Source organism: Lactuca serriola, chromosome 2 (assembly GCF_051521515.1).
Source record: "Lactuca serriola cultivar US96UC23 chromosome 2, Lser_US96UC23_V15, whole genome shotgun sequence".
NCBI classification, from domain to species: domain Eukaryota; kingdom Viridiplantae; phylum Streptophyta; class Magnoliopsida; order Asterales; family Asteraceae; genus Lactuca; species Lactuca serriola.
The window spans coordinates 10,601,040-10,673,128 of record NC_136409.1 but is presented as its reverse complement, the minus strand read 5'-3'; the positions used below and the strand labels follow the sequence as shown (position 1 = coordinate 10,673,128).

The 72,089-nt window shown below is 38.1% G+C and overlaps 1 pseudogene across 1 annotated transcript; it reads left to right on the top strand.

Moving 5' to 3' along the window:
• Positions 1 to 26,413: 26,413 nt before the first annotated feature.
• Positions 26,414 to 35,867, top strand: LOC145085969 (uncharacterized; annotated as a pseudogene). The gene is made up of 4 exons (XR_013700256.1): positions 26,414 to 29,434; positions 31,126 to 31,791; positions 33,343 to 34,005; positions 34,620 to 35,867. The product of XR_013700256.1 is annotated as an uncharacterized LOC145085969 (transcript).
• The last annotated feature ends 36,222 nt before the right edge of the window (positions 35,868 to 72,089 follow it).

Sequence of the window (72,089 nt, the reverse complement as noted above, 5' to 3'; positions counted from 1 at the left end):
TTGGGCCATGAACACCTTACTATTGGTGTTCTAATGGTGTTTTCTAGTCCTAAACTCATTAGGGTACATGTCTAAACTAGTCTCTTGGCTTAAGGAAGGCTTTTAGGGTGTTTTGGCACCTAAAAATGGAGTTCACGGCCCAAGAACATCCTTGGCCGTGAACTCACTTCTAGCCTTTGTTTCTTAATGATTTTGTGGTCTAAACATGTCATTGTAGTTTCTAGGTTGAGTTCCAAGGCTTGGAGGGACATTGGGCACACTTTGGCCCTTATAAAAGAGTTTACTCCCCAAGGTGTTCTTGGGCGGTAAACTCTCAGATCTTCGTGTTTTCCTATGATTTCTAGTGTATTAAGCATATAAGAAGCTTTAAAACAACACCAGATAGAAGTACTCACTTTCCAGAATGAAAGTCCGAAGATCCTTGAGAGAGAATTCGGCTTTTCTCTAGTTGGAAATGTAACTAATGAATAAATATGGTTTAGAATCCTATATATAGTCCTGGGATTTTTGGCAGAAAATATTTTATTCACGAAATGAGCTCTAATATCATAGGGTTTTGAAATAACAGTGTTGCACAAAACCCTAGTGCATCCACTCTCCTGATATCTCTTTAAGTGTAAATCCTGAAATACTCAAACTTATACCCAAAAGTTTGGAAATTCTCTTTAACTGTTCTAATCTTCTACTTACTTGATATGGTTTGTATAGAATGGAAATTTCGGGTTGTCACAATGTGAATTTGTCGTAACCATAATCTCAAGACAAGTTTAGTGACAAATCCAAACTCATATGGACTGAACTTGCCCAATCTCATTTTCTTGCCACCCTGTAGCACAAGGGCCTACCATTGCTTCCAGGTTGTTATGCAAACAATTGTGAACTTATAGAACTCACAAGCATAGTCAACTTAACTTGAATGGGCACAGAAACAGAAATATGTCAACATAATGGGTTACAAACCTCAAGTTGTGCGCTAGCGATTAAACAATAGGTTTTATTCTTGATTAGTTCTTGAAACTTTTCCAAGATCTGCAAGACTCCCACTGTCCTCTTGACATATGAGATTCTCTTGACAAGAACCGTTCCTAAAACAAATATTCATGAGTTAGTGTGGATTCTTATCAAGATATACACTTCACACAATTGGTCTCAAGTGGTTTTTGTCTTATCCAAAACACCACAACTTACCAATCTCAAATGTACAAAAGTAAGAAACATGTTACTCTACATTTGACAAGTGTTATAAGCCGTTCTTAAAATTATGCAACTCAAGTTACAATCTTAGAGTATGACTCTAAGACTTGTTTTGGAACAAAGCATGATTTGTCTTTTAATTTGACCATTTCCACACTTCACGATTCCTCTCCTTAGCCGAAAAATGTACTAAGGATTATTAGAGGATCAATTGTGATATGGTTCCATAATCACTAAGATAATCATAAAACAAGATACTCAAGCACTCTCCCATCTCTTCAGATTGGAGAAACTTTTATCTTTCTGCCTTATTTGATTCTTCTTATCCGTCCTACCATACATTGAAACTTTTCCAATGTTTCAGAATTACACTTAAACTTGTAAGTATAACCATATGTACTAAAATTTAGTAAATCATAACAAATAATCTTATCGATCTTTGGGTTGGACTTGACCAGCGCACAACCAAGTGTACATAATCCTTTAGTCCCTCACTTGACCCACACATGCATGTGAGCAAGGACATAGTCTTAATTTCCTAAAGATATACAATACAAGTTGCATGATTTCAAGTTTCTATCCAACTGAAACTTGGGTGATGAGAATCTTTCCTTATTTGGTAAATTATGACACTACCATAAATGAACGAATCAAATTTTATTTTCCAATATTGCTTTCAATTGAAACATATAAACAACAATTTTTCACAAATGCCATTGTAAGGATACTTAAAATAAATAAAATCAAAACATTTTATTTTATTTTAAAACTTGCGGAAAAATTTATCCTTACAATACAAATACATATGAAAATGTGTTGCTATCTATTCCTAAGCAATATATCATAACTCTTAAGCAGCAGCTCAAAATTCTGATCATCGAACCATGCAATCGAAATCCATCTATTCACGATCAGAATCAGCTTACTCTTTCCTTAAGCTTCCTTTCTTTTATTTGATTCTACAAAACATAAAAATGTAATTACATTACATCATGTATTAAGAATCTCCAAATAAGAACTTAATAGAGTTACATAATGGACTTTACCTGAAGTAGAGTCAAACTTTTGACTTTACCAAATCTTTCAGGTAAATCTGGCAGCTTCATAACCAATGCCCCTTCTTTTGGAAAAAGAAACATATGGACTCTTTGGAAATGGTACATGAAACTATCTCAAACTTATCCTTTCTCTTTAATATTAGGTCAAATGACTTGACTATGGCCGATCCCTTTCCACTGGGAAGAGAAAGCCTTTCTGGACTTCTAATGTTACCATTGTCAATATCCATGGAAGTTGGGGAAGTTGATCTTCCAATCAAATTTTGATTTACCAGTAACCCAAATCATTGTTGATTTAGCAGCATCAAGCAAATAGGTAAGATCATTAAGGGTCATGTCTTGATCTGTCATCAGGGTTTGACTGAAGAACCAAGTTAAGAGCCAGCTACCTCAAGACTTCGACACCCGACTCTCCCGGTTTGCCAATAGGAATTGAGTGACCTTGAACTTTTCAAGTATTTGTTCTTGTGGGATAGGGAAAATAATTGGAGGAGGTGGAGGAAGTGAAGCATGATCTCTAGTCCCACTAATGCACAACAAAGGGAATAATCTTTCACCTTGATCGTCATGCGGGATATCATCTTCAATAGGATAGATTGATCCTAAAAATTTGGGAAGACTATAGTTGTCTTAACTAGACATCTATAATGGGAGAAATTCAAGTTTAGTTGATTTAAAGTCCCTAATATAACACCCAATATGAAATATTAAGGCTAGGACCCAACAAACTATTTTATAACTTGGAAGAGGGATGTCGTAATCCAAGCTACAAAATCTTTGAAGGTAGGTAAATGACGACGATTTACCAATTTCCACCATGAAAAAACAAAACAAATTTATTAACTTTTAATTAGATTTGAAACTCCTAGATCTTTTGAGATTCATTGAACTTTCAATGGCATGTTTAAATCTCGATTGTGCCCTCTCAAGTTTGTGACTGGGATGCCGAGGATCACAAACAAGGTGTGAATAACCACGCAAATTGACTTGGTACCCTTAATTTTATCACCCAATCGATGTGCCGGTTAACCACATGCGCTCCACCGATCTATGATAAAACTTAAGTCACCTTTTGCCAAACATTGTCAGTCCCATGTTAGTGTGTCGGTTAACCACACACGCTCCACTAACGACTTAACAAGGTGCAAAGTGTAATTTCATGGGTTAGCACCATTTCACATTTTCCTATGTAACTATGACTAGGAAATTATAAGTGTTTAGTTACTTAGTATTTATCATTATACTTTTAATGAAGGGAGAATTATAGTCCTTTCCTACCCGTTCGGCTAACGACCCTCCACCAGTCAAGGAAGTGGTGGGTGAGAGTGGACACCCATTAAACTGCCATTTTATAGGCAATAACCTTATACTCCCCTTAGAGACTGGCTTTGTGAATGAGGCCTACTAACGGTAAGATTGGCTTTACTCTTATACATATATATAAGTATTAGTTTTAATATTATAATAGTATATGGGTGTATTTTACACATTTAAAATACTTGATGGTTTAGTCTTATTAATTAAACTATACTCTTAATTTAATTAAACTTAAACCATGTCATTATGGAACTATTAAATCTTTTAATTAAACACTTTAATTAATTTAATGAAGTCCATAAAGTTTGAATTTTAACTTTTAAAATTCTAGAGTTTGGAATTAAAGCATTAATGTGTGTGAGACTTTACAAATTCCAAAACTTGAGGGCATGTTTTGAAACTATTCAAAACATTTCATATTCATAACATATGAGTTTAATGTTTCTTTAATAGCAAGACTCTTGAAAATCCATAACTTGAGGACAAGTTATGGAGATCATAAAACAATTTATGGAAAAGAGATTCTTCATGTTTTATAACTTATGAATTTTAATGATCCATCTAAAAGAAAAACCTTTGGAATTCCATAACTTGAGGACAAGTTATGGAGTCCATTAAAATCATTTAAAACAACAATTCAACCAATAATGTTAAAAGTTAATTCTAGATTAAACTCATATGAACTAGGTAATTCAAGTCAAACAAATTCCACGCAATTAGACTTAATCATATAAACTAATAGAAAACATGAAATTTTGACAATTACCTTTCAAATGGATTAGCATGATCATTATCATATCTTTAAAAAAAATTATGATTCAAAACAATTTGGAATAATGATCCTATGCATTTAGGGCCAAAAAAACGTTTTTCTGCACTCTGCCCAGCCAACTCGGCGAGTCCATGAACATGACTCGTCGAGTAGCACATTTTATACATGGACTCGTCGAGTCCATCACCCAGAACGCAGAAAACTCCATTTTTTCAACTTTAAACAGTAAGTAGCATCAAGTATAATTGAAAACAAGACTAGGCTCTGATACCGCTATTGGGTTTTGAAAATTCTAACACTCCTAAGGTGTTCATTATTGCATGTAGTGCTGTTTCGGCTTCAATTGTCCATTTAAAGTTGCTCTTCTCTATGAACCCTTTCAGCGTGTGGAACAGTGGCATGGCTTTTTTGGCCGACTTGGAGACGAAACGGCTGGGCGCAATTAGCATTCCATTCAGTGCTAGCGCATCTCTCAGCGTGCAGGTTGAGGGCGTTTCTTTTAGTTCGTTTACTTTGGTTGGACTCGGTTGGATTCCTTCCTTCGTTACATAGTATCCCAAGAGTTGACCTTCCTCGACGCCGAAGGTGCACTTGGCGGGGTTGAGTTTCATCCTGGCCTTTTCCAGAGTTTGTAGTGTTTCCTCCACGTCTTTCAGCAATGTATTCTCGTTCAAGCTCTTTATGACCGTATCATCGACGTAAACTTTGATGTTTCGACCGATTTGGTTGGCGAACTAGGAGTCCACGAGCCACTGGTAGGTTTCCCCTGTGTTTTTTAACTAGAATGGCATTTTTATATAGCAGAAAGTGTCGCGGTCCATTTAGAAAGTGGTTTTTTCTTCATCGTTTGTGTCCATAAGTATCTGGTGGTAGCCTTTGTATGCATTGAGAAAGCGTTTCCATTGGAATCCCTGCAAAGACTCCACCTTTTGATCTATTTCTGATAACGGATAGCAGTCCTTGGGGCATGCTTTGTTTAAGTCAGAGTAGTCGATGCACATACACCAGCTGCCATCGTGCTTTGTCACCATTACTGGATTTGCATTCCATGTCGGGAAAATCGCCTCCCTGAGAATTCCTACGTTGGTTAACTTTGTGACTTCCGCATTGATCGCCTTGTTTCGGTCTCCTCCCTGGACCCGCTTCTTCTGCTTCATCTCCTCGGTTCCTGGTTTTATCATCAGCTTGTGCTCTATGATTCCTTGGTCGACTCCCACCATATCTGCGAGGGTCCACGCAAAAACGTGTTTGTACCTTTGTAGCAGTTCGACCAATGCTTCTCTCTCTTTTGCGGGGAGGGTCGTTCCAACAGTCACCCGTTGATCTGGGTGTTCCCTGTTGACTACTTCTCCTCCGTCTGACGGGTCTGGTTTCGGTCTTTTGGCTTCTGCTAAGATATCTTTTGGTTGCAAGATTTCGTAACATTTGAGTTCCCTTAGTGGTGTGGCCAAGATTACTCCCGGGCCTTGGTTTGTGCTGAACTTGACTATCCTGTGGATCATTGACGAGACTACCCCAAACCTTAATAGAGCTGGGCGTCCCAGTATGATGTTGTGCTCCGAGGAGTGGTGTATAACTACAAAGTGTATTAGGGCAGTCCGGCGTTTGGCTTTGTCTTGGCTGACTAGTGTAAAGGGTAGGTGGGTCGTACCTAGCGGCCACAGGCTATGCCTAGTGAAGCCTTTGAGCTGTCCTACAACTGGTTGTAGGCCTTCCTTCCACGTGTTTGGCAACAACCTGAAGCAATGCTGATAAATGATGTCTGCCGAGCTACCAGTGTTGATGTATACCCGGTGGATTATCGCGTTCCGAATGGATCCTTGGATAACCAAGGGATTATCCCCATTCCACCCGGTTGGGTGTGGGTCGCGCATGGAGAATGTCAGTCCTTGCATTGCTTCTGTAATACCTCGTGTGCTTTCTATGCGCTCTATCGTACCCGTTTTGTGGTGGATTGCTAGGATCTCCAGTTTTGGTTCTATCTTTCTGGGGGTGTCTTTTGGGTTGTTTGCGTCGAACTTGGCTCGTAGGCTTTATGCGATCTTTATCACATTCCATTTTATATGTTTCTCTTCAATTTCCTTTTTTAGTACTGGGCAATTGATTGTGTCGTGCGTTCGAATCTGGTGATACTCGCAGTACCATGTTTTAGTACTGTTCGCTGCTAGCTTTTCTTCGATCGCATGTACTTCCTCCCGTCTGCCCCGCATGTCATCTCTAGCGAAGGGTCGGAAATGGCCTGGCGGTTGCCTGTCCCTTCCCATGAACCTGTTGCTCCCCCGGGGGTCAAAATGAACCGTGGGGTAGTTATTTCTGTTGGATTAATGTCTAAGTCCATAACTATAATTGGTAAGACTTGACCCGACTCGGCATGGTCCATTTGGGTTGCATACCATCATGCACTTGAATGAGAGAAATAAGACACTTATGGTTATTAATATATTATAAGTTCTAGTATATTAATAATAAGAATAATAAGATTATTTAATTAGTATTGATCAAGAATTAATCTAGGATTAATTAAGTGATCAAAAGAAGACTAATTAAATATATGGGTTGATTGTGTAAATCATCCATACTTGTATAGTGGGCTAATGCTCCATGGATAATCAAGTTGGGCTAAAACCCATAGGATGGTCCATGGATGCTCCATGGTGTATTTGTACCCATGGATCCAAGGAAATGGAAAGCCATGACAATTAAGAGTTTACCCTAATTGTGTAACTATATAAGCATCTTATTATTGAGGAAAAATCGGCCACTAGTGTGTGTGAAGAAAGGGCTAACCGATTTTGGTGAGTGTAGAATTCTCTCAAGTCATTCTAAGTGTTTTGATGATTGTGATTCCATTTGAGGTGTCACACTTGGGGCACTAGGCACTCAAGCTTCATGAAAACTTTCTACATCAAAGAGGTATGTATTCTATCTTGTTATAGTCATTGTTTTGTATGCTAGATTAGGATAATACCTTGGAAGTTCTTATTTGCATGTATAGTAGAGAAAACATAGATCCAAGATATTTAGGGTTGCATGTACACTTAGGAAGTGTTAGAATGCTCAAAACCCAACAGTGGTATCAGAGCCACGGGTTGTTTTCTGTTATATTGATGCAAATATTTTATTTTCAAAGTTGAAAAAAAACATGAAGTTTGTCAAATTTTAAGATAATTACTTGTTCTTGTGAAAAAATAATTATTTGTCAAATTTGAATAATTTGCTTTATGAGTTGAATTAGGTCAAATTTAATAAAAGATAAAATAATATGATTATTTTATTAGTTTTAAAAGTTTGATCTAAAGAGTTTTATTTTTTGAAACCTCCATAAGTTATGGATATGAAAAGGTTTTTAAAAAAAAATTGATTCAATGTTTTATGGAGTTACAAAAAATTTGGTGTTAATGTTTTACAGGATTCCATAACTTAAGAATAAGTTATGGATCACCAAAAGTTTTTTTGTGTTACCTTATTTTATGAGTGAATTTAGATTAATGAATAAAATTATGTGATAGTTGGTTTTAATCCAAATTAATCTAAAAGAAGTTCATAAAATGTGTTTATGTAACTTATAAGTCACATTTATGAATCTTAAAACTCATAAAAGTTGGCAAAGGTTACAAAAATGAAGAGTCTAGTTCTAATTAAATGGTTTTATGACTCCATAACTTGTCCTCAAGTTATGGAGGACCAAGAGTCTCTTCATTTAATAAAATAAAATAAAATAAAAAAAAGTGTAACCTTAATTAATTCCATAAGTTATAAAATAAAGAAAAGTTAATTCTTTTATTAGTTTAAAGTCTTCCATAACTTGTCCTCAAGTTATGGAACTTGAAGAGTTTTTGGATTAAAACTACTTTAAACACATAAGTTATGGAATTAATTAGTTTTGAATAGTTTCAAAACTTGCCCTCAAGTTTTGGAATTTGTAAAGTTTTCACTTATGAATACTTTAATTCCAAGTTAGCGCTTAGAATTTTAAAAGTTAAAATTCAACCCTTATACTTTATAATATTATAAGTTAATAATATATATATGTATAAGAGTAAAGTCAGTCTTACCGCTAGTACGCCTCATTCACGAAGCCGGTCTATAAGGTGGGTATAAGGTTGTTGCCTATAAAATGGCAACTTAATGGGTGTCCACTCTCACCCACCGCTTGCTTGACCGGTGGAGGGTCGTTAGCCGAACGGGTTTGACAAGACTATAATTCTCATTCATTAAAAGTATTAATGATAATACTAAGTAACTAAACTCTTAATAATACCCAATCTTAGTTACTTAGGAAAAATGTGAATAAGGTGCTAACCCATGAAATTACACTTTACACTTTGTCTAAGTCGTTAGTGGAGCGTGTGTGGTTAACCGGCACACTAACTTGGACTTAACAAGGTAGGTAAAGGGTGACTTAATATTTATCATAGTATCGATGGAGCGTGTGTGGTTAACCGGCAGATCGATTGAGGGGTAATTTATTAAGGGTACCAAGTGATTTGCATGGTTACTTCACACCTTGTTTTGTGATCCTCGGCATCCCAGTCACAAAACCTGAAGGGCACACTCGAGATTGAAACATGCCTTTGAAAAGTTCAATGAATCTCAAAGATCTAGGAGTTTCAAAACCAATTAAAACCTAATAATTCATTTCGTTTATCTTGGTGGAAATTGGTGAATCGTCATTCACCTACCTTCAAATATTTTATAGCTTGGATTACGGCATACCTCTTCTAAGTTATAAAATAGTTTGTTGAGTCCTAGCCTTAATATTTCATATTGGGTGTCATATTAAGGACTTTAAATCAACTATCTTGAATATCTCCCAAAAGATGTCTGGTTTAGACACCTATGATCTTCCCAAATCTCTTGAAACAAGGTTTCCTAATGAAGATGATGTCCCATGGATATCATACTTCTTCACCTCTTCAAATTATTCTCCCTAACCCACAAGTTCTTGAAAATTTTAAGGTCACTCAAGCCCTATTGGCAAGGCAAGGTCTAGGTGTGATCACATCTTGGAGATGTAGTCACATATTGACAAGCCGAGAGAGTTGGGTGTCAAAGTCTTGAGAAAGTTGGTGGTTCAATCACTTTCTAAGTCACATAGTGAGTTCCTTTGGAACACCTATGAAAAAGACTATGACAAGACCCTTAATGATCTTATCTATTTGCTAAGATCAACTTCCTAAAACTTTATGGACATTGATAATGATGACATTGGTTATCCAGTAAAGCATTCTCTTCCCAGTGGATAGGGATCGGCCATAGTCAACTCGGTTGACCAAATGGTAAAGAGAAAAGCTAAGTCTGTGATAGTCCCGTGTACCATTATCAAAGGGTCCATATGTTTATATTGCCAAAGGAAGGGGCATTGGTTGCGAAGTTGCCAAATTTACCTAAGGATGTTAAAGTCAATAAGTTTGACTCTACTTCAGGTAAATTCCACTATCTAACTCTGTTAAGTTTCTATTCTGAGATTCTTGATACACGATGTGACTGGGTCACATGGTGATGTTTTTTAAGAATCAAAGAAAAGTGAAGAAACTTAAAGAAAGAATATGCTGAATCTGATCGCGTAGATGGATTTCTATCGCATAGTTTGAAGATCGGATTCTTGAGCTACTTCTTAGGAGTTATGAGATATTGCTTAAGGAATAGATAACAACAAGTTTTCATATGGATTGTAAGGATAAGTTTTTCCGCAAAGTTTTAAAATAAAAAGAAAATTTTTGATTTTATTTATTTTAAAATATCCTTACAATGGCATCTGTGGAAATTTTTGTTGCTTATAAGATTCCATTAGTAGCAAGAGTGGAAGTATGAAATTGATTCTTTCATTTGTGGTAATGTCTAAATTTACCAAATAAGGAAAGATTCTCATCACCCAAGTTTCAATTGGACCGGAACTTGGAATCATGCAAGTTGTATAGCATGATGAATGAGAACTTTCAAGTTTTGGAAAATTAAGACTAATTACTTGTTCACATGGATGTGTGAGTCAAGTGAAGGACTAAAGGATCGAGTACACAGTCTTGTGCACTGATTAAGTCCACCACAAAAGATCGATAAGAAGAATCAAATCAGGCAGAAGGATAAAAGTTTCTCAAATCTGAAAAGATGGGAGAGTACTTTAGTATCAGTTTTGTGATCATCTTAATGATTAAGAAACCATAGCACAATTAGTTCTCTAAGGAAATCTTAGTGCATTCTTATGACTAAGAAGAGGGATCTTGAATTGTTGAAATGGTTAAATCAAGAAGATGAGTCATACTTCATTCCAATACAAGTCTTAGAGTCATACTCCAAGATTGTAACTTGAGTGACATGTCTGAAAGAAGGTTTAAAACACTTGTCAAATGTAAGAGTAAAAGTTTTGTACTCTTGTACATTTGAAATTGGTAAGTTGTGATGTTTTGGATAAAACAGAGACCAACTAAGGCCAATTGTGTGAAGTGTTTTTCTTGTTTAGAATCCTCACTATCTCTTGGATATTTGACAAGGGAGTCTTATATGTCAAGAGGACAGTGGGAGTCTTAAAGGTCTTGAAAGTCTCAAGAACTAATCAAGAATGGAACCTGAAGTTCTTCACTAGCACACGACTTGAGGTTTATAACCTATCGTGTTGACATATTCTGTGCCCATTCCAGTTAAAGTTGCCTTTGCATATGAGTTCTTAGAGTTCTCAGTTTGTTGCATAACAACTTGGAAGCAATGGCAGGCCCTTGAGCTGCCAGGTGGCAAGAAATTAAGATTGAGTTCAATCCATATGGTTTTGGATTTGTCATTATCTGTATCTTGTGATTATGATTTTGACCATTCACATGGATAAGAACACATACACCAGTAAATCTAAGTGTCATAAGGTTTCTCTTCGATTCATGAAAATGATGGTGAGGAAACACTTTCACTAAGTAGATTTTAGCTAGATAGCAATTGTGATATTTGCATTCTCAATGTCGTTAGTGGAGCGCGTGTGGTTAACCGGCACACTAACCTGGACTTGTGAGAAGTGGCAAAAAGGTCTAACCATTATGATTACGGCATACCTCTTCATAATTGTTTAGACACACAAGTGTGCTATCTAAGGGAAGGTGTATGTTTTTGATAAAGTTTTATCAAAACAATCTAGCATCAGAAATCTGAACTTTGGTAAGAAAGTCAATGAAGTATTGATTTCTAGAAGTCCAGCTGATTTCTGAGTACATGTCAAAGCTAGTGGGAGCATAAGTGTTATGCTAATAATCATCATGTTAGTGGGAGCATGATAATTATGATAAGTATTGCAAGTTAGCAATGTTAATTATAGAAAACAAAAGTTTCAATTGGGAAAAAGTTGTTTTGCTATAATTAAGGGAGAGGAAATTATGCTTCATCTCAAATCTATAAGCTTAGATCGTGAGGTTTTAATCATTTAGTCAAGGATATATATGAATTTCATGTTGGAATGGCTCAACATAAGGAAATTTTGTATATGGGTCCATTATTTGCGTTCTAAAATTCGATTATGATTACGGCATCCCTTTTCATAATCTGAATTATGAGAACTTGGCAAATTGAAATGGAAATATTATAGCAAAAGACTGGTTTAGTCTTTATGTGAGACATCATGAATCATGTCCCATATGCTTCGGATATAGGATCGATTACATGTGCTATAATCATCCGTTCTAAAATTTTCCAAATGCCTGGGGCATTAAGAAGGGAAAAGGTTTAGAACTGGATATGACTAAAAGGATTAAACAATTGTCGAGGACAATCTAAGGTTTACCAAAGATTGGTTGCTCAAGGACAGTTGGAAGTATAGTGATAATTCTGGAAGGACAATATTGACATAATCTGTAAGGAGGCAACTCTTGCTCAGAAGTGATAGTCAAAATGGAATCTGGAAATGTTTCAAAGTTAGAATTTTCACTCTGTGTAAGATTAAGGAAACTTAATGCAAGAAGGATGGTTCCAAGGAGTTGATCTCCTTGGAATGATCTGTAATGTTTGTTGTCAAGTCTTTATGACTTTGTGCATAATCATTACAAGAGGATCAATGCATATAAGTTTAGAATCTGACAGATTCCAGTAAATGGCATGAATTTGGAATTCTTGCATTTGCAGTAAGGATTTGGGAGTGTGAAAAGAGAATCATTGAAGTTATGTTCAATGGATCTAGTTCACAAAGTAAAGATCATAGACAAACATAGTATGCATACTTAGTGTGTGGCATGACTAGTGTTTTGAAAAAAAACATAGTGTACATGCTTGGAGCATGGGACAACTATTGTTTTAAATTCAAGAATAAAGTTGATAGCTGAAACAGTGTACAATGAATAATGTGTAATCATATGGTGATAAATAAAAGGTGTTTTATTTATGTTCAAAGGGTTGATACCATATTGGATTCAATTATTATTGTGTTTCACTTTGCATGTTTTGACTTCCCGAATAAACTAGGTTATTCTTCCGGAATGACTAAGTTATTCAAACCATCCACAGTCGGTCGTATTTTGGAAGTAGATATGAATTAAGACTGTCATGATGGGTTGTAGAGGTCTAAGGTGTTGGACAAGGCTACAACAATCATGAGTGCTCATAAGTTCTGAGTATTGGATTCAACCCGCGCTCATTGGAATCACTTCATGGATTTTATCACGAGTGATCATGAGACAATAATATCTTATATTCTTCAAACCTAGAGATATGAGTTGTTACTATGAGTTGATAGTACATTGATAGCACGAAAACGCATTTGGTAACTCGGTGCTATAAAACGTGCTTTTGTGTATGATTCAACAAGTAGTAGAACAAGCCATATGAGTCGAAGTTTATCCGTTCCTTTTACCTTCGGGATAAAAGCGATATTTGTGGGCCCCTCGATGATTTGATGATGACAAATGGAAGTGCTCGGCCGGGCCAGGACTGATTTGATTTGTTCAATTAGTCAGTCGTCATAAATCGGAAATCGGGAAACAACAAATGGACAGAGAGAATGATTATAATCCATGTCTCAGTCCATATGATATCTAGAATGGAGGAATATATGATCCCTTATCTAATGGACAAGTCACTGACAAAGGTCAGAGTTCATCTACAAGGTCAGAGTTCGACAGAAGCTTTTGAGAGCTACGATTGCCAGTTGGTTCCTGAAGTCATACGCAATAATAGTTTTAGAATTATCCAAGTGGGAGACTGTTGGATTAATGTCTAAGTCCATAACTATAATTGGTAAGACTTGACCCGACCCGGCATGGTCCATTTGGGTTGCATACCATTATGCACTTGAATGAGAGAAATAAGACACTTATGGTTATTAATATATTATAAGTTCTAGTATATTAATAATAAGAATAATAAGATTATTTAATTAGTATTGATCAAGAATTAATCTAGGATTAATTAAGTGATCAAAAGAAGACTAATTAAATATATGGGTTGATTGTGTAAATCATCCATACTTGTATAGTGGGCTAATGCTCCATGGATAATCAAGTTGGACTAAAACCCATAGGATGGTCCATGGATGCTCCATGGTGTATTTGTACCCATGGATCCAAGGAAATGGAAAGCCATGACAATTAAGAGTTTACCCTAATTGTGTAACTATATAAGCATCTTATTATTGAGGAAAAATCGGCCACTAGTGTGTGTGAAGAAAGGGCTAGCCGATTTTGGTGAGTGTAGAATTCTCTCAAGTCATTCTAAGTGTTTTGATGATTGTGATTCCATTTGAGGTGTCACACTTGGGGCACTAGGCACTCAAGCTTCATGAAGACTTTCTACATCAAAGAGGTATGTATTCTATCTTGTTATAGTCATTGTTTTGTATGCTAGATTAGGATAATACCTTGGAAGTTCTTATTTGCATGTATAATAGAGAAAACATAGATCCAAGGTATTTAGGGTTGCATGTACACTTAGGAAGTGTTAGAATGCTCAAAACCCAACAATTTCACCTTCCTACAGATGTTGTCATGGCGTTGAGGTATGCCTGCTTTGACTCCTCTCCTTCTTCTTGGCGTAGGCAACGTTCCAATCGTTACTTAAGTTTGGCCCTCGTTTTAGGTTGTTTACCCATGAGTTTCTGAGATAACGATCCTGGTAGCAGTCCCCAGGTGAAGGCGCCTGCGATGATTCCTTCGTCGTGATCCGGTACGTCCATAGTAGCTTTGGTAAATCTTGCAAAGTAGTCCCTAACTGACTCTCCTTCCCTTTGTTTGCACCCGATGATTGAGTGGCAATCACCCTTGTACTTCCGGAGTTGCATGAAGTTTGTAAGGAACAAGTACTTCAATTGGCTGAAGTTGCTGATGCTGTGCGGTCGTAGTGTTTTGAACGATGTCCCTGCATTACCGTCCAGGGTGGTGGGAAAGTATGTGCACCAGAACCTTTCACCTAATTTGATAGATGTCATGGTCCATTCGTACGTGTCGATGTGGCTGTTTGGGTCGGTAGTTCCATTATACATTTTGAGGTGGGGCAGCTTGGCGGTGTAGGGTATTTTGTATTCCAAAAGTTCCCGAACAAATGGCGACATGACACTCCGCGACGAACAGTCTTGGGTTGGGATTTGCTGGTTAACGTGGTATCCTGGCTGCTGCATCGCTAGGAATGGTTGGACGAGCATGTTGTTATAAGCTGTCAGGTCTGGGATTGGTAGACCGTAATGGCTGAACGGTTGGGTCAAAATGGGGGAACTATATGCCATGGGGATTTGTTGCTGGATTAGGGGAGTCTGTTGTTGTTGGGTCATGGGTGTTGGTTGTTGGGCCATTGGTGTTGGTTGTTGGGCCATTGGTATTGGTTGTTGGGCCACTGGTATTGGTTGTTGGGCCATTGGTGTTTGTAGATAGAAGGAGGATGGTGGCGATATTGTGGCACCTGTTGTTAGGAATTGATGGTTTCGGGGTTGTGGTACAATGCTTGCGTTGAATATGGTATTGTTTATGCGAAGGTTGTTTGTAGGTGGTGTAATGGTTGTCATTTAGGTGTTATGGGAGGTGCCGGTGTTGAAGAATGGGAGTGGTGTAGCGAAAATCAGCTAGTTTAGAGGTAAGGCGGTGTGTGCAGTGGCGATGATGGGGGTTAGAGGTGATTCTTCCAGCGTAGTTGCCACAACGTGTGGTGGTGGGCCGCCGAGAGTTGTTATCGGCAGCGGGTCCCCTGACGACGATGGCGCTTCGAGGATTGGCGGCTTTTCTCCGGGGAGTGACACAAATGGAGCGGTGGTTACCTCCAGCGTTCCCATCGGTCGTATTGGGCTATGTGGTGGTTATGTTGGTTTCCCGGCTGCTTTTTCCGCCATGATCGATTGTATGAGGGGACAAAGAATGAAGGGTTTTCATATCTGTTGTCACACAAACGGATGGTGCCAAATGATGCAACCTGGCTCCGAACCACTCGTCGGGAAATATCGGTTCCTCCGGTACCAGAGCCTGAGAAGTCACACAAGAAAGGAAAGCGTCAGCCGTCTTCTAGGAGGTGGTCCCGGAAGGATGCTCCAACGGTCAAGTTGGTATGGTGAGGGCTTAGGTATTAGATTATAAGGCTGGAGAAGGAATTACTTACCTCGTAGGGACCGTGGTGAGGTCCTTTTTATAGTGGAGATCTTCCTCGGTCTGTACTAGGGACCGGTTCTGTGATCCCGACATGATCCGTCGTCCTTATTGGAAAGCTCTGCTCCACATTCGTGTTCCGCCCAGTGATTGGTCCAGGCGATCGTGCTCTGTCTGGACGCTTTGTCGTCTGGATTCGTTGTCTCTGGGTTGTAACTAAAAGACAATACTTTGGCGAGGGCGAGCTTTCTATGCGATCGCCTCGCTTGGGTCTGGGGTCGCCTAGGTTGTCGGGTCGACGCCTAGCTGGGGCGTCTCACCAAGGCTCACTTGTCTCTGGCCCGCTCTAAAGGGTGTGTCTTCAAATTGCATGCACGTGCAGATTCATGAGTAAGGGATGGAACAGTTTGATTGGATTATGTGGTTAGTTTTCCCTATTGTCTGAATGCTGCTTTCTTTGTACTTGTGGGACTCTTAGTAATGTGAGCTAGTTATTAAGTGAATATGCTAAGTCACATGTGGCACAGGCTGGATAATCTCAAAGTGATAGATTTAACCTTATTGCGCAGCTCTCATTTGAGTCCAACCGTTCTAGGGATGGATCCTTTACTTGAAGGATTATCTGATCTCTGTTGCATGTGGCTGTATTCATGATGTAGCTAGTTGACATTAGTGAGAAGTCCTTCAGCAGCTGAGGACAGAGTGAGTTGGCGGATACCCTAGGGCAAGTCTAGGATGAGGTTAGTGTTGGGAACATTGCTAGAAGTAATGAAAGGGACCTGGTGGAGTCAAAGCAATTTTTGAGGAAAGTATGGATATATGTGGAAGGTAGTATGGGCTCGAACTACTGAAAGAAGAGGATCCGTACTCGGGTTTAGGAGCCGAGCAGCTCGAGGAGCGGATGAGGGAATTTATATCAGTCGAGATTACGCGCAGTGTTCTAGACCAGACTCCTGTGATCTTTGGTACGGTCAAGGAGGGGATACTGGAGATTTTGGATGAGAGGCTGGGAGCCTTCCGCGCTGAGGTGATGGCTTTGGTAGGGGCATGTACCTTGACATTTCGAGAGTTCAGAGCTTGTGAGGCTCCCGATTACCATGGGGCTCGGGACCCCATTGCCAGCAGCAGGTGGTTGGCCGATATTGTCAACGCTTTCCGTTCGAGCCGGTTTCCTAAGGGGGACAAGGTCCGACTGCCCTCCTACCTTCTGAAGGATAGAGCGCGGGATTGGTGGGAGGAGGTGACGGGTTTTGGACATAAGAACTTTACCTATGTGCACATACAACCCTATAGCTTGGATCTAGGTTTCACTAATTGAACATGCAACATATCCAAGACTTTCATGGCTAGATCTAACGTAAACTAACAATTAAAACATATGAAAACAGATCTAGAATGATACCTTGAGTTACTTGCTTGAAAACCTTCTTCTTCTTGGAGCTTAGAGTCACAAATTTCACTCCTCTAATGGCTTATAAACACCAACTAGCAAGAAGATGATTTGAGAGAGATGAGGAAGAGGGAAATCGGCTCTAGGGATACTCCAATCACCAGGGTGGCCGATTTCCTCAACCCTATGGGTCTATTTATACTGTGAGCTCCTAGGGTTTCACCCTAAAACCCTAATTGGATAACTTAGCCTCAAAGCAATCCAAATCCCTTCCTAGATAAAGCCTTGGACGATTTCTAGGTGATCCATATCCCTAAAATCATCTAACCCTATATCCATAAGGGTTATCAGCTCAAAATACAACTTTCACACATTTGACAGTTTATACCCCTTTATTCAATTAATCTCTTTAAGTCACCAAATTAATTCCTAATTAATTTATGACTTATATTAATCAAATAATATTATTATTCTTTTAACATATTATTCCTATAGTACATTAATAATAATATCTCTTCTCTCTAAATCACCCTATCAAGTTGCTATGGTGAAGGCAACCCAAAAGGACCATGCACAACCGGATCAAGTACTTACCAAATATAGTTACAGCCTTAGACACTAATCCAACAGTCTCCCATTTGGATAAGTCTAGTAATTATAAACGCAAACACAAGCCGATTAGCAATTGTAGCTCTCAAAGACGTTGTCAACTCTGATCTTATCAGTAACCTGTCCTTTAGATAAGGGATCGTACAGTCCTCTATTTTGATATCGTGCAGACGATTTCATGAGACATTGTCATACTCATTGTCCAGCAACTATTTTCTCGATCTCAGAATTATTTGACATAGAATTTAATTGAACACATCAATTCAGTCCTGACCGGGCCCGACACATAAGTCAAATCAAATCATCGAGCGGCCGTGATATCGCTTTTACCCTCTTAGAATAAAAGTAACTGATAAACTTCGACTTATATGCATTTACTTATCGACTAAGCAACTATACACAACAATGCATTTTATGACATCAATTTACTAATGCGATTTCGCATTATCAATGTACAACCAATTAGTAAATAATAAACCATATATCTAGGTTTTATGACCATATGATATTATCGTCTTGCGATCACTCCAAAGTGATTCCAGCAAGCGCGGGTTTATTCTAATGCTCAAAACTTGTTCATAAGCACTCATGAACGTTGCAGCAAACCTTTTCTATATATAATACCATGTAGACAATCTACATACCAATTCATGACAATCTTCATTCATACCTACTTCCAACATATGAACGATTGTGGACAGTTTGAATAATTCGATTATTCTTAATAAACTCAATTATTCTGGAAGTCAAAACATGCAAAGTGAAACAATAGCTAAACAACTAACATAAGACAATAACATTACTTATAAATAATACTCCTTTATTTAATCATCAAATGTCAATTACATTTATCTATTATACGTTTCTAATACTATCTAATCTAAACTAATATCACCCTTCAGCCCAATACTCCTAGCATGCTGCAAGTGCTTAACCCTGCTCAGTCCCTTCGTAAGCGGATCTGTTGGGTTATCTTCTGATGATATCCTCTTAACCACGAGGTGTCCTTCTTCTACTCGATGCCTAATAAAGTGATATTTTCTGTCGATATGCCGAGATCTACCATGATCCCTCGGTTCCTTGGTCAAGGCAACCGCTCCTTCATTATCACAGAAAATTTCCATGGGCTCCTTTATGGCAGGCACAACTCCAAGATCGCCAATGAAGTTGTTCAACCATATTGCCTCCTTTGACGCTTCGCTCGCTGCAATGTACTCTGATTCGCACGTTGAATCAGCTACAGTTTCCTGTTTGGAACTTTTCCATGTTACTTCTCCTCCATTAAGGGTAAAGACCCATCCCGACTGTGAATGGTAGTTGTCCCTATCGGTTTGGAAACCGACATCACTATACCCTCGCACCTTCAAGTCATCACTCCCTCCGAGGACTAGAAACCATTCCTTGGTCCTCCGAAGGTACTTCAGGATGTTCTTGACCGCAATCCAATGCGCTTTACCAGGATTCCCTTGATATCTACTGACCATGCTCAAAGCAAAGGCCACATCAGGACGAGTACAAGTCATAGCATACATGATTGAGCCAACTGCGGAAGCGTAAGGTACTCGGCTCATCTCAGCTATTTCGGCTTCGGTACTCGGACTTTGAGTTTTACTCAACTTGGTATTACTCTGTATCGGTAGTTCTCCCTTCTTTGAGTTTTCCATACTAAAACGTTTTAGTACCTTATCTAAGTAAGTATTCTGACTAAGTCCTATTAGTCTCTTACTTCTTTCTCTCACTATCCATATTCCCAAAATAAAGGAAGTTTCTCCGAGGTCCTTCATAGTGAAGCACTTCCTGAGCCAGGACTTTACCTACTGCAGAGTCGGGATGTCGTTTCCTATGAGCAGTATGTCATCGACATACAAAACGAGAAAGCTAACTATGCTCCCACTGGCTTTGACATATACACATGATTCATCTTCGCTTTATACAAATCCAAACTCTTTGACTTTCTCATCAAAGAAAAGATTCCATCCGCGAGACGCTTGCTTAAGTCCATAAATGGACTTCTCAAGCTTGCACACTCTATTTGGATGCTTCGGATTGACAAAACCCTCTGGTTGAGCCATGTAAACTTCCTCAGCTAACTTCCCATTAAGGAAAGCGGTCTTGACATCCATTTGCCATATCTCATAATCATGAAATGCGACAATAGCTAGCATCACCCTAATAGATTTTATCTTCGCAACTGGTGAGAAGGTCTCATCATAGTCAACTCCGGGAGTTTGAGTAAAGCCCTTTGCAACCAGCCGCGCCTTGTACATGTGCACATTCCCATCTATGTCGGTCTTCTTCTTGAAGATCCATTTGCACCCAACCGTCTTACATCCGGGCACATTGTCAACCAAATTCCAAACATGGTTGTCATACATGGACTGAATCTCGTTGTCCATTGCCTCTTTCCATTTTGCAGACTCCGGGCCTGCCATGGCTTCCTTATAGCAATTAGGTTCATCTAGGTTTATTAGTGTACTATCACTAATATACATGTCCCCTTCGGTAGTAATATGAAAACCATACAACTGGGGTTGAACTATAACTCTTTCGGAACGTCTAAGAGGTAGTGACTCGTCAATTGGTTCAACCGGAGTTTCCTCCTCGAGCTGAGCGCCAGCAGTAGAGGTTCTTCATCATTCGACTCTTGAATCTCTTCAAGATCGATCTGCCTCCCACTGTCTCCTTGGCTTATGAGTTTTCTCTCTCGGAAAACCCCTCTCCTCGCAACGAACACTACATTGTCACTTGGTCTATAGAAGAGATATCCAAAGGATTTCTGCGGGTAGCCGATGAAAATACATCGCTCACTACGAGGTTCGAGCTTGTCATGAGTTTCTCGTCTTACGAAAACTTCACAACCCCAGACCTTGATATGTGCCAACGAGGGAGCTTTCCCTGTCCACATCTCGTGATGTGTTTTGGCAACCTTCTTTGTAGGGACTCGGTTAAGGATAAGGGCGGCAGTCTCTAAGGCATACCCCCAAAATGAGATAGGTAGCGAAGCACGACTCATCATAGAACGAACCATGTCCAATAGGGTCTGATTGCGCCTTTCTGCCACACCATTTAACTGCGGTGTCCTAGGTGGCGTCAATTGTGAAACTATTCCACATTCCTTGAGATAGTCGTGGAATTCAAGACTTAGGTACTCCCTTCCTCGATCGGATCGAAGCATCTTGATTTTCCTGCCCAATTGATTCTCCACTTCATTCTTGAACTCTTTGAACTTTTCAAACGTTTCAGACTTGTGCTTGATTAAGTAAATATACCCATATCTACTATAATCATCGGTGAAAGTCACATAGAAGCGGTTTCCATCCTTTGTAGTGGATCTAAAGGGTCCACATACATCGGTATGTATGAGATCCAATAAACCCTCACCCCTCTCACAAGTGCCAGTGAAGGGTGACTTGGTCATTTTTCCAAGTAAACAAGATTCGCACGTGTCATCTTCCCTAAGGTCGAATGACTCCAACACTCCATCCTTTTGGATTTGGGCTATGCTTTACTTGTTGACATATCCAAGACGACAATGCCACAAAGATGCTTTATCCATACTATTGGAAGAATCTATACACAACACATCATTTCCTAGGTTATCTACAACCATAACATTTGCATAAATTCCATTACAAGGCATTGCTTCAAAGTATAAAACACCATTTAGATAAGCATAAATAGAACCATCCATATTATTAAACGAATATCTAAATCCTTGTCTAAACAAACCATGAAATGAAATGATGTTTCTTGCCATATCTGGCGAGTAGCAACAATTGTTTAAATCTAGACCTAATCCATTACTAAGCACTAAAGAATATACTCCAATCTTGGTGACAGGCGACGATCTTCAGTTTCCCATGATTAGATTTATTCTTCCTTGCTCCACATCTCTATCTCTTCTTAATCCTGCAAATCAGAACAAATGTGGTAACCACATCCTGTATCAAGAACCCAAGAAATAGTGTGTGATGAATTACTAGATTTAATTGTGTATATACCTGTAAAAGATGGCTTGATCTTTCCATCCTTGATGGCTTGCAGATATTCCGGGCAGCTTCTCTTCCAATGCCTTATCTTGTGGCAATGATGGCACTCTGCCTCCTTCGGGTTAGGGTTGGGCTTAGTGGGATCAACTTTGGTCCCACTAGAAGACGAACCATCTTGGGACTTTCCCTTGCGGTGGCTATTTGAAGGAGCCTTCCTCTTCTTGCCCCTTTCCCTGCCCTATCACCAAAACAGGAGCAACGGTTGGTGCGGGAGTTGGTGCAACAGACTTGTCCTTTAGGTTGCTCTCAGCAGTCCTTAGGAGTCCTTGGAGCTTAGGGTGACCTCTTCCTTGTTCATGTGGTAGGTCATCCTAAATTGATTGTAGCATGAAGGCAAGGAATGAAGAACAATGTCGATGGCCAAATCCTCCCCAAAGTTAGCATTTAACTTGCGAAGACGATCAACATATCGTTGCATCTTTTGCAAGTACACAGTCAACGATTCTCCATTTCCCATCTTAGCGGTGATCATGTTAGTGATGATCTCGTAGCGCTCTTGCCTCGCGCTTTGGTGGTACCTCTCCATCAAGTCTTGATGCATCTCATACGGATACATGTCCTCATAGGACTTTTGGAATTCTTGGTTCATAGTGGTTATCATGATGCAATGAACTTTCGTTGCATCACGTTCGTGTGTCTCAAAGACAGCCATCTCTTCGGGAGTAGCGATTTCCGGGTTGACCTTTTCGAGCTTTTCGTCGAGGACATACTCTTTGTCCTCGTAGCGTGCAATGGTGCGAATGTATCTTATCCATTCGCTAAAGTTCGTACCATCGAAGGTCACCTTTTGGCAAAGACTCATTAACATGAATGAGTTAGCAGCAGCATTGTTTGCGTTCGACGTCTACAAATAGAAAGGACAAAGTTTGATTAGAATTTTGGATCCCTAATTAAACACCCAAAATGAAAAATTAGGGCTAGGACCCAACAACATTATTTACATATTAGAAAAGGGATGCCGTAATCCAATCATGCAAATAATTTTGAGGTAAGTGAATGACGATTCACTAATTCTTCACCACGAAAACATAACCTTAAGTTTTATTGAGAATTCCTAGATTTTAGAGATTCATTGAACTCTTCAATGGCATGTTTAAATCTCGATATGCCCCTCTAGTTTGTGACTGAGATACCGAGGATCACAAAGCGGGTGTGAATTACCATGTAAATCTACATGGTGCCTTCATTGTTACAATCATCTATTCGATGTGCCGGTAAACCACACACACTCCATCGAACTATGATAAACAATGAATCACCCTTTGTCACCTTTGCTTAAAACCAATTAGTCATATAAATGATACATATAGTCATATAAACAATTCATGTGACCATATGTATTACCTTTTAGTCATATTAGATTTCTATATGTGAATGTATGTATACTATTCGTCTCATCGAAAACCATTACAATTTTTAAATATGTCGAAAACAATCGGTGATTTTACCAATGATAATTTACCACACTTTATAACGAAATCGTCACACTCAAAAGTGTAGCTATGCTATTTTTAAAAAGTACAGTTGTATGTTAAAATTGTTGTGGTGAATTATTTAAAAAAAAAACTTTAACTTTTTTTTTAATTATTGCAAAAGCTTAGTGATATTAACTAAACCAACCTCTATTATTGAGTTTATCGCAAAACATAACCATTTTTTCAGTTTTTGAAAACAATCAATTTCTCCCAAACGCCTTTAGACTTGTTTTTCAATTTTTGGAATTTGTTTTTATTTGCACAATTTCTTTCCAGAAGCTCTTTATATTTCTCCGAAGTGTTTATTTCAAAGTTTATGTATTTCAATCAAATATGTTATTATATATAGTTTTCAATATACTATGTTTCTTAAACTTTTTGTTAGATTTTATAAATTAGAATATATTTTCTCAAAATTCCATAATTAAATTTAATTGGATTTCGACTTGTTCTAGAAATTCCATAGTTTTTTTTCTTTTTTTTTTTCCGAAATTTGGAATTCTGGACCTAAATCCAAAATGTCATTAAAAAAATTACCTTTTATCAGAAAAAATATTTTGTGTGGTATCCAAAATGCCGTTTTCCGAACTTGTTGGTTATATTGACAAAAAAGTAGATGGGTAATTTTCTTTAATATTAAATCAAAATATGTTTAGTTTAGTGAATATCCCAAAAACTTAATAGGTTTAGTTGTTTTTGTTTTTTCTTTCTAAATTTTATTAATTAGTAGTTTGAGATTGTTTACAAACAAATAACAAAACTAATGTACACCTATTTTTTTATTAAAAGAATAAAAAAATCAAACCATCACCAGTAATCTCATATATATTCTTTCTGTACCATTACAGGTGATGATGTCTATACTTGTAGACCGTTTGGTGACGATGTTTATAGTTGTAGAATGCTTGGTGACGATGTTTGTATATCCGTACAACGCTTATCTCCCATGTAGTGCCGGACACAGAAAGTTTGAGTAGTGGTGTTACCCAAAAAAAAATTCCCAACAAATCTAAAATAATAGTGACACTCATATTTCAAGACGTTGCATCTAATAGAAAAACATTTTTTTACATTGACGACCGGAATTGGGGTAGTGGCCCGGGACCCCCCGAGCTCCACATAAGTCTGCCAATGCTCCCGTGCTCTTTAATCTTGGTGTCATCGCACCCATATCCAGCCAACATCATGTTCATGTTGCTGCCAACTCCCCAAATTTGTACACATCTTTGACATCCCCTTGCTACCATCAACATGGTCTCGCTACTACCCCCTCGTTGTCTCCTATACCCTTCGCTATTACCACCATTCAAATTCTCCATAGACCTTCCATTTTTTCATTGTCTTATTACTGTTTTTTCTCACAAAACAAGACGTCGACTCTCTAGTTTCATTTTTTTCTCACACCATCAATGAACTCCGGCTTTCCCTAACTTAATAGAATTAAGGGAAGAACTTCAACGATCCTTCTTGCTAACAAGTCATACTCATTGGGAAATTCATTAACTAGTGAACCTCACATTTTTTTTTTCTGTTGTTGTGCAGTCAATACCAGTGAGATCAAATAGACAAATATCGGACCTAGAAATAATAGGTTAGGAATGTCGGTCCAAAATTGCAGTCCCAAAAGCTACGCATATATAGACCATTGGCTATTTTAGCCAATTTGGTTAATTTGAATATGGACATAGTGATACTTTTGGTTGCAGATTTTGGGTTAATTTTTAAGCAATATAACTGGGCCAATCCTTTGGCTATTTTAGCCCAAAGATGAAATGGACTGGATTTTTTATTTTCTTTTTAACATGCACGCACGCGGCACGCACATCTGGAAATCGGTATCACTCTAATTTGAAGACCTAGTCAACTTCATTAGCGTTCAGTCGTTACTTCCAATTACACCAAGTTCAAGTTCCGACTTCCAACGTCTCTTTTTTCTTTCCACTCCGATTCTGCAACAAAGGTGAGCTTGATCAGGGGGCTGTAGCTCTTGAATCTAGCTGGATTATTTTCGACACACCATACACGTATCAGGCTGCTCATCCCGAAATACTGCTTTGCAAACTGTTGTATCATCGCCTCTACGAAATTAAATTACTTTCTTGGCTCTGTTACTGAATCAATAGCTTTGCAACTTGCTCACTATCAGCTGATACGTATTTTACATATCTTTTGAAGAATAATAGGTACTCACTGTATTTTAAATGTTGTATCATCCCACAAAAGATCTTTTTCCCATTTCCCTCAGCCGCTCAAGATCTATCCACCTTTATATATGTTATTAATGTTGGGATAATCGAGAAAAAAACTGGAGAGCTTTAGCCCAGGGGCATTTTAGGAAAGTTTACTTCTTATGCGTTTTATGTGTTTGAGTAAGACTCTTTTAGAATTAGTTTAAGTAGGGGTATTACGTGCTTTGTTTTATTATTCCATAACAAGTTTTTCAGTCAATAATTACTTAGTCTCCAAGTTATAATTGTTCCTTTGTTTACATCGCCTGTTCGTTCACTTCTGTCATGTTCTTCTGTTTCATTCAACTAAGTTCACAAGGTGTAAATTAGAAGCAGCCTCTATTTCTTCCTGTTAGTACCTTTGTGAATAAGTTACAGAAGACATGAAGCAGGTCCTTTTGATTACTTAAACAATAACCTCTCTCCTGTTATCTTTGTGTCTCTTTTTTATCCCTTTTTTGTTTGAATTTCTTGTGCAAAAGGGCACAAGTTGAACTTGCAAGTTTCCAGTTAAAGTCTTCCATGTATTTTAAAATAATCATATTTTGGTATTTTTTTATAATTAATCAATGATAAACCATTTTCCTGATTCCTATTACTATATAATCTAGCTTTATTTTTTTAAAAACTTTATCTTTAAGTTCATTGTAGATTATGGGATGGACTTATATTACGATTACATCATCGGTCTATGGGACAAAGCTAATCAAACCTTACTCAATGCAATGAATCTAGGATGCATTTAAATGCCCAATCCATTACAAATTTTCATCCAATTTCATCTGACAAATTGTTGGTTACTATGTAGATACTTCCACAAAGAAGAATTTCCTGCAATGGATGTTGTCGGTGCCATTCTTAAACCAGTTGCCGAGACACTTATGGAACCTGTTAAGAAGCATCTAGGCTACCTCATTTACAGCACAAAACATGTGAGGGATATGAGTAGCAAAATGAGGGAGTTAAATGCAGCAAGACATGCCGAAGAAGACCACTTGGACAGGAACACTAGAACTCGTCTTGAGATTTCATCTCAGGTTAGGAGTTGGTTGGAAGAAGTAGAAAAGATCGATGCAAAAGTACAAACCGTTCCTAGTGATGTCGTCGCTTGTTGCAGTCTCAAGATTAGACACAAAGTCGGAAGGGAAGCCTTCAAGCTGATTGAAAAGATTGAAAGTGCCACAAGACAACACTCTTTGATCACATGGACTGATCTGCCCATTCCTTTGGGAAAAGTTGATACCATGAAGGCATCGACCTCCACACCATCAAGTGATCATCACGATGACTTTCAGTCAAGAGAAAAAACATTTAGTCAAGCACTTAAAGCACTTGAATCAAACAACACATCCCACATGATAGCGTTATGTGGGATGGGCGGAGTGGGGAAGACCACCATGATGCAAAGACTGAAGAAGGTTGCCAAAGAAAATAGAATGTTTGATTATATGGTTGAGGCAGTTATAGGGGAAACGACAGACCCAATTGCTATTCAACAAGCTGTAGCGGATTACCTTCGTATAGAGTTAAAAGAAAGCACTAAACCAGCAAGAGCTGATAAGCTTCGTGAATGGTTCAAGGCCAACTCTAGAGAAGGTAAGAATAAGTTCCTTGTAATATTTGATGACGTGTGGCAGTCCGTTGATCTGGAAGATATTGGTTTAAGTCCTTTTCCAAATCAAGGTGTCGACCTCAAGGTCCTGTTGACTTCACGAGATATAAATGTTTGCACTATGATGGGGGTTGAAGCTAATTCAATTATTAACGTGGGGCTTCTAACTGAAGCAGAAGCTCAAAGTCTATTCCAGCAATTTGTAGAAACTTCTGAGCCCGAGCTCCAGAAGATAGGAGAAGATATCGTAAGGAAGTGTTGCGGTCTACCTATTGCCATCAAAACCATGGCGTGTACTCTTAGAAATAAAAGAAAGGATGCATGGAAGGATGCACTTTCGCGTATAGAGCATTATGACATTCGCAGTGTTGCGCCTAAAGTCTTTGAAACGAGCTACCACAATCTAAGAGACGAGGAGACCAAATCCATTTTTTTAATGTGTGGTTTGTTTCCGGAAGACTTCAATATTCCTACCGAGGAGTTGATGAGGTACGGATGGGGCTTAAAGATATTTGATAGAGTTTATACGATTAGAGAAGCAAGAAACAGGCTCAACACATGCATTGAGCGACTGGTGCAGACAAATTTGTTAATTGAAAGTGATGATGTTGGGTGTGTCAAGATGCACGATCTGGTGCGTGCTTTTGTTTTGGGTATGTATTCTGAAGTCGAGCATGCTTCAATTGTCAACCATGGTAATATGTTTGGGTGGCCTGAAAATGATATGACCGACTCTTGCAAAACAATTTCGTTAACTTGTGAGAATATATCTCAGTTTCCAAGAGACCTCAAGTTTCCAAACCTAACGATTTTGAAACTTATGCATGGAGATAAGTCGCTAAGGTTTCCTCAAGACTTTTATGAAGGAATGGAACAGCTCCAGGTTATATCATATGGTAACATGAAGTATCCAATGCTTCCCTCGTCACCTCAATGCTCCACCAACCTTCGGGTGTTTCATCTCCATAAATGTTCATTAAGGATGTTTGATTGCTCTTCTATCGGAAATCTGTTGAATCTAGAAATGCTCAGCTTTGCTGATTCTGGCATTGACTGGTTACCTTCCACAATCGGAAACTTAAAGAAGCTAAGGTTACTTAGTCTGAGAGATTGTAATGGTCTTCGTATAGAACAAGGTGTCTTCAAAAATTTGGTCAAACTTGAAGAACTTTATATTGGAAATGCGTCTGGGTTTACAGATGATAACTGCAATGAGATGGCGGAGCGTTCAAGCCACTTTTCTGCGTTAGAATTCGAGTTCTTTAATAACAAGGCTGAAGTGAAGAATATGTCATTTGAGAATCTCGAACGATTTCAGATCTCAATGGGGTGCTCTTTAGATGGAGATATCAGTGAGAGTAGCCACTCATATGAAAACACGTTGCAGCTAGTGACCAACAAAGGTGAAATATTGGACTCTAAACTTAACAAGTTGTTTGTAAAAACAGAGGTTCTTTGTTTGAGCGTAGATGGTATGAATGATCTTGAAGACGTTGAGGTGAAGTCGACACATCCTCCTCAATCCTCTTCATTCTACAATTTAAGAGTCCTTATTGTTTCAAAGTGTGTAGAGTTAAGATACCTTTTAAAACTCCGTGTTGCAAAGGCTTTGTCAAATCTTGAGCATCTGGAAGTTTATGAATGCGATAATATGGAAGAACTCATACATATTGGGACTCGGGGTAATGGTAAAGAAACAATTACGTTCCCCAAGCTGAAGTTTTTATCTTTGAGTGGATTACCGAAGCTATCAGGTTTGTGCCATAATGTCAACATAATTGAGTTGCCACAACTCGTGGAGTTTCAACTTGGCAGCATTCCGGGTTTCACAAGCATTTATCCGAAGAACAAGTTCGAAATTGTGGTTCCATTGAATCGTTATTCAACATCGACTTGGATTGTGCTGGTGCAATTGGAGAAGAAGACAAAATCAGCAGCTTAAGAAGCATCAGAGTGAAGAATTTAGGGAAGCTAAGAGATGTGTGGAGGATAAAAGGTGCAAATAACTCTTGTCCCCTCGTCCGTGGCTTTCAAGCTGTTGAAAGCATAAGCATTAGGAGATGTAAGAGGTTTAGAAATGTATTCACTCCTACCACCACCAATTTTGATCTGGGGGCACTTTTGGAGATTTCAATAGATGACTGTGGAGAAAACAGGGGAAATGACGAATCAGAAGAGAGTAGCTAAGAGCAAGAGCAGGTATGGATTTCAATTTCACTTTCTTACTTAATTAAGGATTAAGCTCGTCTTTTGAATAAAAAAGGGGTGGGATGACTAAACTTGGGCATCAAAATTTGAAGGAAAACCTTACTAACCATTAAGTGACAAACCATTTCTTGACTTAATGTTGCAATACAAGTCATGTATAAAATTTACTAACTTTTTTTATTTTTTATTTATATATATATATATATATATATATATATATATATATATATATATATATATATATATATTTATAAAATGACTACAAAACATGATTTTTTATTATAGATCATATATAAATGTGACTAATTTTCATCACCTAACTTTAGTTAATAAATCACTAGAAATGTCACTAATTACTTTTAGTAAAAAATAACAAATTTAATTATCAACTAAAAATGTCATTTTCTAACAAAAAAATATTTGGCTCAAAAAAGCTCATAACCTGAAATAACTTAAAGTAAAAGGACATGACATTTAATAAGAGCAATTTTTATTTAAACATGATTTTGACCAAATATCACCAACAACTCTTAAGTTCTTGAATCAATTCAGCTTAAAACTCAACCAACATAATTAGATAGCTCAGAGCTAAAGCTAAATGCATGTATAAATTCCTTTCATCTTTTTTCTGGATCTTGATAGCAAGTGGAATGATTTCAACTTCAAATTGATAAAAATCCACATTATAGAGAGATTAGCTTGAAAACAAATGGTCCAGGTGGGTTTGGTGGATATGGTTGATGAATACAGAAGGGAGAGCTGATTTCAAAAACAAACAAACACATCTTGATTTCAAAGACAAACAGTAGGGGTGGAGATAAGAAAAGGAGGTGGGGAGTGGATTGTTGGTGGATACGATCGGTTCCATGGGATGTGGGGTGGATATTTATGGAGACTGGTGGCTTGGGGTGCCGGAGAACATGATCGATAGTGAGGAGGTTGGATGGTTTCTGGTGGGCCCAATTTCATTTATATAAAATAAGGGGTAAAATGGTCATTTTATAAGTATTTAACCGTCCTCTCTTAACGATGAAAGTCTCACAGACCAAGACCACAATGAAACCTTGTCATAAGGATGTTTTTTTATGTTGCAATTTTCATCTTCAGGGACAAGAACCACAGAAAAATGCTAATCACAAGGACCATTTTTGCAGTTTACTTTATTATTTTTCTTAATAATGATGGCCATGATTGAACCCATTCATCCTCTTTTTTTAATTTAATAAGGGGTACCAGTGTCAGCTTCTTATTCTTAACCGGCCAAAAAGGGCGACACTTAAAAGCATAGGGACTAAGGTTGTATGGAAATAGTTCGGTGACTTGGATGGGTAGCAAAATTTAGTAAACTTAACCCTTTAATTAACTACCGTAGCTTATTAACTCTATTTCAAGCCAACTCCATCTCTTGTTTGAAAATAATCCACATCTTAATTAAAATATATTTCATTGTTGCATTGGAGCCTATAACATCTTCTAATGAAGGTGAAGGATCCAACTATTTTTACTCTGTTGACAATTTCAATCATTTGCAAATGTTCCTTGAAAAATTACTTAATATCAAAATAATCTTATTCAAATCCAAAATTATAAGAGAGAATTGTGAATAGGTGTGGAATTATAAATCATTAAAACAATTCAGTACTAACGGTACTAATTACATGTGTTGGGATATATGTGTGCAGACTGATATTATGTCGAAGGAAGAGACATTAGAAGAAGTCACTGATACTAATATTTCTATTGTTGTATTCCCGTCCTGTCTCATACACTCTTTTCATAACCTCCATAAAGTTGAATTGTTCAATTATGAAGGAGTGGAGGTGGTGTTTGAGATAGAGAGTCCAACAAGTAGAGAATTGGTAACAACTCACCATAACCAACAACCGCCTATTATACTTCCCAACCTCCAGGAATTGTATCTAAGTGATATGGACAACATGAGTCATATGTGGAAGTGCAGCAACTGGAATAATTTCTTCACTCTTCCAAAACAACAATCAGAATCCCCATTCCACAACCTCACAACCATAACTATTAAGTTTTGCGGAAGCATTAAGTACTTGTTTTCACCTCTCATGGCAGAGCTTCTTTCCAACCTAAAGAAAGTCAGGATAGAAGATTGTTATGGTATTGAAGAAGTTGTTTCAAACAGAGATGATGAGGATGAAGAAATGACTACATCTACATCTACCCACACAACCACCATCTTGTTCCCTCATCTTCATTCTCTCTATCTATCTAGCCTGAAGAGTCTGAAGTGTATTGGTGGAGGTGGTGCCAAGGATGGGAGCAATGAAATATCTTTCAACAATACCATTACAACTACTGCTTTTCATGATCAGTTTAAGGTATGTTTTGTGAGTATACAATTACTTATTTAATTTCTTCATCAATATCCATTTTTTCTTTGCAATATTCTACAAAAATCACCAAATCACATATAGAAGATTTATACTTTTATTGCACACCCATTCAGTGGCAGAGCTAGATGGGGCGTTGGGGCTACAGTTGTACCCCCAAAATAAATTTTATATATTAAACTTTACATATTAATTTTCTATATGTAAGTGAGCTTAACTACCTTGCATCCCTAGCTCAAACCATTAAATCTTGCTGCCTTCTTTTTTTTTCTTCTCATGAATCGAAGTGATTGCTATCGAGAGTTTAGAGACAATAACAAGATCCGTATTCCACCATCCATTCGAAAACTTTTGTTAAAAAATACAATTTCAAGAGGCCTCATGTTTTCACCCATATTTTGATTGTTCAAATGTTATTTTAAATTTCGATTATATTTATACCCCCGTATTAGAATTTCCGGCTCCGTCACTGCACCCATTACCTACCATCCAAACTCAAGAATGTGATTTGGAGGCATAAAAAGTTCCATTTATTTGAACAAGTATTACCGTGTATTTATTATTTATCATAATTCATATCATTTACCGACAAGATTTCTTTTTTATTTTTTCTAATTAGAAAATATAAACATGTCTAATTACGTTTACCATTCTATGTGAATCCTCTGATGTTTTTGTAACCGAGCATCTTAGATTATTTTTCTTTTTTCATAATTGTGTTTTTGGACAATTTTTTCCTTTTTTAGCTGTAATTCCAACTGGTTATATATTCAATTCTTAATGTACATAATAATGCATTTTATACACACTATACAAAGATAATATGTTGGACCCGGTTTCTAAGTTTTAAATATAAATTTCACAAAGTAAATATCTATATCTTGGTTTTTATTTCTGGGGTAAGTATTTCTCCAACAATGGTTTGGTCATTATCATACTATGACCAATTCATCACATTATGAAATATCATTTAATTATCACGTTATGACCAGTTTAATAGTTACAGCTCTTAGGACTAAAGGTTAGTCATTAAAATTTAGGGGTCATTTATGTTATAACACAACTTGTTAACCCATTGTAAACTACAGTAATAATGATGTATGATGTAAGAGCCAGAAACTTACCCCAGAAATAAAAACCAAGATATAGATGTGCTCTAATCTAAACTGTAAGAAACAAAACAAAAGGCAGTAAGTATTTAGTTAAATGTAACTTAGTTTAGATATTAGGGGCCATCGGGCGACAGCCAGGTATTCAACAAATTATAATACTTTCCAAAACTAGTTTTTCTAAGCTTGCTGTGTGAAACATATGCTTTCTTGATTTAATTGAGTTTGCATTCCTATATTTTAGGTTGTAAAGTGGTATGTCTTTTATTGTCTCTTAAATAAATTCTGACGTTAATTTTAAAAAAAATTAAAAAAAAAAAACTACATTTTTGATGTGGAGAGCAATCATGGCATTTAGTATAATAAAAAAAACTAGATTTTGAATTAAATTTCTTAAACAAAAGCTGTGTCAATTTTCCATGTGTTCCAGTTTTTTCAAGCAAGTGGTGTTTCCTGGAGCTTATGCCAATACGCTAGAGAGATAATAATAAAATGGTGTTATGCATTGTCAAGTGTGATTCCATGTTATGCAGCAGGACAAATGCAAAAGCTTCAAGTGCTGAGAATAGAGTATTGCACAGGGATGAAGGAGGTATTTGAATCTCAATGCAACAAGAGTGGTTGTGAGGAAGGAATTCCAAGAGTAAATAACAATGTTATTATGCTTCCCAATCTAAAGATATTAGAAATCAGCAATTGTGGGGGCTTGGAACATATATTCACATTCTCTGCACTTGAAAGCCTGAGACAGCTCCAAGAGTTAAAGATATACGGATGTAGGTCAATGAAAGTGATTGTGAAGAAGGAAGAAGAAGATGCATCATCATCATCATCATCATCATCTTCTTCTTCTAAGAAGGTTGTGGTCTTTCCTCGTCTCAAGTCCATTGAACTAGAAGATCTACCAGAGCTGGAGGGTTTCTTCTTGGGGATGAATGAGTTCCGGTGGCCTTCATTGGACGAAGTTACCATCAAGAAATGCCCAAAAATGATGGTGTTTGCAGCTGGCGGGTCAACGGCTCCCCAACTCAAGTATATACACACAGAATTAGGCAAATATACTGTTGGAGAATCTGGACTTAACTTTCATCAGGTATATATTTCTTTAATTGGCATCACCTAATTAAGAAAGTAATCATGCCAAGTAAAATACATATTACTAGATTCAGTAGAAGTTCATGTTGTGCTAGACCACCATTCCATTAAAGTTCACATAAAATGGGAAAGGGTATTTTAGGTATTGTCTGTCAAAAAAGTTGTTATTGCAGGCTTTTTAGTACCTGGAAGAGCCTAGCATGATTATTCTCAATTTGCTTGTTTCTTTATCATTTTTCTTAGCCTAGCATGATTTTCAATGAAATCTTTCCCTGTTACTCCCATTTGATTGTTGTTCATCATGGTTCTAAGTGAGTTATTGGCTCATCTGTTACTTCTTTTGATTGTTATTTTCATAGAATGTTGTCACTTGAATCAAACTTTTCCATTTTCAACAAGGGCAAAAGCTAAAAAATAACCTACTTTATGAGATCAAAAATAGTAACCCTTTAATTGGATAACTTTTAGTTGGAGTTATAAGTACCATGCATTGTGATTAATAATTATAAATCTCTTGTATTTCATTAAATTTAGTATAACTTACATACACCATTTCAAATGTTTTTGTTTGACATATATATTCCTCTGGCGTACTCTATGTTGGACTTGCAGACCCCATTCCCAAGTTCACATAGTGCAACCTCCTACCCTGCTACTTCAGAAGGGATACCTTGGTCTTTTCATAACTTGATCGAATTAGATGTGAGATGGAATGGTGATGTTAAAAAGATTATTCCATCCAGTGAGTTGCTGCAACTGCAAAAGCTGGAAAAGATTAATGTAATGGGTTGTGTAGATGTAAAGGAGGTATTTGAAACTGCATTGGAAGCAGCAGGGAGAAATGGAAATAGTGGAAGTGGTTTTGATAAATCGTCACAAACAACTACTACTACTCTTGTCAATCTTCCAAACCTCACACAAGTGAAGTTGGAGGGTCTATTCAGTCTGAGGTATATATGGAAGAGCAATCAGTGGACAACATTTGAGTTTCCAAACCTAACAAGACTCTATATTGGTAGTTGCCAGAGGTTAGAACATGTATTTACTAGTTCCATGGTTGGTTGTCTACTGCAACTCCAAGAGCTACATATATGGGACTGTGGCCAAATGGAGGAGGTGATTGTTAAGGATGCAGATGTTTCTGTAGAAGAAGACAAAGAGAAAGAATCTGATGGCAAGACGAATAAGGAGATACTTGTGTTACCTCGTCTAAAGTCCTTGAAATTACAATACCTTCCATGTCTTAAGGGGTTTAGCTTGGGGACAGCATTTGAGTTTCCAAACCTAACAAGAGTTGAAATTTTTGAATGTGATAGGTTAGAACATGTATTTACTAGTCCCAAGGTTGTTAGTTTATTGCAACTCCAAGACCTACGTATATTCAACTGCAGTCAGATGGAGGAGGTCATTGTTAAGGACACAAATGTTATTGTACAAGCAGAAGAATCTGATGGCAAGAGGAATGAGATAATTGTGTTACCTCGTCTAAAGTCCTTGATATTAGAAGAACTTCCATGTCTTAAGGGGTTTAGCTTGGGGAAGGAGGATTTTTCATTCCCATTATTAGATACTTTGATAATCAATCAATGCCCAGCAATAATGACTTTCACCAAGGGAAATTCTGCTACTCCACAGCTAAAAGAAATAGAAACAAGTCTTGGCTCATTTTATGCAGGGGAAGACATCAACTCCTCTATTATAAAGATCAAATAAGAGGTAAACTAGATCTTTCTTCTTTTAATAATTCTTACATTACATTTGAAAAGTTTCATGTAAGTTTTTTTGTTATTGTCAACAACTAATTTTTTGCTTAAACTTTGGAAAATGGTTTTTCTTTTTCTCAAATAATAATTATTAACATGCCGTATGTCTAATGAGTAAAAGTAGAAAAAGTTTTGCTTATGAAAGTAAGTGAGTAGTTTAAAATCACATAAGGAAAATTGCAGTAAATAGCAACATATTTTACCCTCACTACCACCATGTGTAATATACTTTACAATTTGAAGTATTTCTTGTATTATTACTGAAGAAGTACATAAAAGAGTGACTATTTATGCTTTGACCCAATTTAACTTGTTTCACTTTCCTTGAGTTACTTAAACACAATACAATGTCAAAACCAATAATCATCAGCCTCATCTCTGTCTTTCATGAACCTTTTCCCCTCATCCAATGGGCTTGTTAATGTGGATAAATTGGCACATGACTAGGTGTACAAATCAACTAGACCTCCCACTCGTTTATCCATAGCATCCAAAGTGTAACAACATAAATATAATTTAGAAAGAAAAAACAGAGCAACAAAACAGGTAAAGATAAGTCCTTGATACCAGATTAAAAAGAAACAACTCTAAGATATAAATGAAATAAAAATTCTCCCGCCTGCTGATGATCTGCACTACAAATTAAAAAGAACAGGCTTTGAGAGGATCTGAAGCCCTGTGCTTCATCCAACAAAACAACTGCAGTTGGATCTCATCGGCTAATTTCATCGAATTAATGAATAGTTAGAATCATAGACATGAGATTTCCACATTAAATTATCAACTTCTTTTTATAAATTTCACTTCATTCTCATCATCTTTTCAAATAATTTAAACATTATTTATTCAGACGGGACTTGGTAGAGAAAAAAATACGGGTTGTTACTTCTGATTCAAAATAATTGCAAACAAAACAAAAAACAACTTTCTAAAAGAATCTTGAAAAGAGGAATTGGATTTTAAAAAGATTTAAGACTAAACATAACAGTTCGTTCACCAATTCCCTCGGATTCACATTCCATTGATAGATTCCATTCCATTCCATCCAAAAAACATTCCGCAAACCAAACACCCCCTTAATTATTGCTTTACATACCTCAAATTGAATGTCATTCGTTTTCAGGTGCCCTATATACTCCAACTTCATATTCAATGTTGCACAACCAGCCCAAAATTTCACCCTCAATAATCCCATAATATCTGCTACAGTCTCATTTTCAGGGCTCAAAATCGGATACTTGGACACCAATTCATCGTCTCTTTAATCTTCTTTTGAATCCTTTTTGAGAAGCATGTGGGTTTAACTCGAATCACAGAGGTCCAAACATCAATGCAACCTCTATAAAACCCTAATTCCTCACCATTTATGAACCCTGTTTTTAATCCAACTTCAGCTTTTCCCGAGGCAAAACCGGTGTGTGTCATAGCCTTCTTGGAAGTGGGTGTCTTCTAAATTTAGAGACGGGCCAAATATGTCATAAAGATTCATGATTTTCTGGAAGGGCGTAAAGATGAGAAAATGTGATTTAGTCAATGAGTAAAATGGTCATTTACTCTGGTTCAGACGATCTATTGAGTTGAGTCCAACAAACAAACAATTCTAGCACTACAAACAGAGTGGCCAAATATGTCATCAAGATCCGTACAGTATAAGTTTTCATGAAGGGCATAAAGAAAAGGAAATGTGATTTACTCAAGGGCAAAATGGTCATTTACTATCATTAAGAAAGATAACACACTTATTCCAGACACATCATTTATCCATGCAGCACTTAATAGGAAAAATAAATAAATAAATAAATAAGTGAAAACAAGAATAAAAAACATGCCCTCACTTCATTTAGGATAAGTTAACATAATCATGTTTGCAAAGAAGTACAAACAAGCAGGCACTCTAGAATTAAATTTCAGGAAAAAAAAATTTTAAAAATCCAAACTTGAATTCATAGCAAATCTGCCAGATCATGAATGCTAACCCAATTCACGAGATTGAAAAGCCAATCATATCATGGATTTGCTTCCACATTTACATTCTCTATGTCAAAATGAACCATTGAGCAAACGGAAAACTATCTATATAACAAAAAAAAAATCGAAAAGAAGCAGTTTATATGGTAGATTCAAGTGTTTTTCATTTTCTAAATAGCATTTGGTATAAACAAGACTGTAACAAGATAGCGTTATGACCAAGTATATTCATATGAACTATAGGGATAATCATGCTTAATTTAGAGTTTACAAAATTGAAAAACTCATAATGTCACAAAAACAAAAACCTAGAATTCATCCCAAAAATTAAGTCATGTACGTCTTAGATATAAAACATCATAAAACTAATAAAGTAAGTCAAGTAATTTGAGGTTTAAATAAAATTAAACAACAAGAATCGGTTTAACTTACTAGAAACTAGAGACCGGAAAACAGGATATTCAGAGTTCAGAAAGAGGGTCGATTCGAGAGAGGAAGATAGCTTTCCGGTGTGCATCAGTGGTCGAAAGTCGAAACTTGTGGAGAAGAGCGAGTCGGGACAGAGATGCGAGAGAACGAACAAACTCACCGGGTCACTGGAGTCTGTAGTCTCTGGGCTTTGTACGTTCGTGAAATTGTGATCATAGAAGAAAGGCTTTTTGAGTTATTGCTGATGGGCCTATGGGCTCCTCAATTATTTCTTTTAAATACTGGATCGACATTTGGATCCGCTTCATCTTAGTGCTATATTTTGGCGAGTGAAGAAAAATTAGGCAAGGAACAAAGACAAAAAGCTTGTTTTTTTTTTTTTTAAATATATTTTGATAGATTTGAGTGATTAATATTTTATCATTATTATTACTGAAAAAAATGTAATTTTAATATATTTTTTTAAAAAAATATTAGTTTGTCTTTTATGATATTTCTTTTTAGTTTAAGGAATTGTGATGTCAGTGTTTTAGAAAACACTGTAAAAACAAGGTTTGCCCAATCGGTCGAAACCCTTACCGACCATGCCCATCTTTCCATAGGAACCAAAATTTCTAGCTATGTCATGTAATGATCTTTCAAACAAATAGACAAACATTCGTTAGAGGTCCAAAATCATAATATGGGTCTAAAATCATAATATGGAAAAAAAAATCATAATCAATAGAGGACGAGAGTGATTCGAAAAATAGGAAAATAAAATGAAATCACCCTACAAGAAATATGTTTATTAGTGACGAGTTGGCGACAACTTTAGCAGCGACAGCCACCTTTCACATTAAATATTGATGTTAAAGCTACAAAACCACGATCTGCGTCAAAGGCGTTCTTTAACCCCTATCAGTCAAATCCAACGCATGTAAATGAGTACCGCATATATTATTAGCAACAACGTTAATGACGGCGATAGCTGTCACCGCTAATGCTCAAAAAGAGAATGCGGTACAAGTTCCCTTCAAAAGTCGTTGTTGCTAAAACCCTAGCATCGCCGCTAATGCTCTACGCAAATATACCCCTTTCTGTTTCCCGCTTTCCTCTATTATGTCCAACTATTTTCCTCTCATGACTTCCGACAAATTGCAACCATTTCATGCCACATTTTGATTTCGTTCCTCTATCACCAACGAGACAAGGCTGCCATCACCGACGATAAAAGCTATATTAGCAGTGATGCCTTCTTCATCACTGACGACATGACGACAGTGGCGGCGACTCAATGATTCTCCTCCCCTTTTCTATCTCTCTTATTTTTAGTGACTATTTACTGATTTTGTGTATTAAGCATTTTTTACCTCTAAAATCGGGTTATAACCATCGTTGTCGGATTTTCTGCCACCACAGCACCACCACAACATCACCATAATTCTAATTCCGTTCCACCACAGGTTCTATTCCGTTTCATGAAGTATTTTAATCTAGTGTTTCATATTGTATACATTATGTATGTATGTAATGTGTATCATGTGTGTATATGAAATAGTATGCATAAATGTATGTAATGTGTGTATATGTATGTATAAATGTATATGTTTACCTTGAAAATAGAAATTTTGTATGCTATAATGAAATAGTACAATGCTATAATGGAAAAATGAAAAAAAAAAAAAAAGTAGGATGTTATAATGTATATGCAAAATGTGTAGGATGTATGTTTAAGTGTATTTGTATGTATTTGTATGTACATATGTATTGACTGGAACATCACTTAACTTTTAAGGGTTTATTTGGAAACTACAATGTTATAATGGAAAAGCTACAAAACCATGATCCGCGTCAAAGGCATTCGTTAACCCCTATCCGCCAAATCCAACATATGTAAATAAGTACCGCATATACTATTAGCAATGATGTTAATGGCGGCGACAGCTGTCACCGCTAATGCTCAAAAAGAAAATGTGGTATAAGTTCCCTCCAAAAGTGGTCGCTGCTAAAACCTTAGCATCGCCGCTAATGCTTTACGCAAATATACCCCTTTCTGTTTCCCGCTTTCCTCTATTATGTCCAACTATTTTCCTCTCGTGACTTCCGAAAATTGCAACCATTTCATGCCACATTTTGATTCCGTTCCTCAATCACCGACGACAAAAGCTGTATCAGCGGCGATGCCTTCTTCATCACTCACGATAGTGGCGACAACTCAATGATTATCCTCCCCTTTTTCTATTTCTCTTCTTTTTAGTGACTATCTACTGATTTTTTGTATTAAGTAATTTTGACCTCTATAATTGGGTTAAAACCACCATTGTCGGATTTTTTGCCACCATAATTCTAATTTCGTTCCACCACAAGTTCTATTCCATTTCATGAAGTATTTTAATCTAGTTTTTCATATTGTATACATTATGTATGTATGTAATGTGTATGATGTGTGTATATGAAATAGTATGCATAAATGTATGTAGTGTGTGTATATATGTATGTATGAATGTATATGTTTACCTTGAAAATAGAAAATTTGTATGCTATCATGAAATAGTACAATGCTATAATGGAAAAAAAAGTAGGATGTTATAATGTATATGCAAAATGTGTAGGATGTATGTTTAAGTATATTTGTATGTATATATATATATATATATATATATATATATATATATATATATATATATATATATATATGTATGTATATTGATTGATTGGAACATCACTTAACTTTTAAGGGCTTATTTAGAAAGTACAATGCTATAATGGAAAAAAATGAAAAAAAGTAGGATGCTATAATTTATATACAATATGTGTAGGATGTATGTTTAAGTGTATTTGTAACATTCCATAATCCGTTTCGTCTTCCAATTCTTCTTTAATCCCTTCACCTATGCCCCCTTGAATCATATTAACCAAAGGTGAGGTAACTGTCATCCTCAAGCAAACATCTCGAATCGAAGCACTTGTCGTCGTACGGCTCAAAGCATCGGCCACCACATTGGCCTTCTCGGGATGATACAAAATCTCGCAGTCATAATTTTTCACCACATCTAACCATCTCCTCTGCCGCATGTTCATATTCTGTTGATCCATCAAATATTTCAAACTCTTGTGATCGGTGAAGATGGTGCATTGGACCCCATATAAATAATGCCTCCAAATCTTGAGGGCAAACACCACCGCCCCCAATTCCAAATCATGAGTGGGGTAATTCGCCTCATGAGGCTTCAAATGCCTCAATGCGTAAGCAATCACATGACCCCTTTGCATCAGAACAACTCCCAAACCCGAAATAGAAGTGTCACAGTACACCACAAAATCATCTAATCCCTTCGGTAGTGCCAAAATTGGGGCCTCGTATAACTTATGTCTCAAGGTCTCAAATGCCAATTGTTGATCTGGACCCCACCAAAAGGTCACACTCTTATTGGTCAAGCGGGTCGAAGGTACAACAATCTTGGAGAAATCCTTGATAAATCTTCGATAATACCCCGCCAGAACCAAGAAACTTCGAATCTCAGATGCGTTCTTCGGAACCTCCCAACGCATCACCGCCTTAATCTTGGTCGGATCCACCAAGATATCCTCTTGGTTGATGAAGTGCCCCAAAAATTGCACCTCACGCAACCAAAACTCGCATTGGAGAATTTAGCATATAGCCTCTCCTTCCTCAAGGTCTCTAACACCTCCCTCAAATGTTGCTCGTACTGCTCCTTGCATCCAACTCCATTAAGTCCTTAATGCATGAAGACATTTCACTCAAACTTTAGATCTTAGACATTTTAAGGGTCCTAAGGCATAAAGTTGGCAACTTTATGCCTTTTTCATGCCATAAATGCACCCAACAACCCATTCTTTCTCATGAAGACCTTTCCAAGGGTCTTAACTCATGCATGGAGCCAAAGAAGTCATGAAGATTGCCTTTTTATGATATAATCAAGCTAACGGACCTCATATCTATCCTTCCTAACCTCTGGAGTTGTCCAAACTCCCAAGAGAGGATTTATGGACTCAAAAGAGAACTTCTAGAAAAATCTAACTCAATAAACAACAAGGATAAGCAAGGAGAAATTTTTATACCTTCCAAAGCTTCCCAAGATACTCTAGATGCAGGATTCTCAAGCTCTTCCCACATTCAAGGATTGAACACCACTTCCTTCTTCTTGAAAACCTACTAGAATGGCCACCAAGAACACTTTAAGACACAAAACTCACACTCTCTTGCAAAACTAGGGTTTTAGGACGAAAAGAGACTATGGAGGCTAATTAGGGTAAGGTCCAAATGATATAAGTATGCTTAAATAGTGTTCGAGCTAAGAAATTAAGGTTTGGTCATTGGCCACGTCGCCCCGCATACATACTTGTACGCCAAACGTACGAGCCTTAGCCACCCGCTGCATGCACACGCGTACTCTAAGTATACGCATATGTACGGTCCCTTTTTGCCAAAATGAAATACTTTGAGAGTAAACAATGGAATACATGGATTGGAGTGTTACACTATATGTAAAATTAAATGTTTAATATTTACTATATGTATAAGACTAAGTCAGTCGAACCGCTAGTTCGCCCGATTCACGAAGCCGGTTTATAAGGGGGGTGTAAGGAAACTACCTATAAAATGGTAGTTGAATGGGTTTCCACTCTCACCCACGGCTTCCTTGATTAGTGGAGGGTCGTTAGCCGAAACTGGTTTGATAGGACAAATAATTCTTATTAATAAGTATAATGAATTATAAAGTAACTAAATTCTTTTATTTAATTCCCAATCTTGGTTACTTTAGGAAAAATGTGAATGTGATGCTAATCCATGAAATTTCACATTATAAGTCGTTAGTGGAGCGTGTGTGGTTAATCGGCACACTAATATGGACTAATAAAGGGTGGCAATGGGTGTCTCGTAAGTTATCATTGATTAATGGAGCGCGTGTGGCTAACTGACACATTAATGGGATAATCAATGACATCGAGAGTACTAAGTTAATTTCCATGGTTATTCATATCTTGTTTGTGATCCTCGGTATCCCAGTCACAAATGGAAGAACATAATCGAGATTAAACATGCCATTGAATAATTCAATAAATCTCAAAAGATCTAGGAATTTCATTAAAAACTTAATTTGTTCAAAATTTCGTTTTATGGTGAAATTGGTAAATCGTCATTTACGTACCTTTATTTAATTCACAATTAGATTACGACATCCATTTTCTATGTTGTAAATTATCTAGTTGGATCTTAGCTTCAATATTTATTTGGGTGTTATATTGGGGATTACTGCTATCTAACATATAACTTGTCCTTGTTCTCTTTTAGATGTCTATTCCCAATGATGCTTCTGGTTCCTCCAACAACAACAACTTCTCGCTTTTGAACATCTGCTCGAGGGTTACTTTTGATGGCACCAATTATAATGTTTGGATGCGTAACATCAAAATGACTCTTCGTTTTGAGGACAAAGAATATTTGCTTGAAAAGGAACTTCTCGAGATTGTTTTAGTTTTTGAAAATAATCAATTTCTCCCAAACGCCTTTGGACTTGTTTTTCAAAATTTTGAGTTTGTTTTTTTTTGCACAATTTCTTTCTAGAAGCTCTCTATTTTTGTCCGAAATATCTATTTCAAAGTTTCTAATATCATTGTTTTCAACCAAACATGTGATTTTAAAACCTTTTATCATATATAGTTTCCAATTTACTATGTTTCTTAAACTTTTTGTTAGATTTTCTTTAAAAAGAAAATATTTTCTCAAAATTCCATAATTTTTAATTGGATTTCGACTTGTTCTAGAAATTCCATAGTTTTTTTTTCGAAATTTGGAATTCTAGACCGAAATCCAAAATGTCATTAAAAAATTTACCTTTTATCAATATATATATATATATATATATATATATATATATATATATATATATATATATATATTGTATGGTATCCAAAATGCCATTTTATGGACTTGTTGGTTATATTAAAAAAAAAGTTGGGTTATTTTCTTTAACATTAAATCAAAATATGATTAGTTTAGTGAATATCCCAAAAACTTAATAGGTTTAGTTGTTTTTGTTTTTCTTTCTTAATTTTTTTAGTTAGTAGTTCGAGATTGTTTAAAAACAAATAACAAAACTAATGCACACCTATTTTTTATTAAAAGAATAAAAAAAATGCAAACCATCTATAACATTCTGTTTATTAAATAAATCAATATGTGAAATTAATAAATGAGTAATAGCCCTAAATTCGGAATAATTTCGCAAAGTGTTGGTTTCGAGGAGTTAATTGTACAATTTTAGAAGTTGAGGGTTAAAAGTATAAGTTCCAAAGTGATTTGTAAATATTTATGAAGTCAGAGACTGCTTGGTAAATTATTGAGACTTAAATCGAATAGATTTTGGGAAACAAGGGCTAAATGGTAAATTCTGGATTCAATTTGTAAAGATTTCTGAGGGCAGGGGCTATTTGGAAAATTTTGGACCTAAATTGTAATGAATTTATGGAATCAGGGGTTAAAAGGGAAATATTGGATTAAAGTTGAAGAAGATCTGGTGAGGAAGGACTGATCTTGTAAAAGTTTGAAAGTGGAATGAAACGCGGGTTATACCTGGTGCTCATTTCCATCACCATGTTACATTGCCAACCCTAACCCTAGCAAAAGACTTCAGTCGTCGTGTATGAGTTCCCAGCCGCCACCTATCCTTTCCTTGCTATTCCGATTAGACGAAGGTGTCGCCTGCTGCCCCACCGTTAAGCCTCGCCACACGCTACTGTCGGAGACGGGGTGAGAAGCTGGAAAGAGCCACTGGAACCCTCAGACGAAGTTGTGAACGTTGTTGTGAGTCATGGACGACCGAAAACACTTGGTAAGCGAGTTGCAACCTGATTTCTTCTTCTTCCTTTATTCTTCCGGCATGTTTGACGTGGGAACCGCCATTACCGCCGCTGCCGGCCTCAACCGCCTGTTCCGTCAACCTCGACACCGCCACCAGTCAAGGCGGTGGCTGATGGCTGCAATTCTCATTGCATTTTGCGTGTGATGTTGCTGGAATCGAGAAGATTGTTGGTCGGAGGATTTGGTGCACCACCATGGCAACCATCCATGGTGGCTGCCGTTTCTGACGTATCCCGCTGCCACCGGCCACCGTGGGAGGTGGTTGTGGGTGTGTTTATGGGTGTATTTATGGGTTTATGTTTGAGTGTAATTGTTGTTTTCGGTAATTATAAGTTTGAATGGGTGTTTGTATGGCCTGAAAACCCCCACCACCACCGTGAGGTGTTGGCTGCCGCCATGAGCCACCACCGACCACCAGTGCCCGAGGTGGCAGTGGGTGGTGCCCGATGTAACGTCCGTAGATCCGGGCTAGTCAATCTAGAGACAATAAGTGTCGAAAACGACTTTTTGATAGAAGATTATTTAGAATGAATAATCTTAATAAAAGTTGTACCATATGTCACAAGGGTTCAGTACATATAAAGAACGTCGGAATCCGAGTTATAATGAAGAAGTTATGGTCCATCGTTTGCCGACAAAACCAGCACGACACTGCACGACGTAAATAGTGAATTTACAATAGAGTGATTTTTAGCCTTAGAAATCTAAACGAAAGTCGTAGCATACGTTAAACCGAGAACGTGCATAAAAAGAACGCCCAAATCTGACTTTGTATGAGGAAGTTATGATTTTTCTAAGTTTCGGCTCGGCGGTACACAACCCGGAGTTCGAATATTAGATCGAGCGATTTTTAGCTGATACAACCTAAATGAAAATCGAAGATCTCGTTAATAGTAGCGTAACGATAAAAAGACAGACGAAAACGAACGTTGGATGGAGAAGTTATGAATTTTTAACAGACTATTCCTGTCCCAGCCTATTAAAAATATAACTTTAAAAATAAATTCAAAAATAGCCGACGAAGTCTAAACGAAAGTTGTAGACTACGGTCCCGCCTACGCATGGATATAAAGAATGTCGAAAACAGAGCTCGTATGCGAAAGTTATGAATTTTAGAAGTCGGGATGTAAATCTGCAAGTGCGATGATGGTGCACGATCTCAGCCTTCCCTTGCTCCCCAAGGTCTCGCACCTGATAAGGACACCTGGCCTCGCTACGCCTAGCGTCCGAGGAACGACCTGCGTACGAGAGGGGAACGTTGCACGGACTCGTTTACTTGGACCGAAGGCTAGCCACGATGCACCACTGAAGCTGTGACGCGTGTCTCTACGCCCCGCATAGATCCGAGGTACGCAGCACGTACTCAGCAGCCTCGCCCCTATAAATAGAGGTGTAAGGGTGGCCGGATAACTCACACCTTTACCCATCTCTTTCTCTCTCTAACATCTCTCTAAACTACCCCCCCCCCCCCAAAGCCTAGGGTACCCCCTAGCACCCAAAGGAAGCCTCGGAGCTCCCAAAGGCTCCGAGAAAAAGAGCTTTTTGGCTTGGAAACGCTGCACTAGTGAAGCCCAGTTTTTAATAAAAACCCGCTGTAAGTGAGCTACGCCTACACTATTTTAATATAGCTTTTATTTAAATATAGTAACATTATTAGGACATTATAATAATTATTTGGGCTATTATTGTGGATTATATAAGCGTCGTTATAATATCTTTTTAACCACTCGTGGTACGGGGAATCCGGTTTCAAGGGCCGCTTAGGTTGTTGGATTTCAGAAATGCTATATGCCAAAATGGTCATACCCTCTGGTGTTTCATGTCTGGCCCATTTCTGTACATAATGGATGAAAAGTATTGTGTTAACACTTATATAATATTAATAATAGCAAGATTATTAATTAGTCTTGGTGAATATTATATTAAACTCTAGTGGTAATGATACTAGGTTTTGTCGAAGGAAATTGTTTTAAGTAAACGAAGCGTTGTCCGAGTACATAATCACCACCTTTACAGGTGAGTGCATAGTTACTTTCATCTTACACATAGATATGAAGTATTTTACATGTGCTATGTGTGCATATTGTCTAAATACTTGTTATCTATGTTGGATGAAAGGTTTTATACATGTTTTAAATGATTTAAACTATATATGCATTTTATATCTACAAAATATGTTGGGTAAAACATGGGTAAATGAATGATGAAGGATGAAAGTTGATATAGAAGTACATTGGAAGTATGGACATAATGCCCTATAGGTAAACATTGGCAGCAATGGACTTAGTACCCTATAGATGAGCATTGGCAATTGCGTCACAACCTGTAGATGTTTTTGATCTACGAGGTACTTTATGTTGGATATAGTGTCTAAGTCCATAACTATATTTGGTATGTACTTGACCCGACCCAGCATGGTCCATTTGTGTTGCATGGCATCATAACAATTCGATAGACATAATGAGAAAAAAGGGCACTTATGGTTTATTAATATACTCCCTCCGTCCCAATATTATAGTCCATCTTTCCTTTTTGGTTTGTCCCAAAATAATAGTCCACTTCTAAAAATAAATAACATTTTTACCAAAATACCCTTCATTATTACTTAACCAACTAAGCATTTAATGGAACATTAAATGCAAAGTAAGGACAAAATTGTCATTTTATTGTATAAAGTTAGTGGTAATCAATGCTTCCTTAATCTGTGTGTTTTTTGTCTGTGGACAATAATATTGGGACGGAGGGAGTATTATAAGTTCTAATATATTAATAGTATTATTTAATTAGTATTGATCAAGAATTAATTTGGAATTAATTTTGTGAACCAAAGGAGACTAATTAAATATATGGGGCTTGATTTGTAAATCATTCATTCTTAAATAGTGGGCTTATGGTTCATGATTCACTAGATTGCGCTAGGACCCATTGGGTGCTCCATGGATGCTCTATGGAGGTTAAAACCCATGGATCACGAGGAAATGAAAAGCCATGCACATTAGGGTTTACATGGTGTAACCCTACATGTGGCACACTATATAAAGAGCCCCATAACTAGGAAAATCGGCACTATTGCAAGACTAGGAGGGCTAGCCGATTTTTGAGTGAAAGTGTTCTCTTCTCAAGTTATTCCAAGTGTTGTGGTGTTGTGTGAAGCATTTGAGGCATCACATTTGAGGTGCTAGGCTCACCAAGTCTCAAAGGAATCCAAGCTACTAAAAGGTATGTTATTCTACTTAAAATTTGTATTACAAGTACCCCATAACATGCTAGTTAGGATGTAAACCTTGGAAAACCAAATTTACATGTATATTAGAGAAAACATAGATCCAAGATTTCTAGGGTTGCATGTACGCAATAGGAGTTTTAGAATGCTCAAAACCCATCAACGGTATCATATTAGGCTTGTTTTCTGTATACTTGATGCAAATGCTTGAAAAAGGTCAAAAAATTGTTCACTATTCAGTGAACTCGCCGAGTTCATGGGGGAACTCGACGAGTTCATGTGTATGTTCATGCTACTCGTCGAGTTAGTTCATGTACTCGACGAGTAGAAGGCCCTGTGTGCAGATTTTCGAGTTTTGCTGCTAGAAATCGACTAGAATCATTACCTTAAACTATTTTGAACTTATAGAACCTGTTATTGATATGGTAATGATTATGTTAATCCATTTTCAATGGTTATTATCAAAGTTTCAAGTTTTATACGTGTTAATATGATTCTTGAAATTATTGTTTATACTTATGAGTTTTAAAAGATCATATGAATTATTTGTAACTTGCTTGTTAGTATAATTCTTGATCTTAATGCCAAATGATGGAGTCTATAATTTGTCCTCAAGTTATAGATTACCAAAAGTCACTTCTTTAAAAGTGTTATTAAAGAATACGGAGTTACATAAAATGAAGAGTCTTCATTTTAATGTACAATTAAACTCATAAGTTATAAAATGAAAAGTCTTAAATAGTTTCAAATCTTGCCCTCAAGTTTTGGAATTTGTAAAGTCTTACATTGTAACGCCTGTGTTTCCGGGCTTGCCATTTGTAGCAATGTAATAGTCTAGGTTAACCTTTGTAACCCGTTTTGAAATAATAATAATGTATTATTTGAGTATTATGTGTTATTTGCTTAATTGCTTAATTATGTGGTTTGATTAATTAAGAATAAAATAAGCGTCAAAATTTAAGTGTAAAATAAACTTAATATCTTTGGATAGTGTTGTAGTATTTGAAACGAGGTTTCCGAATATATATAGAACGCCCAAATCTGACTTCGTATGAGGAAGTTATGATTTATCGAAGTTCCGGCTTAGCGGTATACAGCCTGTTTTACTCGATTTGAGATCGAGCGGTTGTTAGCCGAAGCAATCTAAATGAGAATCAAAGATCTCATTGTTGGTATTGAAACGATAAAAAGTTAGGCGAGAACGGACGTCAAACGAAGAAGTTATGAATTTATAACGAAAGTTTCTGTCCCGGCCTATTAAAAATAATTAATAAAAATAAATTCAAAATTAGCCTACGGAGTCTAAACGAAAGTCGTAGAGCGTAGTCTCACCTTCGCGTGGATATAAAGAACGTCGAAAACGGAGTTCGTATGAAGAAGTTATGAATTTCCGAAGTTTATTAATCATTTTGTATTTATTTTTAATTCAAAATTCGGAAGTATTATCCGAACGAGTCATTGATCTGATCTGAGGTACGCGCCGCGTACTCGAGTACGCCCCGCGTACTCCGAGGGATGTCGACACTCGCACTCGAGCACTTCGGATACGTAAGCAATGACGTTTTGGGCAGTACGCCCCGCGTACTCCGAGGCTCCAGCCTCTATATAAAGGATCCGAAGGCAGCCTCATTTCTTGTTCATTTTCTTCTCTTCTCTCTAGTCTTTTGCATTGTTTTTCGTGCCGAAGCTACCCCGAAGCCCCGGTATCATACTCTAGCTCCGAGGCAAGTCCCGAGATCCCGAAGATCCCGAGAAGCGCGGTTCCCGAGTCGAAGCTCTGCCCACGAGAAGTTCGATTTTCGAGGAGATCTTCCAGATCTGCTGAGGAATACTACTTCTATAAGCCGTAGTGCTGTCGGATCGTCTTCTGATCAAGTGAGTGTGTAGTTATTTTCCAAATACAATAATACGAAGTATTATATATAAAATACGTGTTATGTGTATATATTTGGTTGTGTTATGTGTGAATGAGTATTCACTCTCTTCTATCTTACAGATCTGCTTATTTCTTTATGAGATATGTGTTATGTGTGTTGTGCCTCATCTGTTATGTGATATATGTGTTGATTAAAGCATGCTATACAGGTTTTCTTTAAACTATGTATACAAATGTATATTTTTATCTACTAATATGTTGGGTAGAATATGGGTAGACAGTTGGTGTGTAATAAACAGATGAGAGGCCTCGTTGTTGTTTGATTGAGTCATCTAGCGGAGTTTAGATGACGACCACTGGCTATTCTAGACAGTCTTGTGGAAACATTAGCAGGTTCGCCACCTATAGGTGTTAATGAACTTGGGTGTTCATTCGCTGTACTCCATCCCCCTCATGGTTGCCTTATTTGACTTATATTGCTGAGGTACCCCCGAAGCATGTGTTGTCGCCCCGATGAAATATTCTTAGACTAGGTCCCTTATGTTAGTTGTTTTAGGGACATTAAAGTGAGAATAACGGGAATGGGTAATTGGGTTATTGTTGGTTGGTGAAAATTAAATATGATATTTATTGTGGGTTGAAAACCCTATATGCTCACCAGGCTCCCAAGCCTGACCCACTCAGTTTTAAATTGTATTACAGGTAGTGGCGGAAGGGCATGAGATGGATGAACCATCAAGTTGTTTTGTTTACAAGTCTGCATATGTTTATATTTGTTATATGACTTGTAATGTATTCGTTTATGCTTATTGGTCTGTATCGGAACATGACACCCCGAGTTTTGATTATAATGAAAATACATTTCTTTTATGAAATGCTTCGGTAAACAATGTTTTATCATGTTTTGTTTTTGGGAACAAATTCCGCAACTCTTTCAAATCAAAAGGATTTACTCTGAAAATATTTAAAAGCATAAATGAAAATCGGTCTTTTCTGGCCGAGATTTTGGGGATGTCACAGTTGGTATCAGAGCATTAGTTTAAGCGAACTAGGAATTTGTTGGATTTCTAGACTTAAACTTAGAATGCTAAGTGAAGTTTTGAGATGTGTGTTTGTTGTGATTTAGAAACGAGCACTAGTTTATTTTAGGAAAGTTGCCTAAAATGCTTTATGTGCTAAATGTTATATGTTGCCATATATGATATTATTTGTTCGGATCTATGGTCTGTTGCCGACCGGATCTAGAAACCTTATGTGTGTAGGATTCTAAGCGTACATCTACGATATTAGAACTAGCATGTAAACGTTTCGGAGTGATAAGGATGATTTGAATATCTATCATGATTGAGGATCTAATTTAACCTTATTCGGTGTGTAAATCAAAATGGTGAGAACAAGAAGTGGAGTTGGAAATGCTGACGAAAACAGGAATCAACCACCAATGATTGAGCCAATACCTGTCGTAGCAGCAGCACCTGAGCCAATAACCATGGCTGGTGTGCAATTGATGATTCAGACGATGTTGGATCGTCAGATGGATGAAACTAGACGGTTGCTTCAACAAAATCGTGAAGAACTGTCGATTCATGTGGAAGAGCCTGAATTAAATGAAGGGCACTCGGAAGGTGGAAACTTCAGTGGGTCTGTTGGTCCAGCCAACCCACCGATAGTTAGGCAAGATAACCATGATGGAAGGAATGATGGAATGGGATGCAAGTACAAGGACTTTCTAACTTGCAAACCATCGACCTTCAATGGAAAGGAGGATCCGATTGGGGTTATGGATTGGATCTCCGAAATGGAGCTAGCCTTCATGACGTGTGGCTGCAGAGGCAAGTTGCAAACTATCTATGCCGTGCATCAATTCCGAGGTGGAGCCGTTCGTTGGTGGAACACTCTAGGGAAGACCTTAAACCCTAATGAGCCACTGCAATTGTCATGGGCAGAGTTCTTGGTGCAGTTCAAGCGCAAGTTCTGCTCGGCTCAAAATCTGTTGGAGTTGGAGAATAAGTTTTTGACATTGACAAAGGGTAGCATGTCAGTTGATGAGTACACCAATAACTTCACCGATAAGTTGGAGTTTGCCTTGCGTATCGTTCCAGACGAGCTGACAAAGGTGGATCGGTATGCGAAGGGACTTCCATGGGAGTACGAGGTGCCAGTACGTCAGGCACTTACTCTAGAGGCAGCTATCTGGGCTGCCAAGTCTGTGGAGAACATGATCAAGGGGAGAACCACCGTCAAGGTTGAGGTTGGTGAGAAAAGGAAGTTTGAAGGAACATCTGGTTCCAGTAAGAAGAGCAAATTTTCGAAATCTGATTCGAAAAAGTTTGGAGGAAAAGGAGGCGAAGCAAAGTGGTGTGATAAGTGTAAGAAAAAGCACTTTGGGAAATGTAGCGAGGATGTGACCTGCTACAAGTGTGGAAAGGTTGGACATTTTGCCAATGAATGTCTGAACAACAAAAGGATGTGTTTTGGTTGCAATGAAGAGGGGCATATTTTGAAAGACTGTCCGAAGAAGAAGGAGGCAGCTAGGCCCAACATTCCACCAAAGCCGAAGGCGAGAGCCTTCCAGATGACACTTGAGGCTGCGAAAGATGAAGCTGATGTCGCTTCAGGTACCTTTCTCGTAAACGAATTACCTGCTCATATATTGTTTGATTCTGGAGCCAACTACTCCTTTATTTCGCATGAGTTTGGTAGAAAGCTAGCTTTGCCTATTGATAGACTAGATCATGCTTTATTAGTCGAAGTAGCTAGTGGCAAGTTTGTACCTGTTAGCCATCGTATGAAAAACGTCTCGATCGACCTTAATCGGAATAAGTTTCACGAGGCGTTATTGCCTATCGAACTTAATGGTTTCGACATCGTCTTGGGAATGGATTGGCTTAGCGCCAATGATGCCGAAATTTTATGCAAGAAAAAGATAGTTAAAGTAAACCCGCCTAGGAAAGATTCGTTTATGGTGTATGGGGACAAACGCAGAGTGAATTCTGGAATCATTTCTCTAATGAAAGCCAGAAAGTGTTTGACCAAGGGATGTACATCATATTTAGCATTCGTGATTGATGCTAAGAAGGAAAAGAAGGTGATGCAGAGTATTCCAGTGGTGTGTGATTATCCGGAAGTATTTCCCAAAGATCTTCCTGGATTACCACCTGATAGACAAGTGGAGTTTAGAATAGACTTGTTACCAGGAACCACGCCAATAGCAAAAGCACCTTATCGATTAGCACCGACGGAGATGAAGGAGTTAATGATGCAACTTCAGGAGTTATTGGACAAAGGTTTCATTAGACCTAGTTCATCACCCTGGAGAGCTCCGGTGTTATTTGTAAAGAAGAAAGATGGAAGCATGAGAATGTGCATTGATTATAGAGATCTGAACAAGGCAACAATAAAGAATAGATATCCGTTGCCGAGGATTGATGACCTGTTTGATCAATTGCAAGGTTCGAGCTATTTCTCGAAGATCGATCTTAGGTCAGGATATCATCAGCTAAAAGTAAGAGAGCAAGATATCGAGAAGACTGCATTCAGAACTAGATATGGACACTACGAGTTCTTGGTTATGTCGTTTGGACTAACCAATGCTCCAGCAGCGTTCATGGATTTGATGAATAGGGTTTGTAATCCTTTCCTTGATAAATCTGTGATAGTGTTCATAGATGACATTCTGATCTAGTCGAAAAGCCAGGAGGAGCATCGCAGACACTTGCGAGAAGTGTTAGAAGTTTTGAAGAAGGAGAAGCTTTATGCGAAGTTCTCCAAATGTGATTTTTGGATTCGTGAGGTCCAATTCTTGGGTCACGTGGTCAACCAAGAAGGGATAATGGTTGATCCAGCGAAGATCGAAGCTGTGACGAAGTGGGAACAACCGAAAAGTCCCACGGAGATTCGAAGCTTTTTGGGATTAGCCGGATATTACCGCAGGTTTATCCAAGGCTTTTCTTCGATTGCTACTCCATTGACAGCTTTGACCCACAAAGGAGCTACTTATGCTTGGAGTGAGAAGCATAAAGAAGCATTCGAGAAGTTAAAGAAGAAGCTATGCGAGGCACCGATACTTTCTCTACCCGATGGAGTTGAAGACTTCGTTGTTTACAGCGATGCGTCTGGTGTTGGATTGGGTTGTGTTTTGACCCAAAGAGAAAAGGTGATAGCATATGCGTCTCGACAGCTAAAAGAGCATGAAAAGAATTACCCGACTCATGATTTGGAGTTGGCAGCGGTAGTTTTCGCTCTAAAAATATGGAGGCATTACCTCTATGGCACGAAGTGCAAACTTTTCACTGATCATAAGAGTCTCCAATACCTCTTTAATCAGAAAGAATTGAATATGAGGCAACGACGCTGGCTAGAATTACTTAAAGACTACGACTACGAGATACTTTACCACCCCGGTAAAGCTAATGTTGTTGCTGATGCTCTCAGTCGGAAAGTCAATCTTGAAAGGAAAGGGCCAAGAGCGTTGAGAATTGAAGTTGTCTCGACTATAGTGGAAAGTATAAAGAAAGCTCAAGAGGAAGCTTCTGAGAAAAATGACCGAAAGGAGGAACGTTTGGGTAAAACGTTGGTGTTTGGTACTAACGGTCATGGACTGAAGGTATTCCAATATCGTATTTGGGTACCTAAGTCAGGAGGAATTAGGGATCTTCTGATGGAAGAAGCTCACAAAACCATGTACTCAATTCATCCAGGTAGCACTAAAATGTATAGGGACCTAAAACCCTACTACTGGTGGCCGACGATGAAGCTTGATGTTGCAAAGTATGTGGCCGAGTGTGTGACTTGTGCGAGAGTCAAGACACAACATCAGAAACCTTACGGGAGTTTAGAACCATTGTCTGTGCCTATGGGTAAGTGGGAAGACATTTCTATGGATTTTGTCACTAAACTGCCCAGAACAAAGAATGGTCACGACATGATTTGGGTGGTCGTTGATCGATTCACTAAGAGTGCGCATTTCATAGCGGCCAGGGAGAAATGGTCTATGGAAAAGCTTGCGAATTCTTACGTGAAGGAAATTATGAGGCTTCACGGTGTTCCGTTAACGATTGTATCGGATCGTGATAGCCGTTTCACCTCAAGGTTTTGGAAAAGTCTACAAGAGGAAATGGGTACCAAGTTATGTTTAAGCACAGCTTACCATCCGCAGACTGATGGTCAGAGTGAAAGAACAATACAAACACTTGAAGATATGCTGAGAGCATGTACCTTGGAATTCCTAGGTAATTTGGATGAACATTTACCGTTGGTAGAATTTTCCTATAATAATAGTTTTCACTCGAGCATTAAGATGGCACCTTTTCAAGCTTTGTACGGACAGAAGTGTCGTACGCCGTCTTGTTGGCTTGAGGCTGGGGAAAAGCAGTTTATGGGACCGGAGATGGTTCATCAAACTGCTGAAAAGTTGAAAATAATTAGGGAAAGAATGTTAGCAGCTCAAGATCGTCAAAAGAGCTATGCTGACAAGAAGCGAAGACCGATGACTTTTGAGGTTGGAGATTCGGTTTTGCTTAAAGTCTCGCCGTGGAAGGGACTTATAAGATTTGGAAAAAGGGGAAAGTTGAGTCCAAGGTTTATTGGACCGTTTAGAGTCCTTCAGAGGATTGGGAATCAAGCTTACAAGCTCGAATTACCCGAAGAACTGAATGGAATTCACAACACTTTCCATGTGTGTTATATGAGGAAGTTCACGGGAGAAGTTCCCGATATAATTCCAATTTATGAATTGAGAATTGATGAGAACAAAAGGTTGATTGAAGAACCAGAGGCAATTGTTGACCGAAAGACTAAGAAGTTGCGACGCAAAATGGTTGGGTTAGTGCTTGTCCGATGGAAACACACGAATGGGCCGAATCTCGCCTGGGAGACGGAGAGTGACATGTTGAGTCGCTATCCGCATTTGTTTGTTGATGTGTGATTCCGGGGAAGGAATCATTCTAAGGTGGAGAGAATTGTAACGCCTGTGTTTCCGGGCTTGCCATTTGTAGCAATGTAATAGTCTAGGTTAACCTTTGTAACCCGTTTTGAAATAATAATAATGTATTATTTGAGTATTATGTGTTATTTGCTTAATTGCTTAATTATGTGGTTTGATTAATTAAGAATAAAATAAGCGTCAAAATTTAAGTGTAAAATAAACTTAATATCTTTGGTTAGTGTTGTAGTATTTGAAACGAGATTTCCGAATATATATAGAACGCCCAAATCTGACTTCGTATGAGGAAGTTATGATTTATCGAAGTTCCGGCTTAGCGGTATACAGCCTGTTTTACTCGATTTGAGATCGAGCGGTTGTTAGCCGAAGCAATCTAAATGAGAATCGAAGATCTCATTGTTGGTATTGAAACGATAAAAAGTTAGGCGAGAACGGACGTCAAACGAAGAAGTTATGAATTTATAACGAAAGTTTCTGTCCCGGCCTATTAAAAATAATTAATAAAAATAAATTCAAAATTAGCCTACGGAGTCTAAACGAAAGTCGTAGAGCGTAGTCTCACCTTCGCGTGGATATAAAGAACGTCGAAAACGGAGTTCGTATGAAGAAGTTATGAATTTCCGAAGTTTATTAATCATTTTGTATTTATTTTTAATTCAAAATTCGGAAGTATTATCCGAACGAGTCATTGATCTGATCTGAGGTACGCGCCGCGTACTCGAGTACGCCCCGCGTACTCCGAGGGATGTCGACACTCGCACTCGAGCACTTCGGATACGTAAGCAATGACGTTTTGGGCAGTACGCCCCGCGTACTCCGAGGCTCCAGCCTCTATATAAAGGATCCGAAGGCAGCCTCATTTCTTGTTCATTTTCTTCTCTTCTCTCTAGTCTTTTGCATTGTTTTTCGTGCCGAAGCTACCCCGAAGCCCCGGTATCATACTCTAGCTCCGAGGCAAGTCCCGAGATCCCGAAGATCCCGAGAAGCGCGGTTCCCGAGTCGAAGCTCTGCCCACGAGAAGTTCGATTTTCGAGGAGATCTTCCAGATCTGCTGAGGAATACTACTTCTATAAGCCGTAGTGCTGTCGGATCGTCTTCTGATCAAGTGAGTGTGTAGTTATTTTCCAAATACAATAATACGAAGTATTATATATAAAATACGTGTTATGTGTATATATTTGGTTGTGTTATGTGTGAATGAGTATTCACTCTCTTCTATCTTACAGATCTGCTTATTTCTTTATGAGATATGTGTTATGTGTGTTGTGCCTCATCTGTTATGTGATATATGTGTTGATTAAAGCATGCTATACAGGTTTTCTTTAAACTATGTATACAAATGTATATTTTTATCTACTAATATGTTGGGTAGAATATGGGTAGACAGTTGGTGTGTAATAAACAGATGAGAGGCCTCGTTGTTGTTTGATTGAGTCATCTAGCGGAGTTTAGATGACGACCACTGGCTATTCTAGACAGTCTTGTGGAAACATTAGCAGGTTCGCCACCTATAGGTGTTAATGAACTTGGGTGTTCATTCGCTGTACTCCATCCCCCTCATGGTTGCCTTATTTGACTTATATTGCTGAGGTACCCCCGAAGCATGTGTTGTCGCCCCGATGAAATATTCTTAGACTAGGTCCCTTATGTTAGTTGTTTTAGGGACATTAAAGTGAGAATAACGGGAATGGGTAATTGGGTTATTGTTGGTTGGTGAAAATTAAATATGATATTTATTGTGGGTTGAAAACCCTATATGCTCACCAGGCTCCCAAGCCTGACCCACTCAGTTTTAAATTGTATTACAGGTAGTGGCGGAAGGGCATGAGATGGATGAACCATCAAGTTGTTTTGTTTACAAGTCTGCATATGTTTATATTTGTTATATGACTTGTAATGTATTCGTTTATGCTTATTGGTCTGTATCGGAACATGACACCCCGAGTTTTGATTATAATGAAAATACATTTCTTTTATGAAATGCTTCGGTAAACAATGTTTTATCATGTTTTGTTTTTGGGAACAAATTCCGCAACTCTTTCAAATCAAAAGGATTTACTCTGAAAATATTTAAAAGCATAAATGAAAATCGGTCTTTTCTGGCCGAGATTTTGGGGATGTCACAGTTGGTATCAGAGCATTAGTTTAAGCGAACTAGGAATTTGTTGGATTTCTAGACTTAAACTTAGAATGCTAAGTGAAGTTTTGAGATGTGTGTTTGTTGTGATTTAGACACGAGCACTAGTTTATTTTAGGAAAGTTGCCTAAAATGCTTTATGTGCTAAATGTTATATGTTGCCATATATGATATTATTTGTTCGGATCTATGGTCTGTTGCCGACCGGATCTAGAAACCTTATGTGTGTAGGATTCTAAGCGTACATCTACGATATTAGAACTAGCATGTAAACGTTTCGGAGTGATAAGGATGATTTGAATATCTATCATGATTGAGGATCTAATTTAACCTTATTCGGTGTGTAAATCAAAATGGTGAGAACAAGAAGTGGAGTTGGAAATGCTGACGAAAACAGGAATCAACCACCAATGATTGAGCCAATACCTGTCGTAGCAGCAGCACCTGAGCCAATAACCATGGCTGGTGTGCAATTGATGATTCAGACGATGTTGGATCGTCAGATGGATGAAACTAGACGGTTGCTTCAACAAAATCGTGAAGAACTGTCGATTCATGTGGAAGAGCCTGAATTAAATGAAGGGCACTCGGAAGGTGGAAACTTCAGTGGGTCTGTTGGTCCAGCCAACCCACCGATAGTTAGGCAAGATAACCATGATGGAAGGAATGATGGAATGGGATGCAAGTACAAGGACTTTCTAACTTGCAAACCATCGACCTTCAATGGAAAGGAGGATCCGATTGGGGTTATGGATTGGATCTCCGAAATGGAGCTAGCCTTCATGACGTGTGGCTGCAGAGGCAAGTTGCAAACTATCTATGCCGTGCATCAATTCCGAGGTGGAGCCGTTCGTTGGTGGAACACTCTAGGGAAGACCTTAAACCCTAATGAGCCACTGCAATTGTCATGGGCAGAGTTCTTGGTGCAGTTCAAGCGCAAGTTCTGCTCGGCTCAAAATCTGTTGGAGTTGGAGAATAAGTTTTTGACATTGACAAAGGGTAGCATGTCAGTTGATGAGTACACCAATAACTTCACCGATAAGTTGGAGTTTGCCTTGCGTATCGTTCCAGACGAGCTGACAAAGGTGGATCGGTATGCGAAGGGACTTCCATGGGAGTACGAGGTGCCAGTACGTCAGGCACTTACTCTAGAGGCAGCTATCTGGGCTGCCAAGTCTGTGGAGAACATGATCAAGGGGAGAACCACCGTCAAGGTTGAGGTTGGTGAGAAAAGGAAGTTTGAAGGAACATCTGGTTCCAGTAAGAAGAGCAAATTTTCGAAATCTGATTCGAAAAAGTTTGGAGGAAAAGGAGGCGAAGCAAAGTGGTGTGATAAGTGTAAGAAAAAGCACTTTGGGAAATGTAGCGAGGATGTGACCTGCTACAAGTGTGGAAAGGTTGGACATTTTGCCAATGAATGTCTGAACAACAAAAGGATGTGTTTTGGTTGCAATGAAGAGGGGCATATTTTGAAAGACTGTCCGAAGAAGAAGGAGGCAGCTAGGCCCAACATTCCACCAAAGCCGAAGGCGAGAGCCTTCCAGATGACACTTGAGGCTGCGAAAGATGAAGCTGATGTCGCTTCAGGTACCTTTCTCGTAAACGAATTACCTGCTCATATATTGTTTGATTCTGGAGCCAACTACTCCTTTATTTCGCATGAGTTTGGTAGAAAGCTAGCTTTGCCTATTGATAGACTAGATCATGCTTTATTAGTCGAAGTAGCTAGTGGCAAGTTTGTACCTGTTAGCCATCGTATGAAAAACGTCTCGATCGACCTTAATCGGAATAAGTTTCACGAGGCGTTATTGCCTATCGAACTTAATGGTTTCGACATCGTCTTGGGAATGGATTGGCTTAGCGCCAATGATGCCGAAATTTTATGCAAGAAAAAGATAGTTAAAGTAAACCCGCCTAGGAAAGATTCGTTTATGGTGTATGGGGACAAACGCAGAGTGAATTCTGGAATCATTTCTCTAATGAAAGCCAGAAAGTGTTTGACCAAGGGATGTACATCATATTTAGCATTCGTGATTGATGCTAAGAAGGAAAAGAAGGTGATGCAGAGTATTCCAGTGGTGTGTGATTATCCGGAAGTATTTCCCGAAGATCTTCCTGGATTACCACCTGATAGACAAGTGGAGTTTAGAATAGACTTGTTACCAGGAACCACGCCAATAGCAAAAGCACCTTATCGATTAGCACCGACGGAGATGAAGGAGTTAATGATGCAACTTCAGGAGTTATTGGACAAAGGTTTCATTAGACCTAGTTCATCACCCTGGAGAGCTCCGGTGTTATTTGTAAAGAAGAAAGATGGAAGCATGAGAATGTGCATTGATTATAGAGATCTGAACAAGGCAACAATAAAGAATAGATATCCGTTGCCGAGGATTGATGACCTGTTTGATCAATTGCAAGGTTCGAGCTATTTCTCGAAGATCGATCTTAGGTCAGGATATCATCAGCTAAAAGTAAGAGAGCAAGATATCGAGAAGACTGCATTCAGAACTAGATATGGACACTACGAGTTCTTGGTTATGTCGTTTGGACTAACCAATGCTCCAGCAGCGTTCATGGATTTGATGAATAGGGTTTGTAATCCTTTCCTTGATAAATCTGTGATAGTGTTCATAGATGACATTCTGATCTAGTCGAAAAGCCAGGAGGAGCATCGCAGACACTTGCGAGAAGTGTTAGAAGTTTTGAAGAAGGAGAAGCTTTATGCGAAGTTCTCCAAATGTGATTTTTGGATTCGTGAGGTCCAATTCTTGGGTCACGTGGTCAACCAAGAAGGGATAATGGTTGATCCAGCGAAGATCGAAGCTGTGACGAAGTGGGAACAACCGAAAAGTCCCACGGAGATTCGAAGCTTTTTGGGATTAGCCGGATATTACCGCAGGTTTATCCAAGGCTTTTCTTCGATTGCTACTCCATTGACAGCTTTGACCCACAAAGGAGCTACTTATGCTTGGAGTGAGAAGCATAAAGAAGCATTCGAGAAGTTAAAGAAGAAGCTATGCGAGGCACCGATACTTTCTCTACCCGATGGAGTTGAAGACTTCGTTGTTTACAGCGATGCGTCTGGTGTTGGATTGGGTTGTGTTTTGACCCAAAGAGAAAAGGTGATAGCATATGCGTCTCGACAGCTAAAAGAGCATGAAAAGAATTACCCGACTCATGATTTGGAGTTGGCAGCGGTAGTTTTCGCTCTAAAAATATGGAGGCATTACCTCTATGGCACGAAGTGCAAACTTTTCACTGATCATAAGAGTCTCCAATACCTCTTTAATCAGAAAGAATTGAATATGAGGCAACGACGCTGGCTAGAATTACTTAAAGACTACGACTACGAGATACTTTACCACCCCGGTAAAGCTAATGTTGTTGCTGATGCTCTCAGTCGGAAAGTCAATCTTGAAAGGAAAGGGCCAAGAGCGTTGAGAATTGAAGTTGTCTCGACTATAGTGGAAAGTATAAAGAAAGCTCAAGAGGAAGCTTCTGAGAAAAATGACCGAAAGGAGGAACGTTTGGGTAAAACGTTGGTGTTTGGTACTAACGGTCATGGACTGAAGGTATTCCAATATCGTATTTGGGTACCTAAGTCAGGAGGAATTAGGGATCTTCTGATGGAAGAAGCTCACAAAACCATGTACTCAATTCATCCAGGTAGCACTAAAATGTATAGGGACCTAAAACCCTACTACTGGTGGCCGACGATGAAGCTTGATGTTGCAAAGTATGTGGCCGAGTGTGTGACTTGTGCGAGAGTCAAGACACAACATCAGAAACCTTACGGGAGTTTAGAACCATTGTCTGTGCCTATGGGTAAGTGGGAAGACATTTCTATGGATTTTGTCACTAAACTGCCCAGAACAAAGAATGGTCACGACATGATTTGGGTGGTCGTTGATCGATTCACTAAGAGTGCGCATTTCATAGCGGCCAGGGAGAAATGGTCTATGGAAAAGCTTGCGAATTCTTACGTGAAGGAAATTATGAGGCTTCACGGTGTTCCGTTAACGATTGTATCGGATCGTGATAGCCGTTTCACCTCAAGGTTTTGGAAAAGTCTACAAGAGGAAATGGGTACCAAGTTATGTTTAAGCACAGCTTACCATCCGCAGACTGATGGTCAGAGTGAAAGAACAATACAAACACTTGAAGATATGCTGAGAGCATGTACCTTGGAATTCCTAGGTAATTTGGATGAACATTTACCGTTGGTAGAATTTTCCTATAATAATAGTTTTCACTCGAGCATTAAGATGGCACCTTTTCAAGCTTTGTACGGACAGAAGTGTCGTACGCCGTCTTGTTGGCTTGAGGCTGGGGAAAAGCAGTTTATGGGACCGGAGATGGTTCATCAAACTGCTGAAAAGTTGAAAATAATTAGGGAAAGAATGTTAGCAGCTCAAGATCGTCAAAAGAGCTATGCTGACAAGAAGCGAAGACCGATGACTTTTGAGGTTGGAGATTCGGTTTTGCTTAAAGTCTCGCCGTGGAAGGGACTTATAAGATTTGGAAAAAGGGGAAAGTTGAGTCCAAGGTTTATTGGACCGTTTAGAGTCCTTCAGAGGATTGGGAATCAAGCTTACAAGCTCGAATTACCCGAAGAACTGAATGGAATTCACAACACTTTCCATGTGTGTTATATGAGGAAGTTCACGGGAGAAGTTCCCGATATAATTCCAATTTATGAATTGAGAATTGATGAGAACAAAAGGTTGATTGAAGAACCAGAGGCAATTGTTGACCGAAAGACTAAGAAGTTGCGACGCAAAATGGTTGGGTTAGTGCTTGTCCGATGGAAACACACGAATGGGCCGAATCTCGCCTGGGAGACGGAGAGTGACATGTTGAGTCGCTATCCGCATTTGTTTGTTGATGTGTGATTCCGGGGAAGGAATCATTCTAAGGTGGAGAGAATTGTAACGCCTGTGTTTCCGGGCTTGCCATTTGTAGCAATGTAATAGTCTAGGTTAACCTTTGTAACCCGTTTTGAAATAATAATAATGTATTATTTGAGTATTATGTGTTATTTGCTTAATTGCTTAATTATGTGGTTTGATTAATTAAGAATAAAATAAGCGTCAAAATTTAAGTGTAAAATAAACTTAATATCTTTGGTTAGTGTTGTAGTATTTGAAACGAGATTTCCGAATATATATAGAACGCCCAAATCTGACTTCGTATGAGGAAGTTATGATTTATCGAAGTTCCGGCTTAGCGGTATACAGCCTGTTTTACTCGATTTGAGATCGAGCGGTTGTTAGCCGAAGCAATCTAAATGAGAATCGAAGATCTCATTGTTGGTATTGAAACGATAAAAAGTTAGGCGAGAACGGACGTCAAACGAAGAAGTTATGAATTTATAACGAAAGTTTCTGTCCCGGCCTATTAAAAATAATTAATAAAAATAAATTCAAAATTAGCCTACGGAGTCTAAACGAAAGTCGTAGAGCGTAGTCTCACCTTCGCGTGGATATAAAGAACGTCGAAAACGGAGTTCGTATGAAGAAGTTATGAATTTCCGAAGTTTATTAATCATTTTGTATTTATTTTTAATTCAAAATTCGGAAGTATTATCCGAACGAGTCATTGATCTGATCCGAGGTACGCGCCGCGTACTCGAGTACGCCCCGCGTACTCCGAGGGATGTCGACACTCGCACTCGAGCACTTCGGATACGTAAGCAATGACGTTTTGGGCAGTACGCCCCGCGTAACGCAGTACGCCCCGCGTACTCCGAGGCTCCAGCCTCTATATAAAGGATCCGAAGGCAGCCTCATTTCTTGTTCATTTTCTTCTCTTCTCTCTAGTCTTTTGCATCGTTTTTCGTGCCGAAGCTACCCCGAAGCCCCGGTATCATACTCTAGCCCCGAGGCAAGTCCCGAGATCCCGAAGATCCCGAGAAGCGCGGTTCCCGAGTCGAAGCTCTGCCCGCGAGAAGTTCGATTTTCGAGGAGATCTTCCAGATCTGCTGAGGAATACTACTTCTATAAGCCGTAGTGCTGTCGGATCGTCTTCTGATCAAGTGAGTGTGTAGTTATTTTCCAAATACAATAATACGAAGTATTATATATAAAATACGTGCTATGTGTATATATTTGGTTGTGTTATGTGTGAATGAGTATTCACTCTCTTCTATCTTACAGATCTGCTTATTTCTTTATGAGATATGTGTTATGTGTGTGTGTGCCTCATCTGTTATGTGATATATGTGTTGATTAAAGCATGCTATACAGGTTTTCTTTAAACTATGTATACAAAAGTATATTTTTATCTACTAATATGTTGGGTAGAATATGGGTAGACAGTTGGTGTGTAATAAACAGATGAGAGGCCTCGTTGCTGTTTGATTGAGTCATCTAGCGGAGTTTAGATGACAACCACTGGCTATTCTAGACAGTCTTGTGGAAACATTAGCAAGTTCGCCACCTATAGGTGTTAATGAACTTGGGTGTTCATTCGCTGTACTCCATCCCCCTCATGGTTGCCTTATTTGACTTATATTGCTGAGGTACCCCCGAAGCATGTGTTGTCGCCCCGATGAAATATTCTTAGACTAGGCCCCTTATGTTAGTTGTTTTAGGGACATTAAAGTGAGAATAACGGGAATGGGTAATTGGGTTATTGTTGGTTGGTGAAAATTAAATATGATATTTATTGTGGGTTGAAAACCCTATATGCTCACCAGGCTCCCAAGCCTGACCCACTCAGTTTTAAATTGTATTACAGGTAGTGGCGGAAGGGCATGAGATGGATGAACCATCAAGTTGTTTTGTTTACAAGTCTGCATATGTTTATATTTGTTATATGACTTGTAATGTATTCGTTTATGCTTATTGGTCTGTATCGGAACATGACACCCCGAGTTTTGATTATAATGAAAATACATTTCTTTTATGAAATGCTTCGGTAAACAATGTTTTATCATGTTTTATTTTTGGGAACAAATTCCGCAACTCTTTCAAATCAAAAGGATTTACTCTGAAAATATTTAAAAGCATAAATGAAAATCGGTTTTTTCTGGCCGAGATTTTGGGGATGTCACATACATCCTAATACTTTAATTCCAAATTAAACCTCAGAATTTTAAAAGTTTAAAATTCAACCCTTATACTATTATTATATTAATGGTTTAATTATGTAGATATGTATAAGAATAAGTCAGTCTTACCGTTAGTAGGCCTCACTCACGAAGTCGGTCTATAATGAGTGTCCACTCTCACCCACCACTTCCTTGACTGGTGGAGGGTCATTAGTCGAACGGGTAGGATAGGACCTTAATCCTCATTAAAAGTATAATGAAATTTTAAAGTAACTATACCTTTAATAATTCTCAATCTTAGTTACTTTAGGAAAATGTGAAATAGGTGCTAACCCATGAAATTACACTTTGTACCTTACCAAGTCGTTAATGGAGCGTGTGTGATTAACCGACACACTAACAAGGACTAGTAAGAATGGCAAAGGGTAACTTAATGTTTTTCATAGATCGGTGGAGCATGTGTGGTTAACTGGCACATCGATTAGGTGATAAAGTTAAGGGTACCAAGTCAATTTGCATGGTTATTCACACCTTGTTTGTGATCCTCGGCATCCCAGTCACAAACTTGAGAGGGCACAACCGAGATTCAAACATGCCATTGAAAGTTCAATGTATCTCAAAAGATCTAGGAGTTTCAAGTCCAATTATAACTTAATAATTTATTCTGTTTTTCATGGTGGAAATTGGTAAATCGTCATTTACCTACCTTCAAATATTTTATAGCTTGGATTACGACATCGCTCTTCAAAGTTATAAATAGTTTGTTGGATCCTAGCCATAATATTTCATTTGGGTGACTTATTAAGGACTCTTTATCTAATCAAAACTTGCCTATCTTTCTTTTCAGATTTCTTCCAACACTGCTACTGGCTCAAACCCTACAGGCTCCTTTTCCCTCATGAACTTATGTGAGAAAGTCACTTTTGATGGATCTAATTTCAATGAATGGATTAGGAACATCAAGATGATGACTCGCTACGAGGGGAAGGAGTATGTCCTTGATAAGGAACTGATGGTTATTGATGAGTCAACTGCTACTCCTGAGGAAACTGCTGAGTACACTACCTATGAGAAAGATGCCGCTAAGGTATCTTGCATCATGTTGGCCACAATGACAGCAGAACTCCAGAAATCCTATGAAGATTTCTACCCTTTTGAGATGCACCAGGATCTGATGGATAGGTACCATCAGGGTGCTCGTCAGGAGAGGTATGAAATCATTTCCTCCATCATAACAGCTAGGATGAAGGATGGTGAACCCATCGCCGGCCACTTGCAGAAAATGCAAAGGTTCGTGGACCGGTTATTGAAGCTTAATGTGGACTTCCCAGAGGACATAGCAATTGGTATCATTCTCCATTCCTTACCTCCAAGTTATGATCAGTTTCATATGACTTATCATATGAACAAGGAGGAAGTCACACTGAGTAAGCTTCAAGGACTTTTAAGGACCGTTGAAAGTGGCCTTAAAGGTAAATCAACTGTTACTCCTACTCCTACTACAACCCCTGTTCTGGCAATTGGGCATGGAAAGGGGAAGAAGAGGAAGACCCCTTCGAAGGTTACCAAGGGAAACTCTCTTGATGGCTACTCTTCAAGTGGAACCAAGAAAGGTTCCATTCCTCCTTCTTCAAACCCAAAGGAAGCACAATGCTTCTACTGTCAGGAAAAGGGGCAATGGAAGCGAAGCTGCCCCAAATACTTGCAGGATGTAAAGGATGGGAAAGTTAAACCCACCCATGCAGGTATTTATACTATATTATCGAATAACTCATCGCATACTAACTCTTGGGTGCTTGATACAGGTTGTGGTATTCACATTTGTATTGATTTGCATGGCCTAAGAAGAAGTGAGAATGTCGAGCTCGGGAAGATAAACTTAATCATGGGCAATAGGAAAGCATCACATGTTACCAAGATAGCGTTGGATTAGTGTCTAAGTCCATAAATATAATTGGTATGTACTTGACCCGATTCGATACGGTCCATTTGGGTTGCATGGCATCAGAACATTTGGATAGACCGTTTGTGAGAAGAGGACATTTGTGACATATTAATATATTATAAGTTCCAATATTTAATATGAAATCATATTATTTAATTAGTATTGATCAAGAATTAATTTGGACTTAATTTAGTGATCAAAAGAGACTAATTACATATATGGGGATTGATTGTGAAAATCGTTAATTCTTATATATGTGGGCTTATGATCCAAGATTCCTTATGTTGGGTTTAACCCATGTGGTGACCCATGGATACTCCATGGAGGTTAAAACCCATGGAGCATAAGGAATGGGTAAAGTCATGAGTTACATGGTGTAACCCTAATAGCCACACTATATAAAGACCCCTTTAGCTCATGAAATTGGCACTCGTGATACTTATATGAGGGCTAGCCAATTTGAGCATGAAGTGTCTTATTTTCATGGTTATTCCAAGTGTTGATGATGTTGTGTGAACCATTTGAGGTGTCACACTTGGGGCACTAGGCACTCAAGCTTCATGAAGACATTCTACATCAAAGAGGTATGTATTCTATCTTGTTATATTCATTATTTTGTATGCTAGATTAGGATAATACCTTGGATGTTCATAATTGCATTTATAATAGAGAAAAAAAAGATCCAAGATATTTAGTGTTACATGTACACTTAAGAGTGTTAGAATGCTCATAACCCAACAGTGGTATCAGAGCCATGGGTTGTTTTCAGTTATATTGATGCAATTGTTTATATTCAAAGTTGAAAAAAAAAGGAAAAAAAAACATGACGTTTGTCAAATTTTAAGATAATTACTTGTTTTTGTGAAAAACTAATTATTTGTAAAATTTGAATCATTTTCTATATGAGTTAAATTAGGTCAAATTTAGTAAATGATAAAATGATATGATTATTTTATTAGTTTTAAAAGTTTGATCTAAAGAGTTTTTTGAAACCTCCATAAGTTATGGATATGATAAAGGTTTTAAAAAAATTGATTCGAAGTTTTTATGGAGCTACAAAATTTGGTGTTAATGTTTTAAAGAATTCCATAACATATTCTTAAGTTATAGAACATGAAATGTTTCATCATAAAACAAACATTTAACTCTATAAGTTATGGATTACCAAAAGTTTTATGTTTCCTTGTTTTATGAGTTATTTTTTAGATTAATGAAAAATATGTGTTAGATGTTTTCAATCAAAATTAATCTAAAAGTTGTTCATAAAATGTGTTTTTGTAACTTGTCCTCAAGTTATGTGACATCCCCAAAATCTCGGCCAGAAAAGACCAATTTTCATTTATGCTTTTAAATATTTTCAGAGTAAATCCTTTTGATTTGTAAGAGTTGCGGAATTTGTTCCCAAAAACAAAACATGATAAAACATTGTTTATCGAAGCATTTCATAAAAGAAATGTATTTTCATTATAATCAAAACTCGGAGTGTCATGTTCCGATACAGACCAATAAGCATAAACGAATACATTACAAGTCATATAACAAATATAAACATATGCAGACTTGTAAACAAAACAACTCGATGGTTCATCCATCTCATGCCCTTCCGCCACTACCTGTAATACAATTTAAAACTGAGTGGGTCAGGCTTGGGAGCCTGGTGAGCATATAGGGTTTTCAACCCACAATAAATATCATATTTAATTTTCACCAACCAACAATAACCCAATTACCCATTCCCGTTATTCTCACTTTAATGTCCCTAAAACAACTAACATAAGGGACCTAGTCTAAGAATATTTCATCGGGGCGACAACACATGCTTCGGGGGTACCTCAGCAATATAAGTCAAATAAGGCAACCATGAGGGGGATGGAGTACAGCGAATGAACACCCAAGTTCATTAACACCTACAGGTGGCGAACCTGCTAATGTTTCCACAAGACTGTCTAGAATAGCCAGTGGTCGTCATCTAAACTCCGCTAGATGACTCAATCAAACAACAATGAGGCCTCTCATCTGTTTATTACACACCAACTGTCTACCCATGTTCTACCCAACATATTAGTAGATAAAAATATACATTTGTATACATAGTTTAAAGAAAACATGTATAGCATGCTTTAATCAACACATATATCACATAACAGATGAGGCACACACACACATAACACATATCTCATAAAGAAATAAGCAGATCTATAAGATAGAAGAGAGTGAATACACATTCACACATAACACAACCAAATATATACACATAGCACGTATTTTTATATAAAATACTTCGTATTATTGTATTAGAAAGAAAATAACTACACACTCACTTGATCAGAAGATGATCGGACAGCACTACGGCTTATAGAAGTAGTAATCCACAGCAGATCTGGAAGATCTTCACAAAAATCGAACTTCTCGCTGGCAGAGCTTCGACTCGGAAACCACACTTCTCGGGATCTTCGGGATCTCGGGACTTGCCTCGGGGCTAGAGTATGATACCGGGGCTTCGGGGTATTTCTGGCACGCAAAACGATGCAAAACGGGAGAGAGAAGAGAAGAAATTGGCAATTGGGTCGGCTGCCTTCGGTTCCTATTTATAGGAGGCTGGAGCCTCGGAGTACGCGGGGCGTACTGCGTTACGCGGGTCGTACTGCGATACGCGGGGCGTACTGCCCAAAACGTCATTGCTTACGTATCCGAAGTGCTCGAGTGCGAGTGTCGACATCCCTCGGAGTACGCGGGGCGTACCTCGGATCAGATCGGTGACTTCTTCGGATAATGCTTCTGAATTTTGATTTAAATTTAAATACAAAATATTAAATAAACTTCGGAAATTCATATCTTCTTCATACGAACTCCGTTTTCGACGTTCTTTATATCCACGCAAAGGTGAGACTACGCTCTCCAACTTTCGTTTAGACTCCGTCGGCTAATTTCAACTTTATTTTTATTATTTATTTTTAATAGGCCGCGACAGAAAAACTTCGTTATAAATTCATAACTTCTTCGTTTGACGTCCGTTCTCGCCTAACCTTTTATCGTTTTGATACCAACAACGAGACCTTCGATCCTCGTTTAGATTGCTTCGGCTAAAAACCGCTCGATCTCAAATCGAGTATTTCGGGCTGCACACCGCTAAGCCGGAACTTCGATAAATCATAACTTCCTCATACGAAGTCAGATTTGGGCGTTCTATATATATTCGGAAACCTCGTTTCAACTACTACAACATAGATCAAAGATATTAAGTTTATTTTACACTTAAATTTTGACGCTTATTTTTATTCTTAATTAATCAAACCACATAATTAAGCAATTAAGCACAAAACACATAATACTCAAATAATACAATCTTTATTATTTCAAAACGGGTTACAGAGGTTAACTTAGACTATTATATTGCTACAAATGGCAAGCCTGGAAACACAGGCGTTACAATTCTCTCCACCTTAGAATGATTCCTTCCCCGGAATCACACATCAACAAACAAATGCGGATAGCGACTCAACATGTCACTCTCCGTCTCCCAGGTGAGATTCGGCCCATTCGTGTGTTTCCATCGGACAAGCACTAACCCAACCATTTTGCGTCGCAACTTCTTAGTCTTTCGGTCAACAATTGCCTCTGGTTCTTCAATCAACCTTTTGTTCTCATCAATTCTCAATTCAGAAATTGGAATTATATCGGGAACTTCTCCCGTGAACTTCCTCAAATAACACACATGAAAAGTGTTGTGAATTCCATTCAGCTCTTCGGGTAATTCGAGCTTGTAAGCTTGGTTCCCAACCATCTAAAGAACTTTAAACGGTCCAATAAACCTTGGACTCAACTTTCCCCTTTTTCCAAATCTTATAAGTCCCTTCCACGGCGAGACTTTAAGCAAAACCGAATCTCCAACCTCAAAAGTCATCGGTCTTCGCTTCTTGTCAGCATAGCTCTTTTGACGATCTTGAGCTGCTAACATTCTTTCCCTAATTATTTTCAACTTTTCAGCAGTTTGATGAACCATCTCCGGTCCCATAAACTGCTTTTCCCCAGCCTCAAGCCAACAAGACGGCGTACGACACTTCTGTCCGTACAAAGCTTGAAAAGGTGCCATCTTAATGCTCGAGTGAAAACTATTATTATAGGAAAATTCTACCAACGGTAAATGTTCATCCAAATTACCTAGGAATTCCAAGGTACATGCTCTCAGCATATCTTCAAGTGTTTGTATTGTTCTTTCACTCTGACCATCAGTCTGCGGATGGTAAGCTGTGCTTAAACATAACTTGGTACCCATTTCCTCTTGTAGACTTTTCCAAAACCTTGAGGTGAAACGGCTATCACGATCCGATACAATCGTTAACGGAACACCGTGAAGCCTCATAATTTCCTTCACGTAAGAATTCGCAAGCTTTTCCATAGACCATTTCTCCCTGGCCGCTATGAAATGCGCACTCTTAGTGAATCGATCAACGACCACCCAAATCATGTCGTGACCATTCTTTGTTCTGGGCAGTTTAGTGACAAAATCCATAGAAATGTCTTCCCACTTACCCATAGGCACAGACAATGGTTCTAAACTCCCGTAAGGTTTCTGATGTTGTGTCTTGACTCTCGCACAAGTCACACACTCGGCCACATACTTTGCAACATCAAGCTTCATCGTCGGCCACCAGTAGTAGGGTTTTAGGTCCCTATACATTTTAGTGCTACCTGGATGAATTGAGTACATGGTTTTGTGAGCTTCTTCCATCAGAAGATCCCTAATTCCTCCTGACTTAGGTACCCAAATACGATATTGGAATACCTTCAGTCCATGACCGTTAGTACCAAACACCAACGTTTTACCCAAACGTTCCTCCTTTCGGTCATTTTTCTCAGAAGCTTCCTCTTGAG